Here is a 72,089-nt window from a genome sequence, read left to right as displayed (position 1 = left end):
GAGGCAGTTGACAATTTTACAGGTCGAGATAGGCTTTCTAACAGCTAGTTTTTTTGTTTATAGTGTAATAACAATATTTATGGGTATTCAAAACTAAACCGGTCCAATAGAAAACTGCAAAACCGAAGCAAACCAAACCGAACCGAACCAATAGAAAACCGCAAAACTGAACCAAACCGAAACCGCCAAAAATCGCATTTGGTTCGGATGTGTTTGAGCCATTTTTTAACAAACCGCGTGATTCTGTTCGGTTTGCGGTTTGTATTTTACAAACCGAACCAAACCGCATTATGTTACATCCCCCAAACTTCAATTAACTTATATTCATCCTAAACTCAAACCTATTATGCCTTAGCCTTACGATTACAAATGATTTTCTCTTCCTCACACTTAAGGTTTCAGTTTAAGTCTTCTCAAATCTCTTACAGCGGTATTGTGTCTTCTTCTCATCTTCTTTTCCAAGTATATATCACCTATTATTTTCTATTCTTTCATCTCTTAAGTTCTTTCTTTTTCATCTTATTTTTTTTATTCTACTGTTCACTCTTCCAATTACGTTTTTAATGTCCCTCTTCTTATTTAATCTCTCATCTCTTCTGCTCTTTCTTTTTCATCTTCTATAATATTTCATCTCCTATTTTTTTCTATTTTATTATAATGTTTTTGATATTATTTTATGCTACTATTTTATGTTTTTTATTCCACTTTTATCTAATATTATTTTTGCATATTAAATAGAAAGTTGTTATCCAAATATCATGAATTTTGTTGTTATTTGATAGCGCATAAATGACTAAATACAAAGTTATGTTGTCATCTATATGTGAATGTATGACTCAATAATTTTTTGTATAAAAATACCCAACCAACCGAACCAATCTAAACCGCATTGGTTTAGTTTGATTCGGTTTTATTTTTATAAGTCAACCGAACTAAATCGAACCACACACTTTTTATTCTTGCGATTCAGATGATTTTTAAGTCAAAATCGTGCAAACCGCACCACAAACACCCCTAACAATATTAACACAAGATAATTAGTGGTTACTCCACATTATCTCGTGCTCATGGTTAATCGATAATGCAACACATGTGGGAATTTGTTAACACCTATAATTAATTTATTTTTAGTCGAGACAAATGTCAATAGAATACAAACACTATTGAGCATGAGTTAACCAAGTTTTTCTCTAGTTTACTAGGGTCTATCATAGTTGTCTAGACTATAGACTTAATCAAAGCGCAATAATACTGGAAAATTGTGATGTAAGGGAATCTTTCATATTAAAATAGTGTCACTACCCAATAAAAAAAGAGTTAAGGACTAAGGTTATGGAATCACAATTTAAGAAAGTTAGACACACATAAATAGAGTCAACAAAAGATGTGGAGAAATAGAAGATAACAAACCGAACGTGGGGAGCCACATATTTCGAATTGGATGGAACTCTCATGCAATACCCGCGTAAATAGTCAAATGAGACAACATTTTCTATAACTCAAAATACTATAGTCATTATGATAGTTTACTCGCACTTTGTAAATTATTCTCAATTAAATCAATCAATCAAACTATTTTACACATTTTATCTTTGAAACTTTTATTTTTTTATTTTTATATATTATTTAGGCTAGTAGTTCAACTTATATTTACCTTTCTCTTTGAAGTGGTTAAGAAATTCACAACTCAGAGACATATTCCTTTCATTCGTATAATCACTTAAAATAAAGAAAAAAAATCACTATTTAGAACTATTGGTCGAATTTTGGTTAAATTTCCACAATTTCACAATAGTCAAGAAAAAAAAAATTAAATATACAACATGGTTGAACATCTCTCCATAGTGTAAAAAATATTAAAATATAAACGGTGAAGAATTTTCTAACCTTACAAATATTTAATATGATATGTGCTGAATTTCTCTCTCATAGACAAAACTATGTATAAAATTGGGTGGAATCTCACCGTCTTACCTAAAATTTAACTATGCAATATAACCAAACTTATTCGCTAGGTAAAAAATTAAAGGAAATTTCTTTATCCACCCCCATGTCTTCTTGGTCACCTCTGACGAAAAATCCAAAATACCTCTAACTTCGGAAATGCATTTCCAAAATACAAAAAAAAATGATATTTTCAGAGATGCATCTCCGAAAACGTTTTTTTTTTTCAAAATTTGTCTTATTTCGGAAATGCATATCCGAAAACAGCATTTCGGAAGTGCATTTCTGAAATACTACGCATTTTGCAGATTAAACAAAACAGCCCGTCCCCCTATTCATTTTTACCCTAAATCACCATCAAACTTCCTCACTTAAGTTTTTTGCAAATCCAAGTTTCAAGTCTACATCAAAGCTACTCAATCACATTCAAAAGCTACTCAAAAACTACTCAATCACATTCAAAAGCTACTCAATCACTTCAATTGATAAGTTTCTAAATCTTTAGATCCATGATTCAAATCCATTTTAGGGTTGTTAGAAATTGCAAAAATGATATAGAGGTAGGTTGGTAGTAGTATTTAGGTTGTTTAGAAGCATTTTAATTTGTTATAAGTTTGCATTTGGGGTTCTGCCATGGAAGTTGCAGGATTTTGCTTTGCAGGGGTGTTTCGGAAGTTCATTTTCGAAAACACCTCTATTCCCAGTTTCGGAAATGAACTTCCAAAGTGGTCCAGAATTGATTTTTATTTTTTTTTCAATTGTTTCGCATTCTTATTGATTTCCATTGTTTTCATGAATATGGCAGGCAACCCATCACACATCACACATGGGAGAGAGATCTAGACAGTGCCGACTAGACGCAAGCGGGCGGCGCATCTGGCGTCGACGCAGGGACGGGGTCGTGTGCGAGTACCCGTGCAGATGGACGAGGGTACTTTTGCATTTGGATTGAGGAGTCGTCTGGCTCAGGTCTCTTCTTCCCGCCAGCAGGAGGTACGAGAGGAGGAGGAGACAGTTAGATACCAGGAGGAGGAGGAGGAGGTACCAGATGTTGACCCTCCGCACGAGGAGGAGGAGGGCTACCCGGGAGGGCCCTTTGACACGTCCGTGCTGATTTCCTACCACGAGCACGTCACTCGACGTGTCTGAGGGGAAGAGGTATTTCTTATAATTTGTCCGACTTTATTATTTAACCGTTTTTTATTGATTTTTATTCCATATTTTCTTAATGGTTTAATTAATAATATTTTTTTTTTTGTTTTTGTTGTAACAGGAGAGACAAACTTTAAAACAGGTGAACCACGCCCGAAAGATTTTTCGGTCTCTTTAAACCAGAGGCGCAGTGGTTTAACGACGCAGTGACAGCTTCAGGGCTAGGTGGGCTGTGCATGACCGGATATTCCACCATCAGCCACGGCATGCAGTGGGCCTTTGTGGAGCGATGACACATGGAGACGTCTTCTTTCCATTTACCTGTTGGGGAGATGACGATCACCTTGCGCGATGTGCAGTGCCTTCTGCACCTGCCGATTAGGGGGATGTTGCTGGACCATTCCTGGATCCAGAGGGTCGATGCCATCGAGTGGATGAGCATCTATTTGTTTATGGAGCCATATATGGCTGAGTATGAGTGCCAGACGACAAATGGGCCTCATATCCGGTTCTCCACATTGAGCGCTTATTTCGAGCACCACCTGGTGGCGGCGGCCGAATCCAAGGCTGCGGAGAACGACCTATTTATGAAGTATCACCGTGTCTGCGCTCTCCGGTGCAGGTTCATGTTTGTGGTAGGTGCTGCACTCTTTGTGGGCAAGAGTGCAAGGTACGTCGACGTGACCTACCTCCGCTATTTCATGGACTTGACTACCGTTCACCAGTGGAACTGGGGGTCAGCTATTCTGGTATACCTATACCAGAAGCTGAATGAGGCCTCCAGCTGGAGGACCAGGAAGCTGACCGGATCCTGCACACTCCTGACGGTACGTTTCATTTTAACTGTTTCACTTCTATTTATGATTCGTATTTATTTTTAATACATTATCATGTTTGTGTTTCAGGGCTGGATCATCTCCTACTTCCCCCGCATCCACGACTTCCACGTTGATCATGCGTACGAGGACGCCATGCCCAAGGCCACCCGATACGTTCTCGAGAGGGGGAACAATGCAGTGGGACCATATCGTAGGTACCTCGACCGCACAGCTCACGATAACATCAGTTGGAGGCCATTCAGTGACTACACTGCTGTTGTCGCCTTTGACCGCATCTCGTTATATTCTGGCTGGTTGACATGCAGGACCAACACCATGGTGAGGTATCTTCCTGAGCGGTGCATGCGGCAGTTCGGATTTGTGCAGATGATACCCAGGTCACCTTTTGAGGCTGCTCCGGACACAGTCACCCGAGTGGAGCTCATTGACATATTTGCGAATTGGGAGCGTCATGTGGTCCCGGAGGAGTATCGTCGCATGCAGGTCACCCAGGACTGACACAATGTGGAGGGGTATGTCACATGGTTCTATCGGGTGTCGCATCCTCTTATGACAGCCGACGCTCCCGGCGCTCCTAGGCCAGCATACAAGGAGGTCCTGGAGAACCAGCAGGCCGAGGATGACCATGCCATTGATCTCCTGCCAATCTGCCAGCGGATAGAGCTGCTTGGACGGGACGCGTTTGACCGAGGTATCTTTGAGGAGGGCGGTCTAGAGGCAGTCGCCGTGGTGGAGAGGATCGTCGGTGATGCAGGCCATACGGAGGCATATAGGAGGCAGAGGAGGTCTCAAGGAGTGAGGGTTAGGCATACCCAGTAGGGGTTCAGGTTTAATTTTCTTGTATTTGGCTTGTATATTTCGCACACTATGACTCGATCTGTATATATTATTTGGATTTTATTTATTATATTAGTATTTTATGTTGATATGTCATTTGTTTTGTTTGGCGTCTTCGTTTTGTATATATTACTCGTTTTGTATATATTTTGTACGAGACTGTTAAGAAAAACATTAAAAAAAAACATAATTTCTGCATAATTCTGAAGTGCATTTCCGAAACCCCCCAAAATGTGAAAAAAGGTGTTTTGGGAAGTGTATCTCCGAAAACACCCCTCATTTGGTGTTTTCGGAGATGCACTTCTGAAGTCTGGGAAAATTTAGAAAAAACAAATATTTCGGAGATGCATCTTCGGATATACACTTGTAAAATAACTATATTTTTTCTAAATCATTTTGTAAAATATTTTTAAATTAATAAATTGATAAAAAAATATTTTTCAATGATTAAAAAAAACTCGTTGATACTATTGAGTAAATAATCAAATGACACCAATGTGTTAAAGCTTAATTTGACACCAAATTTTAACCGTTAAAAAAATTGATCCAACGGTCATATTAAATTAAATAAAATAAAAAAAAAATATATATAGCCTATTTTTTCGGCTAAAAAGTAGGCTATTTATATGACCGTTTGATTTATTCTTTTAACGGTTGAGATTTGGTGTCAAATTAAACTTTAACACCTTGGTGTCATATATATATAGGGGCGGATCCAAGGGGGTATAGGGTATTCCATGGAATACACTAAATGAATAGAAATTTGTCCACAAGGTAAAAGCTTTTGGGAGTTTTATACAAGAGGTCCTGGGTTCGAAACTTGTAACAGATGAATTTTGCATATTCTATTCTTTTTTTATTACACTTTAATTTTTTACCTTCACCTCTTTTAACACTTTTTTCTTACTGCACAACTTCTTTTAATTTTTTACCTTCACCTCTTTTAATTTTTTCTTCTTCTTAGTGCACTACTTCCAAGTTTAACAAAACAAAATAATATTTATTAGTAAAAGAATACTTTGTTAATACTTTATCTGACTATTTATTATTCTTCTCCTACGCAAATAAATCTTTAATTTTTTCCTTCATATTTATCAGGAATTTTAGCGCCAGGTGTTACTAAGTGTTTTAATTTTTTCTTCTTCTTAGTGCACTACTTCCAAGTTTAACAAAACAAAATAATATTTATTAGTAAAAGAATACTTTGTTAATACTTTGTCTGACTATTTATTATTCTTCTCCTACGCAAATAAATCTTTAATTTTTTCCTTCATATTTATCAGGAATTTTAGCGCCAGGTGTTACTAAGTGCTAGTCTATTTTATTATAGATTTTTTTCTTATATCTCAATAAAAAAACTTAAATTAATTATCACTTTCTTAACTTTTAATCTCATTTTTCAACCAAAACTTTAACTATAAATAAAATGAAATAATTTGTTTTTAATCAGCACAAATAAAAACACATCTTTAGAATTAACTTTTTTTCTTCTAACCACTTCAACCTTCTTTTCATAAACTTTATTTTTGTATAAATTTAATTTTTATGTACTAACCATATAATTAATATTTATAATATTGTCAATCAATTGTGAACTCTAAATCATCATTAATGATTAGATTTTAATTATAACCACACACACTTATCAAACTAGTTTTGTCCTTACCGGTGGTCAGTGCAAGTGTTGAGCAAGTATTCTTGGGGATGAAATATGTTAAGAATGAGTTGAGAAGTAGAATGGCTAATCCATGACTAAATGATTGCTTAGTGATATTTGTGGAGAAAGAGGTGTTTAATACCATTGATGATATGGATATCATCAAGTGTTTTCAAGAAATGAACAAGAGAAGAATGCATTTACGATTAGACTAGAATTTTTTCGTACGCTTTTTTATATATTTTACTTTTATTTTTGGAAAATCCTAGAATATATATATATATATATATATATATATATATATATATATATATATATATATGTATGTATATATGTATGTATATATTAGAAAATTTCTTTAGCCACCTCCCTATGGGGGTCACCCCAGCGAAAAACTAAAACTACCCCTGCTTCGGAAATGAACTTCCGAAGCGCTTTTTTTTTGAATTTTTTTTGTCTTCGGAAATGAACCACCGAAAATGTCAAAACCGTTAATATTTTCGGAAATTCATTTCCGAAAATATTTCTGCATATACAAATTTCTCTCCTTCACTATTTCATCATTTTTCTCCAACACTTTTCCAAACCCTCTCCAAAACCCAATCAATCTCCATCCATTTTTCGTCCTAAAATCAAGTTTCAAACCGTTGATCACGTTAAAGGGAGCATAGAAAGCTACAATTTCAGGTAAACATCACTTATTTCATTCCCTATTTCACTACATTGATTCAACAAAATTCTGCTGAACACTGATATAATTCGGAAGTTCATTTCCGAAATATGTTACCTAACATATTTCGGAAATGAACTTCCAAAAATAGGCCTGGCAGTAAAAAAAAAACAGTTTTGGCCAACTTTTGATAATTTATTCATTTGTTAGGTATGGTGCATCCGGACAACATTGTGCAAGACGATGGAGTATTAGTTCCAGAAATTGTCAACGATAATAACGATCCGGTTATTGACGTTACTCCTATGATCAATGCGGTCGATGTTCGGCAACATTTTACAATTGATCGGAGCTTCGGCGGTCGCGAACAATTGCTTGATTGGGTTCGGAAGGAAGCTAACAAAAATGGATTTGCAATTGTTATTTTAAGGTCGGACAACGGAAATAGTAGGCGGAAATCTTTCGTTGTTTTGAATTGTGAACGGGGTGGTAGTTATGTACAATCAAACCGGGTGCTAAAACACGAGGACACGGGGTCGAGAAAGTGCGGGTGTCCCTTTAAGTTGCGTGCTACTCGGAGGGTTGATGATTTGTGGCGGTTAACCGTAATTTGTGGAATTCATAATCATGCCTTGGATGTCAAGTTACACGGACATCCAATGGCGTGTCGTTTGTCCCGCAAAGAGAGGAATGTGATATCGGACTTAACGATAGTCAAAGTGGCGCCTCGCAACATACTTGCCGATATGAAGCGTAAGAAACCGGATAGCGTTTCAAATATCAAGCAAGTTTACAATGAACGACACAATCTCAAAGTGTTGAATATGGGTCCTCGGTCGGAAATGCAACAACTTTTGAAACTACTAGGCGATAACAAATATGTTTCAAGCTTCCGAACCTCCGAGGACAAAGTTACGGTGCGTGATATTTTTTGGACTCATCCCGAAAGTATCAAATTATTCAACACATTTCCAACCGTTCTTGTGATGGATTCGACGTACAAGACCAACAAGTATAGGCTTCCGCTTCTAGAGATAGTCGGTGTTACCTCGACGGACAAGACTTATTCGGTGGGGTTTGCTTTTTTGGAGTGTGAAAAAAAAGACAACTTTACGTGGGCCTTGGGAATTTGCAAGTCTTTGTTAGTTGATCAAGCGGTTATGCCAAACGTCATTGTCACCGACCGGGACAATGCTTTGATGAATGCGGTCGATACCGTCTTCCCGACATCTACCGCTTTACTTTGCCGGTATCACATAACTTGCAACGTGAGAAGCAAGTTGAAACCCGCGGTTGGGACAAAAGATAGGCCAGATGAAAACGGTAAAGTTGTTAAAGCCGGTGTTGTGGTTGATAGGATAATGGCGGCATGGAGGGAAATTTTGGATGCCTACTCTGAAGATGTGTATACCGAGAAATTGGTACACTTTAGGTCATTGTGTGGTTCCCTTAAGACTTTTTGTCATTATATCGAATCCACCATTCTTGACAAAGTTAGAGAAAAAGTCGTGTGCGCTTGGACAAATCGAGTTAGACATCTTGGTTGCACCACGACTAACCGAGTTGAATCCGCACATGCGGTCTTCAAGAGGTGGTTGGGTGATAGCAAGGGAGATTTGTGTCGGGGATGGGACACCGTGAACCAAATGCTTGAAAATCAACACAATGAAATTCAAACATCGTTCGGTCGGAGCAAGACGGTTATGGAACACCGGTTTAAAGGGCAAATTCTATTCTCCCAATTGATTTACAACATATCTCGAACGGGTTTGAATTTTTTGTTTCATGAAGCTAAGCGGTCGGAGACGACGGGGCCGGATAGTTCATTATGTGGGTGCACGATTAGAAAGACATACGGCCTACCATGTGCTTGTTAGGCCATCAATGCTCCAATAAGTCTATAAATACACACTCTTCTTCATCCTCTCCACACCACAAAACACAAATGACACAAACCTACCCCCACCTAGCATTCGTCTACTTTGAAACCGGCTACCCGATGCCGTTCCAATTTCGCTTCTCGCGCGACACGCCGTTTGCGGAGTTGATACCGTCGCTCAACACGCTTTTGCACTATCCCGAGAATCGAAAGGTTGTCAAGCTCGAGTACCGCTCGCCATCGCTTAACGACGAGGGAGGTATTAAGTTCACACCTTTTGAGATCAAGAACGACGAAGATTTGGCGGTTTTGTGGACAACGTTCGACCGATTTTCTTCGAAAGGCCCGATCGAGTTGGACGCGAAACTTCAAAGATCGGCGGACGATGTTATCAAAATGTTGACTCATCCCCACCTACATGTGATCAACAATATGTAACTTTAATTATATGTAATATTATCGTTGTAATCTTCACCCGATTAAATAAAGCGAATTGTTGTTGTTTTTCATTTTCTTCTGTCTAGACATATTTTCGGAAGTTCATTTCCGAATTCCCCAAGGGGGGTGCGTTCGGAGATGAACTTCAGAAACACCACATTTTCTGAAAAAGTAACTTTATTTCGGAGATGCATCTCCGAAAATCAATATTTTATATTAAAAAAAACACGTTTTCGGAGATGCATTTCCGAAAACACCTTTTTTAAGAAAAAAAGTACAGTTTCGGAAATGAACTTCCGAAACAAGGGGTATTGTGGTAAATTCACCAGGGGTGGGCAAGAAGGTTGGGAGGTGGGTGAAGAAATTTTCATATATTATCTGTTATCTTGTGTCAACCATACACATGATATAATAAGTCTTATCATGTCTGTATCATATTCTATCATTATTATGCTTGATATTCTATCATGTCACTATCATATTTTGTGTACCAAATGGACCCTAAATATGAGATTAATAAACACTTAGATCATATAACCAATTAGATATGAATTCGCGTGTTTGTAGAAAATAAAAAATCATAATCATATCAGGCCAACAATTTTGAGTGTTTTAAGAAAAAGGATGTTTTTTGTTTGTGGGTGTTAATGGAAATTACGAAGAAAAAAAAAATACTAAAAAAAAGTGAGAGTATAAAATTGAATGAATTAAGTGGTTGAAGTACAATACATATACACTACATGAATTTTAACAGATATTTTATGTATGATATGCATGATAGTTGGAACCAATAAAACTTATTATCAACAACAAACTTTTTTATATATATATTTCTTATGTGTCTTCCAAAATCATTTTGTACTCTGTCTTTCTACATTTTCAAGTTGTTCTTTTGCTATCTTTGTTATCTTTACTCACATTTTTTTAATAAATATTATAAATTTAAATCTAAGTGAATATAAATTAAGTAGTATATTGCAAGCTTGTAGGTTAAACCAGGTTAAAATTAGTTATATTTCTATTTGATAATTTTTTTTATATAACATATTTTTTAATTACATAAGGCGCATTCATATGGCGAATTAATTTGAACTTTCACTGTGTGGGTTCGTAATTCTTAATAAAAATAACTAAATACATATTAAGTATTTGTTCCATGTTCAAGATATAATAAAATAAAATAGAATAAATTTATATATATATATATATATATATATATATATATATATATATATTTCAAAATTAAAATTTAATGAGTTAATGTAATAAAAGAAATTAATCATATTATTTTACTATATTATAACCTACTGATGAAAATATTGCCATGAGATTGAAATTGGATTAGAACTTTCAAGCATGTAATAAAAAATTTGTATTTATTTGCGAATATAAAATTTATAATATATATTTTATAAAAATTATACTAATATAAAAATTAATTTTTAATACTCAAATTTAATTTCTTACCTATTTTTTTTTAATTTTAATTTGACATGTCAAACTCGGTGTTTGATTTTTTTTAAGTGGCTCAACACTTTTATATGTGTGTTATGTACTCTATTTTAATTTAATTTTGAACATATATTGAATACAAGATATTTATCTCATTTATATTATAATTTTTTTGACACATTTTAATTAATTAGTATTAATTATTTAAAAAATAAAAATAAAATATAAAAATTGTGTACAATAACATGCTTAACCAAAGGGTAACGCAAACGAGGTCACTACCTAGAGTTTTATTTTTTGTTTATTAACTAGACCTTAAATTAATTAGTAATATAAGAAAGCATATCTTAATAAATAATTTAGCGGTGCAGTATAATTCTATCCGCTATGAAGACAACGGTTAAACTCTTGCTAAAATGTAATATTAATAAAATTATTACGGTTGCATTTTCATTTTAGTTTTAGTTTTTAAACAATTTTTGTAATAATAATTAAAAAAATTATAATGGCTGCATTTTCATTCATCCAATGAAATTGGCAAAACAAAATTTATTTTAAAATTTTATGAATATTTTTTTTTTATAAATAAAATTTAGGTAAAATAGATATGATTATGTTCAAGTATTAAACTAGGTAAAAAAAAGTCAATAAATCTATTACAAATTCAAAACAAATAACACATAAAATTTTCTTAAATCAATATAGCTTAAGGAGAACATAAAATTAATCAATTTAACTATTAAGATGATAAAAAGTAATATCGATTTTTTTTTATATTAAGTAAAGATTAAAATAATAAAATCAATATATTTTATTTTCTATTATTTATAAATTTAATTGAAGAAAATAATAATTTAAGGAATTTATGGATGATTTTTTATTTAAAAATAAAATTTCATCCAAATAAAATTTTAGTTTCAAAAAATTTTGTTCTAAATTTTATGTTTGACCTTCAAATTCGCAGAAGCGGCCCTTTATAGTCAATACTACTACTATACACATAAAAAATAAAAATAACGAGTATATAAATGATATTGTTGCTCACACCACATAAATATAACGCACATAAAAAGGTAACCAGAAAGAGAAAAAAAAATATTGAAGAAAACATAAATTTGGGAGCCTTATGTTTATCCTTTATGAGTAAAATTGTAAGAGTAAATTATTTAGCTAAAAATGTAAAAGTTGTAAGAATAAATTATTTAAATAAAAATGTAAAAATTGTACGAGTAAATTATTTAGTTAAAAATGTAATTAACGATTGCACGATTTATTAACCATTAACTTGATAATTTCATTATAAAATTGGAACAATTATAATTTTCAAAAATTAGAAGACATAATTAAGACGTAGTTAAGAGGTATTTATGACACCTTTGAAATAAAAGTAGACCAATTAAACTAATTTCACACCATTTACACAAAAATCTTTTGTAACGCCCCGAATTTAATTAATTATTTAATTAAACTGGTCAAGGATTTATTCGTTGGAATTAGTTGAAGTCGGGATTTATCAGTATTATTCTAAAGGCGTAATTAGATTAGTGTGTTGATTTGAGCAGTTAAGTTGTGGTCGGATTAGTAGGAGAAATACAATTGCGAGTTGATATTATTTGTGTTATGAATCGATTGTAGTTGTGGAATATTATTGGAAATAATATTCGTTATGTTATGTGATTATTTATTTACGTGTGTTAGTTGGCTTAATTGAGTACTTAGAGGAATATTATGAATTGAGCCTGAGTGGAAGAAATATAACACAATGGATGAGTTACGTGTTAATCCCATTAGTGAGATAATAAAGGTTGGGGTTTTATAGATTGAGTCTCATAACTTATTTTGGTGGAAAGAAGAGAAAGAAGAGAAAGAAGGGAAGGAAGAGAAAAGCTAGGGCATGAAGGAGAAGAACTCCATTGAAAAAGGTGAAGCTTTTGCTAAGGTAAGGGTGTGGTTCTTACTCTCTAAGAGGTGACATGATGATGTGTATGATAGAGATTAGGCTTCATAATTGTATATCTATGAAAGTGTGAAGAATTGAAGTCTTGATGTGTTTATGAATCTAATGAAAGATGTATGATTTTTGGTGTAATTTATGAAATTGGTGTGTATTTGAATAGTTACATGATGTTGGTGTAAAGAAATAGGGAAAATGCAGTTTTTGAGCAATTTTGGATGATGTAATCGGTTACATCGAAGAAAAATTGGGTTTTTTCGCCACTGAAACTGATGTAACCGATTACATGAATCATGTAACCGTTACATCACTGTGTTGATAGATTTTTCCTAAACTTTGAAAATTCATAACTTTTGACCCGGGTATCCGTTTGACGCTCCGTTTGGACCGTTGGAAAGCTAAAATAAATTCCTATCTCATAAGAATGAATCGAGAACCATTAGAAGATTATTTAATAGGACTTATACTTTTTGTATGTGTTTGATATGTATGAATTGATAATGATGTTGTATGATATATGCAATTATTCGTACGTTTTGATATATGTGAGCCGATAATGACGCCTTGTGATAAATTAACAATAAATATTGTTTAATTAAGGAGTTGAATATACCGTGTTATGATGTTACTTGATTCGTGTAATGTGATGTTATTGTTAATATGATGAATTTGTTGTTGTTATTGCGGAATATGATGAATGTGTTGAGGTTGTCGTTAATAAGACAAATTATTGATGTTTGTTGTTAACATGATGAATTATTGGGTGTTGTTATTAGTATGATGGAATTGTTTTCATTGTTGCTAGTATGTGAAATCTGTTGTTGTTGTAGACCCTATGATCAATGTTGATAAGTTGTATTGTTTGGTATGGTGATTATTGTTGTGAAGCAAAGTATTGTTGTATGATGATGCAACATAGAGACGTGATTGTGAAGTGATGCATTCTTATTAATGATGATGATTTTGTTGTTGTTAAAGTTCAACATTATATTGATAATGTTCGATGGTGATTTAGACGATATTGTGATGTTATTGTTTATATGGTATTTGTGGATGTGCATCATTGAGTCGCATCCATTGCATAATGCATGCCTGAAACTTATGGCAAACACGACGGTCTGAAACTTATGGCAAATACGACGTCCTGAAAACTATGGAAAACACGATGGCCTTAATGGCAAAGAGCGACGATGTGCCCAATAGAAAATTATGAGACGATTGGAGTTTTACTCCAAATGGTACCACATGCATTTGCATAAGTTTGAGTCACATTCGAGTCACATTTGAATTGCATTTGAATTGTGTTTGTATTGTTGAGTGTCATACCCTAAATTTTGACCTAAGTTTTTCATTTAACTCATTTGCATTAACATCGATTAATTCATCTACATCTAGAATAAGTTTCAAGTTCACACATTGCAATTCAAATCAGCATGAAATTTGCAATTTAGTTTCTCATCATTCCAATTAGTAAATCATTTTAAGTTTTACATATTTTCGTTAAATTTTGCATCTTGAGTTCAATTTTACCATTGCATTTTTATTTATCTATTAATAAATTAAATTCGCATTTTTCTTTTCAGAAATTTCTTTTTTTAATTGGTTTAATAATTAAATTGATATTTAATTATTATCACCCACTTAAATTAAGATTTAAGATAGAAATATGTGACTGTAGGTTTAAAAAAGAAAAAAAGAGAACTATTCTACGTAACTCCTTTTACAAAAATAAAGTCTGTTACATAGAAAGAAAAAAAAAAACAAAATGAAAAGGATTCGAGCAGCCTCTATTTTCTTCAGCATGCGCTTCAACATCAAACCATCATCTTCATATTATAGCATATACTCTGTACAAAGTTATAAACAAAAACAGTCAAAAAAATATGTAACGGCTATCTTGCACAAAAATCCAAAAGCCCTGCTACTACCGTCTGCTCCATGATACTTTGTTGTCCAAGAAATGCAGTAGAAACAGTCCAAAGATGTGGTCCCAATGCTGCCAAAACCTGCATAAACAAGCCAAATTTGATTTTTTTACCTTTATGCCACAAAAATGGAATAAATATACCATAATGCCACAAACTGAAATTAAATAACCAATATGCCACACTTTTACTTGTGGTTCGGCCAGGGGTGGGACGGACGGATGAAGGCAAATTTCACGTAGTTTGGGTCCGGCCAGGGGTGGGCCGGACGCTAACTACACCCTTTTTTTTTTTTGTTTTTTTTTTATTTTTTTTTTAATTTGATATAAGTGAAGAGATTAATTATAAAAAATTGTTTTTTTATTATAATATAATTATATTCAATTAAATATAATAAAAAATATTATAATATAATTAAAATTAATTATTTGCCAATTGATTTATTATTATAAATAATAATTAAAATATAATAAAATTTAATAAAAAACAATATAATGTATTTCCAATATTTATTTTATTCAATACATAAACACGTACAAGAAAAAAAAGCCTATTTTTTTTTGGGCTTTGGTTGGACCATATGGCCCCCTGTGAGACATTTTTTGGGTTTCTTTGCTCTCTTACCCTTACCTAACGGTTGCTCAATGTCTGGTGGAGGTTGCCTTTGTGGAGAATCGTCGCTTGAAAGTTCATCGTTTTGATGCGACGGACCATCATTCATAAACATCGCCAGTTGTTGTGGAGATATTGTCGGTAAATTTTCGAGTACTTGATCATCACTAATGTCAATGAATGGTTGAGTAGAAGCTACAAAGGTTTGTGGCACATTTGATGACATGTCTGGATAGTAGACATTTGTGGTGTCAAAGGTATGTTGTGGTTGGGAGAGTGAAAGCGGTTGAGATTGGGAGTATGATTGGTCGAAGTCGGGTTGAGGGATTGGGGTGTTATGTAGCGGTGGTCGAAGTGTTGATTGTTGATATTGTTCTTGGTGATAGTAGTAGTTTGTTTGGGGGGTTGAGGTGTAAGGGGTTGGAATTTGAGATGGTGTGGCAAAAAATGTGTGTTGTTGTGTGGTTTGAGTGTGTTGGTATGTTTGTGGAAAGGAAGAAGTTTGTTGTTGGAATTGTGTTTGTTGGAATTGTGTTGTTGGTTGGAATTGTGGTGTTGTTTGAAATTGTGGTGGTGGTTGGAATTGTGGTGTTTGTTGGAATTGTGGTGTTTGTTGGAATTGTGGGATTTGTTGATGAAAGGTTGTTTGTGGGGTTGATGTAGAGGAAGGATAATAACGAGGGTCTGCCAAATACGTTTCTTTCGACAAATATAACAATGGAATATTTCTTAACCATTGCATATAATCATCGGTGTGTCGTAAAGTAGTACTCAACTCACCTGTCATTATTAAGTTTCTTCTACCTTTCCACTCATTGTTCTCGTGAATGTTCACATGTCGATAATTACAATCCTTTACATCATTCTTCGTCACCAAGTGATGATCTCCAAGACACCTCGGGGGTTGAGGGATGTTTTGCGTAAAACCAAATTGAAGCCTAACCCTGTCGGCGTGATGCATTTCCATAATATGAAAACAGATAATATATGTAGTTGCACTCCACGCTCGAGCTTCTCGTTGAGTGCGATGAGGATATTCTTCGTAAGGCCTCCACAAAAACTGTAAGACATAAATAAATATAAGAGTCGTATTCAAGTAAATGAAAGATTTAGTATATGGCTTGGAAAATAACTTACATCTCCTTGGACCATGTGATCCAAAATGAAACGATATCCATCAAGAAAAGCATTTGGAGATGAGTAATACTCCATACCTCGTTGTGCAAATCTTGCATATTTAAAAAGTTCAATTAGGACTATGCGTTAACTTATTGGAAAAATAAATATATAGAGTAAAGAATTTACCTAGTGGCGTATGGATAGGATGGAGCAATTTCACTCCTTGGAGCAAGTTGTGGAATACGATAGTATGTCCACACAGCGAGAATGAGTGAGCATCCTCCAACACTCATGCATCCTACACGACATGCTTTGCACATCTCCCTGTAAAGGTAAGCCAAACACGCGGACCCCCAACTATATTTGCCACATTCATCAAAATCTTTGACAAATTTGAACCAAGAAGAATGCAATACACTATGAGATTTATCAGGAAATAAAACAGCAATCATACTTAAGATATATAATTTTGCATGCAGTATATTTTCCTCCTCGGTTTGTTGAGAATGGGTTTCTAATTCATTCAACTCGTCGTGTATCCATGTTAATTTTACCGAACCCTTCACCCTATCATTAAAAGGTTGTATGCCTAAAGCATCGATACAAGCATAATCGGGACCTTCGGTCTCACCTACTACAGCTCTCCCATCTACGCGGAGGCCAAACAACATATTTATATCCTCTAATGTGATTGTACATTCACCGGTCGGCAAATGAAACGTGTGTGTTTCAGGCCTCCACCTCTCAAGCATCGCAATTACAAGTTTAGAATCAACACTTCTAAAGTTGATTTTAGAGACAATCCCAAACCCGGCTCTTTCTAAGTAAGGCTTGATAGCCTCACTTGGCTCCCTGTCAAACATATGATTATGTAGTCTAAACCTTTTAGACTCATCCTATACAAAAAATATATAATTTGGTTAGTATATAAAAACAATAAACTGTGAAAAATACGTACAAGAATACTAGTAACAAATTTACAATACGTACGAATGCAGCCACGTTCTCTCTCGTTCCTCGATGATTATTTCCCAAAGCAAGCAAACCAGACATGTTGTGTGATTGTGGTAGTGATAATTATGTGTTTCAGATGAATATGCAATGTATGAAATTTGGAAGATGTTATGAGTTTGGAGTGATAATGATATGTTAAATTTATAGTAAAAGCAAATGCATTGCAGAATCCATTGGACAGACAAGTGTAATGCATGCAATATATGGAGCATGCTATTATCCAACATATATTAGACTCTATTGCATGCTTTTACTATTTGATTTGATTACACAATGGCTGATGGGACAAATCCATGCATGCATGCAGCGAAAATTGAGCCTAGTTGTCGTCCGTCCCACCCTTGGACGAACTCCAACTAACCTAGTTGTCGTCCGTCCCACCCTTGGACGGACTCCCTTGTGCCTAGTTGTCGTCCGTCCCACCCCTGGTTGGACTGAAACATGATTCGTCCTTTGCCTGGTGGATTCCCTACGTGTCCATCTTTGGTTGGCACAGTATTAATACCACTTTGACTGATAAATGTATAACAACACACATTCAAACACACATTCAAAATTTATTTGTTCAGAAAACAAATATAGATTCATTTCAATGGCTCAGAGAAACATTATTTGTTCAGTGCATTACAATGGTGTTATCAGTAACGATCTAACCAACGGTTTTTCGTTTAGTAATACCGAAACAAAACGTTTCAAAGTGCATTGTAGAGCCGATTTTATGCATTTGAAGGAACGGATCGAAACAAAATTGCAACTTCCTGTAAGTGAAATTATTTATCGACTTCCGTTGTTTAATGGAGAAAGCGGTATCATTTTTTACGTCATGAAACCAATAGAGGACGACGATGGCCTTAAAGTGATGTTCGAATGTCACAATTCGTTTGCTCCTCTTGACGATATGGAGCTATATGTTCATATTGTTAGTCCTCCCATTAACCAATCGCAAGAGTCTCATTCGCATCAATACGGTTTGAGCCAACCCACTGATGAAGAGCCAACCCAAAACAACGAACCATTTATACCCGACGAACAGGTGGACGAGTACAGTGAGGATGAAATACAAGAAGTGCAATATGAAGATCTTTTTGGTGATGACAATGAACCTGATGATGTTGAGCCGTCGCAGCCTACACTTGCACGACCGATTAGCATGTACGCCCCACCGGATCACATGCGAAATATTTGTTTAGAAGAGGCACCGTCTGAATCAATTTTTGGTTCCCACAACCCAAACTATAGTGATGTTGATTTATATGAGGGAATGGAGTTTGAAGACAAGGAGGAGTGCGTTGCTGCTATTCAACATTGGCATATCACCAATAATCTTGATTATTGGGTATACAAATCTGACACGAAAAGATATGTCATCAAATGCAAAAATCCAACTTGCAAATTCAAATGTAGAGCATCCGTTCGCAAGAAGAATTTTAAGTGGATGATAGGTAAGTTGAGTGGACCACATGTCTGCACAACCACTTCAATGTCGCAAGATCATAGACAACTTACATCAGATATTGTCTCTCACTGCATCAGAGATTTGGTTAACACCGACCCCTCAATTAAGGTAAAGCTCATAATTTCTCATATAACAGGAAAGTATGGTTATAATATATCTTACAGGAAAGCGTGGATTGCAAAGGTAAAGGCCATAGAATCCTTGTATGGAAACTGGGAGACATCTTACAATGACCTTCCACAATGGTTATTGGTAATGAAAACATATCTGCCTGGAATGATAATAGACTTGGAAACTTTACCTGCATTTTCAAACGAAGGAAGTCAGTTGGGTGATAAGATGATATTCCATCGTCTATTTTGGGCTTTTCAACCTTGCATCCATGGTTTTGCCTATTGCAAGCCAATTGTTCAAGTCGACGGAACATGGTTGTATGGAAGGTACAAAGGGACATTGTTGATGGCTGTGGCGCAGGATGGGAATGGTAACATTTTTCCAATTGCTTTCGCTATTGTCGAGGGTGAAACCAAGGATGCTTGGAGTTTTTTCCTTCGTAATCTAAGAATCCATGTGACACCCCAACCCAATCTATGCCTAATATCAGACAGACATCCATCGATTAAAGGTGCCTACGATGATCCTGCAAATGGATGGCAAAATCCTCCGTCATCACATGTCTATTGCATAAGGCATATCGCGCAAAATTTTATGCGTGCGATTAGAGACAAAGAACTACGTAAAAAACTCGTCAACATGGGTAATAGTCTGGTTGATATTTATGAAGTAAATTTTTCAAATTCACTTTGTCGGTTTCTTGACATGTTTATTATTTGTGACAGGATATGCATTGACGGAGTCAACGTACAATTACTATAGAACCGAAATTCGTCAGACAAATAGAGATGCTATGGAGTGGATTGAAAATATCCCCAGGGAGAAGTGGGCAAGGGCGTTTGATAGAGGGCAATGATGGGGACACATGACGACTAACCTTGCAGAAGCAATGAACTCTGTGCTAAAGGCTACCAGAAATCTTCCAATAGCGTCTTGTTTTCGGCCACATATTTTCGGATGGGAGCATTATTTGGTCAACGCGGACATGAATGGACAAAGAGGTTGACATCAGGCCAGACTTTTACAGACAAGTGTATCAAGGGGATGACTGAAGAGGTCAACAAAGCAAGCAGTCATAATGTTTACCAGTTTGACCGGGAGAGGTTCTATTTTATGGTGGCCGAAAGAATAAACCGCAACGATGGTCGTCCAACTGGTACTTACGGTGTTGATCTACGAAAGCGAACATGTGATTGTGGAAAATTTCAAGCGTTCCATTTGCCTTGCTCACATGTGATTGCAGCATGTGAAAGTATACGCCAAGACTACACCATTCACATACCCGACGTGTTCAAGATACAACATGTTTTTAAAGTCTACCAACAAAGCTTCCAGATCCTCCCACATCAAGACAATTGGCCTCAATATAGAGGGCCTACTCTTTGTCATGACGAAACTATGCGTAGGAAAAAAAGAGGCCGCCCTAACAGTACTCGGATTCGAACCGAAATGGACGACGTGGAAAAGGAAAAGAGAATGTGTGGGATATGCCGTGAAGTTGGCCATATCCGAAGTAAATGTCCAAATGTATCAGGCCCGTCCAATAGGCCTCCTTAATGTTTACTTCAACTGGCTTTATTTAATGTTTACTTCAACTAGCTTTATTTAATGTTTACTAAAACTAGCTTTATGAATGTAATATAATGTTTTTTTAATTGAGTTTGCAACCATCAATGACTAAAACAACATTTCACATTAAACATAACTAAAACAACATTTCACATTAAACATAACTAAAACAACATTTCACATTACCAATACAACATTCAATGACATCGAAATAAAGACCGCTACAAATAAAACAACCACACATGAAACACTTAAAACGACCATCAACACAAACATATTCTAAGAGATTACAACCTTCAACACAATATCGTGTGGTCCTAGCATCATCATAAGGACACCAGCGTCATTTTTTATGGCTCTCCAAGAACGAGTTACTACTCCATTTGGGCCTTTCTCTGTGACATGCCTTTCAATTTTCCTTATCTTTTCACCCTCAAGAATGTTTTCGTCTAACCATCCTATCAAGTGCCTCTGTAGATGCTCGAAAGTTTGAGTGTTCCATAGTTTGATCTTCAACGGAGGCTTTGTTGCTGAAAAAAATAATGTTGCATCTCTCTTCATAGGTGGAAACGTTGGAAGGGGTTTCTCAGACATCTCCAATAGTAACACTATACCTTCAATTGCAACTGATGTGATTGGAAATGTGGTTGTACAGTCTTATTTATAGGCAAAAAAATAATAATAAAATATATGCCCTCGTCCATCTATTGGCCGAACCCACACATGTTCGTCCATCTATTGGCCGAACCCACAAATGTTCGTCCATCTATTGGCCGAACCCACACATATATTTTAATTATTATTTATTATATTTTAATTATTATTTATAATAATAAAATAAATATTGGCAAATGTATGTTTTTTTAAATATATTATAATGTTTTTTATTACATTTTATTATATTTTAATAATTATTTATAATAATAAATCAATTGACAAATAATTAATTTTAATTATATTATAATATTTTTTATTATATTTAATTGAATATAATTATATTTAATTATATTATAATAAAAAAACATTTTTTTATAATTAATCTCTTCACTTATATCAAATTTTTTATTTAATGTATTTAATTTAAATTTTAATGTTTTTTATTTAATTTTATTGTTTTTTAATCTTTAATTAAAATAAAATATCAATTATAGACTTTAATAATCATTTAAATAAAAAAAACAAAAAAAAAATAAAAAAAAATGGCCCAGTTAGCGTCCGGCCCACCCCTGGCCAGACCCAAACTATGCAAAAAATCCTTCATCTGTCCGTCCAAGGGGTGGCCGGACCCAAACAAGGAAAGTGGCATATTGGTCATTTTTTTTCACTCTGGGGCATTATGGTATATTTTTTTCGTTTTTGTGGCAGTACAGTAAAAAAATCAGCCAAATTTTACACATAAATAGCCAAATACAAACCTGCAACAAAAAGCCATAAATCAGCTTCCATAATTGTTCAAATTACTCAATGTTTTTCCCCCCAAAACCAATCCAGTCCCTCTATATAACAAAGCACAGCAAACGAACAAAGGAGAGACCAATAACTAGACCTACAAAACCTCTGCTGAAATACACAGAATCCACCTTGAAAAATTTCTGTCAGAACCTCACTTGAGCAATCAAACATTTCATCATTTCCCTCACAATACACTCTTTTCAAACCCAACATTTACACTGAACTCTCACACTCTTAAACACAGCAAGACAAAACCAGTAAACAACCTCAACCACGCTCAAATCACCTCACAAATCGTCCTTCATACAACAACCTCACCCTCACTTAATTCACCAACAATCAAAACCGAGTCACTCTCGTCCATATCTCACACAACCCCACGTAAACCTCAACCTACCGCCCAGCAACATACACAAACTCACTCACATTCAAAACCGCAAATCCAACGTAACAACAATCAAACGAACCTTCATTCTTCCATTCACGGCACAGAAACCAATCACTCAGGTTCAGAAGAAGGAAATCGCGGAGAGTAACAGAAGAAGTCTAAGATAACGTACCTGAGTTTGCATTCTCTCCCTTGATTCCGTTTCTATCTTCTTTAAATTTCTGTTTCAAAATTGTTCATGCTTGTAACTGCATTCTTCAAACATAATGGATTGGGGTTAGGGTTCTTGAAGGGTTAAGGGTTTTGTTGTTTGAACTCGTTTTTATTGGTCATTGTTGCGAAATCATGAGGGATAATGATCGAGAGCAGAGAGTCGGAGAGATAATACCGAGAGAGAGAGAGAGAGAGAGAGAGAGAGCGATTGAGAGAGGTGAGGTTCACGTTTGTTTCGTTGTTCACTGAGAGAGCATAAAAATTGAATCTGTGAGGACCTGAGTGAGAATCGAGAGAGGATGCAGAGATCGAGTGAGGGAGAAACTGATTGAGAGGAAGAGGGGTAAGGATTCTCTACCCCTATGGAGGGAAAGGTAGAGTAACTTTAGGCAAAATAATGAATAAGACAAAAGATAGATGATATTTATTTTGGAGGGAAAAAGATGTGTGAGAAAGTAAAACATGAGAGAGATAGAGAGAAAGTTAGAGAAAGGTAGAAAATTAAAAGTTAGAGAATCCAATCCCGAGGAAGAGCGTGTTCGTTTTTCTGGAGAAGAAGCGCTGTTTTCCCCTTAGGTTTTCTTAATAATCCATTTTGTTTAGTGTAGATGGGGATGGATCCTGGGTCGATCCAACCCAGGTCCATAGATTTTTTTATATATATATTTTTTTATTCACTTAATCAATGTTGGGCCTATATGTTAGCGCACCCCCCATGTTTTATTTTTTTGTTTTGAGCCCATTTGTGTTTTCTTATTTTTCTCCACTTTAGTTTTATGTTAATACTTGTTTTATTTTCTAATATAATAAAAAATATACAAAAAATATGTTTTTTAATTTAGCTTTTATTATTCTCTTTATGTTAAAAATCCCAAAACATTAGATTAATCTCAATCCAAAAATCAATAAACCCCAGTCCAACGCCAAGTTGCTTCAAATAATTTCTCGATTCAACGTCGAGTTTCTTCCTTACAAACATTCTTTAAACCATACCGAAAAATCGAGTGACAAGAAGTGTATACCTCTTGAATACCTCGATTCTTTTGGATCAAAACATTAAGTTAACACTTTTTTAAAACCTTTCATTAATCAAATCAAAGTGATCAAGTGACAAGAAGTGAACACCTCTTGAATACCTTGATCCTTTGAATCAAATACATTAATTAAATCAAGAGAACAAGTGACAAGAAGTGAACACCTCTTGAATACCTTGATCTTTTGAATAAAAATACATTAATAAAATCAAAGTGACAAAGTGACAAGAAGTGCACACCTCTTGAATACCTTGATCTTTTGAATAAAAATACATTAATCAAATCAAAGTGATCAAGTGACAAGAAGTGAACACCTCTTGAATACCTTGATCTTTTGAATTAAAATACATTAATGCAAATTTGGACAACAAGTGACAATGGACTCGCTCCTGTTGAATACCTTGGGTAAAGGACGCGCTAGGTGAACACCTTGCTCAAATACTTTACCAAACGTCCGTCGATATCCTCTTTTACCAAGGTCAATAACGCGCTAGGTGAACACCTATGCTCAAACTGTTCACTAAATATTCATCCTAAGATCAATCAACAACTCGTAGTTCCTTCGAACTACATTCGCTCTGATTCTTCCATTGAAGATATGTAGGCACAAGACTCAAATGTCTTGGCGAGCATCCTAAATAAAAAAATATAATTTCGTAGCCCCGAACTACGATTGCTCTGACTTTCCCCATTGGGAATACGTAGGCACAAGACACAAACGTCTTGGCGAGCATAATAATAAAAAATCTTTTCTTTTTTCTCAATAATAAAAAAAAACCTAAAAAACATGTTTCTTTCTCTTAATTAAATAAAAATAGACTTAAGCTAACCCTCGATTACAAAACAACTAAATGGGTCCCATCGAGTACGATGGAGGTAAGGGGTGCTAATACCTTCCCCTTACTTAACCGACTCCCGAACCCGAATTTTGGTTGCGAAGACCATCATTTTCCATTTCATTTCATTTTATGGGTTTTATCAATATTTTCCCATTCCCATTGGAATAAATAAAATTTGGTGGCGACTCTGTTTGTTACAATTTCGTGGCGATCATTTTTTGACCCGCGACATTGAGATGATGAGATGTTTGTTGTGATGTGATGATATTATAATTGTGAATTTGAATATGTTGTCCTAATTGATTAATGACATTGTTGCCGTTTTGAAAGTTGTATTACATTGATAAGCTATTTTTTGATGAAAATTATTGTGAGATGTTATATGATGAGAAGTGGTGAAATTATGTATGATATATATCTCCTATATTATTTATCACGCACTCCTATATATTGTAAGATATCTCACCCCTTTGCTGATATTTCCCCTACCATGGGAAATTGACAGGTATTCAAGATTAGTTGTGGATGTTCGAAGTGACTTTATGAATTCTTTATGTTGCTTTATGGCAAGTCGAGTTGGTGTCCATTGCTCTGATACGTAGCACTCGGGGGGAATAGTCATTACTAGTTAATTGTTGTATTCCATGTTTACATTTGTTTTTAAGTTGAATTGAAAGATGTTTATAAGTTAAAGTTGTAAGTGGTGAATGAAGTTTTGTTTCTGAATGCTATGTATCTTTGTTAAATGCAATATAAGTATGTTTGTTTGGTTAATTCGAAATGTGACATCCCATCGTTTGATGATTTTTTTAAATGCACTCTGATTTTCGCTTATAATTGCGGGGTAGAATAGGGGTGTTACACCTTTGGTCTCTTTTCCGAATTCCACTTAAAAAATACATAAAATATTTATATCTATATTATTAATTATAACACTTGAATAATATTTATCTAGAATAATACTCATCAAAGTATTATACATAGTACTATGTACAATCATTGTGTTTAAATGACACTTGAATAACCAACCGTTAGTTGGTCCAATGGTGATTGATGTTAGACTTGGTAGATCATGCAACTGCGATTGAGAGGGGGTTAAAACCACTTGATGCCATAACTAACCCCTAAACTAAATCGGTGGTGAAAAACCAAAAAAAGTGACACTTGAATACACGTACAATACAAACATCTAAAATACATTACATGAACAAATATCAGATGTCGATACAAAACTATGACATAATATCAAAATACCAAACAAAACAAATGCAGCGGAAACTAAAAAAAAGGTCTTAAATGTCTTCAAGGCATATTTCCTTTATATTTTCATTGACCGAAGCTGTTAGTGCATATCTCAATAAGTAGATTTCGAGTGATGTCAAAACTAGGTCTTTTGAAGTAGAATGTATTGGACGATATCCTCTTAGTCTAAAGTGTGTTCATACATGAAATCACTACCATAACCATGCTAAACTTGTTCATATGCATATGGAGTAGTTTCATAAGTCTAAAACAACGGTATGAGTGAAAAAGCATTCTAGAGGTCGATGCACAACTCTATGAGGTCGACCTCTACTGAGCATGAAGAAGCAAATTGCATAAAAATCACCTCTACCAAGCATAGGTCGGCGCATAGAAGGTGCAAGTCGATGCAAAGGAGGATATGAGTCGGCGCATGGCATACCATAGGTCGACGCATGTTAATTTGGATCACTCCAGACCTTACTGTCTTGTTTAGGTCGACGCATAGGAGTCCATAGGTCGACGCATACTATGTTGCTTACCTCCAGACCTCCCTACCTAGCATAGGTCGACACATACATCCCTGGAGGTCGACGCATCGCTTAATTATGGGCATTTTTGTGCGCAAATTTTCCATTTTTAGCCTTCTTTCACACACACACACACATATAAACACATTGACTTGTTAACAAGTGCACACCAACTGTTTGTGAATTTTTGTGTGCATAATAACTTGTGCACAACATGTGTTCGACAAATTGACTAAGTCAATTTGTCATTTATATTTCATTGGAAGTAGTGCTTGAGTGCTCAATTGTTCAAATGAATAATTTAAAACACAAATTTATTCAACCTATTTCTCCTACTAAGTATTTCTCAAATTTATTAACGGTTTAGTCGCATATCCGAAGCGCTTCCGCAGGCCATCTGTAATACGGTGAACTGACTTTTATAATTGAAAATGTTGCGGTTAAGCATGAGTCGCCACCGACTTTTATTTTATCCAAATTAATCAGAAAGGCTAAAAGAACAGGAAAAAACCTTTAAAAGAAATTTTGAGTTCGGGGGGTAATTATGCAAAGGGAAGGTGTAAGGCACCCTTTGCATCCATGGTTTTCCATGGGCTCTTAATTGCTTTGCTCGTTTTGAAAAGAAAAGTAGAATAAGAAGAAGAAAAGTGGACTTTAGCTCGTAAATGAGCGTAGCCATTTTTGAAGAATTTTGAGAAAGAATATAGAAAAATTTTAAACCAGAGCAAAGAAATTAGGGGCAATTACCTGGTTAGATGAAAAATGTTCTTTTAGCCTTTCAGGGTGAAAGGGTCTATCCTTTCCATAAGAGGGCAGGAAGCCTTTTATTTGGAGGTTGAAGGGTCGTCGAGGCATCGTTCGCCATAAGACTGACCCATGCCATAGAGAGGCAGGTAGTCTAAGGGAAGGACCATAATAGCCTTTTCGTGGGCAACCAGAGGATACCTCAGCCTTTTCCGTAGGCAACTTCCGAGGGTCGAGGTCATATTAGTGTGTCGAAGGCAGCATCATTAGGGACTTATGACCTTTATTTGTATCGAGGTAGCATGGCTGAGGTATCCTCGTATTCGAGGGACATGGCTATTCTGCAAAAAACACAAGGCAATAGGCAACAAGGCAACAGGCAACAGGCAGCAAAGAGGTTACCCCAAAAGTGTGTGTGGGTGCAACAATCATGTGATTAATTCAGAAATTTTATCTTGTAATTAATTATCTAAATTAATTTAAAGCCTTGCACTCCCTAAGATTACTAACCACACAATAACATAAACAATAATAATGGGGAAGGGAAATTGTAACCAGCGGAGGAGAGGGGAATTGAAACCAGCGGGATATAATAAAAACAGAAAATATAATAGTTTAGGGTTTTAGGGTTACCGATACTCGTAGCTTTGGCAATTGACAAACTCTGAAGATTTGGAAAAGGAAGAATAAACAGAAAAATGGGTGAGTGCATTATCGATTCAAATGATAATTAGGGTCAACCCTAATCAATAATAATAACAATAAAAGAAAAAAGGTAAAAGAAACTTAGATTCGATTGGTGAAGGTTGATGGGCAAAGGTTTGCCTTGAGTATGAAGCATTGACTCTGATCATCTGAGAATTGATAGAAAATAATAGGAAGCAGTGAGTGTACGGCTAATTCAATGGCGATTAAATTTAACCCTAATTTGATCTATAAGGCATAAAAAAATGATATTTAAATAAAAAGGAATTAGAACTTAGCTTTTCGATTGGTATGGCGCGTATTTTGAAGGCATTTGAAAAATCAACCCTGAAAGAAGACACAGAAAAGAAACATTTCAGTGTAGGGTATGGTCCTCGTAAACCCTGATTAGGGCACAAGTTAACTGTGATTAATAGAATAAATAAAAAGCCAAATTAATTATTGGTTTTCAACCTAATTAATTAAATCGGCGAGAAATCACATTTCGATTAAATTACCTAACCTAATGTATATTTTAATCAATTAATAAAAACATTTATAAGTAATTAAATAATTTAAACAATTTAAACCAATTTAAAAAAATTTTATAAATTAAAGTAAATTTTTTTATTTTTTAATCAATTAAATCAAAATAGAAATTAATATCACAATAATGATTTTGTGAAACAAAATGAAATATTAAAAGAATTGTCAAAATAAATATTAATCAAAAACTAAAATAAGAACAAGTTTATGTAATTAAAAAGAAAAAAAATTGCAAATCTTAGCTTATGATTCAGTGTGGTGAAGCCTGGACGTGTATGGTGGAGCCTCATGTTGGTGCGTTGGTTTTGTTGGATGTTGGATCCAACGGTGATTGCGTGAGGACATACCATGGGAGCGTTTAGATCCACTACGCTGGATTAGCAGACTTGTTGAAGCAAAGATTTGGGTTAAAAATAACCAAAACTAACGCGTAGCCTCTGGGAATCGAACCCCCATTTGGACCGTGAATAACAAGCACGGGTTGCCATCCTTCCAATTGCGCTTGTTGGTCATAATATGAATCGCATTGTGATATATGAAAAAAACAAATATTTTGAAATATTAAAAAAAACAACTAACACGCGCTCCTTCATCTCTTTCACTCGATTCTGAAACAGTGCGTCTTCAGCCACGGCTTGGCTCCATGGCTATAGCTCTTCAACCTCAAAACCTCAAAATAATGTCAATCAATGCAAACAAACAACATAGACTAAGTAAATCGATCCCTGCGAATGCAACAGGACCATTATCTCGGCCTGATTTCGCCTGTACAAAAAACCCCTCAATTGAAGAACAAAACCCTAACAATGGTGAAATCTTTATCTGAACGTATAAACGCAATTAGAACTCCAGAAACAATTAGAAACTCACGGAAAACACAAATATATGATCAAAAATCGTTCATGATGCTTAAATGTATGTAATCGACGAAAAAAAAATGAATAGAAGTTAGGGATACCGGCGAATATTCTCGATGTTCCAGAGCTTTGTAATGGTCAGTACCGCCTTAAAATGCCTTCAGAGGCGCGTCTAGATCATTGAAACTCCTTGTAATGGTCTCTAACTTCGAATTCAATCCTTGAATTTTCTTGAATTTTAAGAACAAAAGCCACGGTCTTGGAGGCTGTGAATCCTTATGAAATTCGTCCAAAAAAAACCTCCTCTTGCCCTCAGTAACATCTCCATTTATATTAGAGGGATTTAGGTTAATCAAATTTGAATGAGATTGTAGTGAATCAAGGAACTTGGAAATTGATTGAAAATTATCATTGAATCTTTCTAATTTTATTCCAATTCAATATTCTCTTCCCAATCTCTTTAATCACAAAATTTGATTCAATTATTTTGATATTTCCATCACATAATAGGCCTAAAATCAATTTTTATTTTCCCTTATTTATTTATTTTAATTAAATTGAATTTAAAATGAATTCAAAATCAAGATAAATAAAATAAATAATAAAAATGGCATGGGATTAGGTCAGGAGTCTTCTAATAAGATTAGAATCATGTTTGGATCAAATAAATATGGGCCCATTTGTAAAAAATCCAAATTCCTTCACATTTTTCCCTCCCAAAATAACCCAACTTTGACAAGGCCTATCTCTCTCAATTTTTGAGGTATGGAAGCGTTCTAGGACTTTTTAGAAACCTTAAAGAGTCCTCTAACCAGTGTCTTTGGTCTCATATCAAAATGATTTTCCATGCTCCTTGTGTGTCCTTTTGAAAAAGATGTCTTTTTGTTGACCTTTGAAAAGGACCTATGATGTTTTGATCCATATCTCTCAATTGAAGCATTTTTAGACTTGACATGTGAGAGACAAAATTGTGGAGAATTCAATTTCCTTCAAGTTGAGCTTTGGATGGAAAGTTTCTGATGTTCCATGTAGGAGTTATGGCTGGTCAAAGTTTAGTTGACTTTTACTATAAAAACCTTAATTTAGAAACCTTTTGATCTGTTGATTTTTGATCTTTCCTTGAACCATGATCAATTTTTGATCAAATGGTGAATGATACTTCAATATGAGGATCTTGACAAAAAAATCAGGAGTTTTGACTTCACTTTGACCACAGTTGACTTTTAGGTTAACCTAGTCGACTGTTGACTTTCTGGACAATTAAGTGACCAATTCTTTGAAATGAGCCTTGATACTTGTCATAGAGATAATGTGAGATGTATTGAGCCACATGAGATGTCTTGGATCCATTGATTCACTGAGTTTCCTTTGAATGAACCAAACCCTAGTTTCTGAGCCTTGTATAGGAGAGTGTGCCTTGGAGCTTTGTGCATTGATTTGTATTTGTATAAGAGAAATAGTGTAGGCAAATTTTGGGGTATGACAACTGCCCCTGTTCAATTGTCTTAAACCTGAAGATGTAGAGTGGTTTGTATGCCAGTCGGTATCTGAAGGTGGAAGATGATTGAACACTAGAATACCAAGAAATTTTCCTTTGTCGGGGATGGGCTTGAGGATGCCATCCAGTAAATCATGCATCAGATTATGTTTGGAGTGTTTGAGAAGTAGTTGTTTGAGTGTTGATCATTACGGAACTGCTTTTAGATTTTGAAAAGTTGATTATTTAAGGAATCGTCTGAGATATCGACTTAAATCTGAAGATAGATTGTTAAGGAACCGTCCAAGGTATCGACTTAACTCTGAAGGTGGATCATTAAGGAACCGTCCAAGGTATCGACTTAACTCCAAAGGTAGATCATTAAGGAACCGTCCAAGGTATCGACTTAGATCTAAAGGTAGATTGTTAAGGAACCGTCCAAGGTATCGACTTAATTCTGAAGGTGGATTATTAAGGAACCGTCCAAGGTATCGACTTAACTCCAAAGGTAGATCATTAAGGAACCGTCCAAGGAATCGACTTAGATCTAAAGGTAGATTGTTAAGGAACCGTCCAAGGTATTGAGTTAACTCTGAAGGTGGATCATTAAGGAACCGTCCAAGGTATCGACTTAACTCCAAAGATAGATCATTAAGGAACCGTCCAAGGTATCGACTTAGATCTGAAGGTAGATAATGTTTATTTGACTGCAGCAGTAACCTGAAAAAGGTAAAGCTAGTCTTTTATGCCATGTCATGATGCATGTAATGCGTTTATGTGACGGGATTCTCAAAATAAATGAGAACCTCGCATGTTATGTACGCACTTGTCGCGCTGCATTATGTATTATGTATGAATATGTATGCACTTGTATGAGTATGTTTATGACATGTGATATGTGAGTACGATTTATGTTGTCTTGATTGAGAAAATAAATCTCTATATCCTTGTGATTTTATTGTCCGATCTTGTCTTGAAGATGCTCAGCTGGGGATTTATAGTTTCTGCTTGGGGATGATCAGTAGTTTGATGTACCCTGATTTAGAGATATTAATAAACCATGTTGGAGAATAGCAACATGTTGGATGACCGGTAATGTTGAAGATGTAAGCTCTGTTGGGGAGCCATGTCTTTGTCGGGACGAGTATGTTTGAAGATATCTTCTTAATGATTACTCTACGGGGATATGATCTTATGAATGTGGCTCTGTGGGGAGATGTGGGTGTCTTGAAAGTTGCCCCCAGTATCATAGTAACTTACTACTTGATTCAGGACACGCCACTGAGTATTGTTCAAGATGTTGAACTGGACTTGCATAGATTTGCCTCAGTTAGCAGGAACTTTGGAAAGATTCGCCTCGCGAGGACATTATGAGATGTTCACTATGGACGAAATGCCCCCAGTAATCATAGGCTCATGACAATGTCTCATGTTGATTGGAGAGTAGCTTTAGATATACTTGGATGCATGCCCCTGATTGTTCGAGTATGAGAGATTCTCGGAATCTTGACTTGATTGCCCCAGATTGATTGGACAAAACATGTCATGCCCCTTGTATACGTAAGAGACATGGCTTCTTGGAGTGATTTTGTTTGTCGGGATAACTTTCAGTCATTAGCCATACCTTATGCAAATTTATTCTAATGCTAACATTTGAAATTATGTAGCAGAATATGTTTAATAATGAATTCATGAGATGCAAAGCATAGGTCTGTCTTGAGTTTTTTGAAAAACATTAAAACTGGAGATGTAAAATCACGATATTTATAAAAACATGATGTTTGTAAAAAACAGGATATCAACTTAACATTTATAGCAAACCTTAAGGATTCGGGATACCTTTTTGGTGACAGTATGCTTTCGAACTAACCATGCTTCAATTAGGACTTTCAAGGGTTGTAACGTGGCTTGGTTCACGGTTTAAGAAACAAAGGATAAAGGCTCAAAATTTGATTGTACCCACCCCTCTTCGTGATGATCTTCAATCCTAAGCTCAGTTGATTCAACTTATGCATTCAGGTTCCAAGAGACTTTTGGATTTGCACCTTTGGTAATGATGATGGTTCACAAGCAGAGAGAACATTTGAGATGGCAGTCACTTCTTCCTTTTGGTAGTCACAATTTTGTGTTGTTCAGGAATTTATTGACTTCTCTTTTTTCATCTTTTTGATATCCCTAACTTTTGCGTGAACTGTCTATTTTGAGCTTACAGTCAGCGGGATGCCTTGATTTTTGCCTAAGTCTTCTTTTTGATTTTTGACTTAGCAGGCTTTTCTTTGTATATATGTTTTTTCATTTTTTTCCTTTTTGAAAGATATTGACTGCCTTGTTTGATGATTGATGAATCATCATTGTCTTTTGATTGATATTTCCAACACTTTTTTTGATGTGTGCGGTTGAACGTTTATGACTGAAACCTTTGTTGAAAGGTGTACTGAATGATTCTCTTAAAATAGAATGCACAGCCAAATTAACTGAGAACTACCCTGCCCTAGGTTATGATCAAGGGTTTTAATTAGTACAAGAAAGAAACTTCTACTTCTTAGGCTCAAAAGGGGTTGACGAGGGATTAACATCCTTATATCTCCACTGTTTAGGAATTGAAACAATGCCTGTACATCGTCAACATAGTCCGTTCAAAAGCATAGTGTATAAGGTTGCGGTATCGTTTTCGTCATCCTCCCTCAAAAGGTATACAACTTTATCAGGAGTTGAATATCACACAACATATGCAAAGTAAAGACATAATTTGAAATGAGTGATAGCGAAATAATTAATTCAAGACAAACATATGCAATGCACTGATGATGATTATTAAAATATATAATGTCTATCATAATTCGAATGTTTAAACAAACAGAATAGAAATTACAAATGAAAGTAAAGCTAATGATTAAAAGTTCATCCACTTTAAACATTAATCAGTCTTGTCGTGATTATGCCTGGGAGTAGTGATCACTACAGGAGTCTTGGGGTGAGGGAATTCAATTTCACCAGTATCGATCATATCTTGGATCTTGTTCTTCAATGACCAACAATCATTTGTATCGTGTCCAGGGCTATTGGAGTGATATGCGCACCTCGCATTGGGCTTATAGCTAGGAGCAGAAGTGTTGGGCTTTATAGGAGGATCCCTCACAGTAATCAAGTTTGCTCTCAACAAATGTTGTAATGCCTGAGCCAACGACATGTTGATCTTTGTGAATTGACGCTTAGGTATATCTAACTTGCGTCTTTGTTGTGGAACTGGTGTAGAGATCAGAATTGTCCCCACAGTCTGGTTGTGTTCATTGCGACCTTTCCGATTGTGCACAACATTAGTCAAGTGGAGTTCCTCAGGTGAATTGAAGTCAATGATCTTTTCATTGATTAAATCCTGAATCTTGTGCTTTAATTGCCAACAATCCTTTGTATCATGACCAGGACTATTTGAATGATAAGCGCATCTCAAATGGTACTTATACCCAGGAGTGAGGTTGGTAGGAAACGAATATGGAGGTAGTAGAGTTATCAAATTCTGATTGAGCAGTTGTTGGAGAACTTGAGACAGCGGTATACGTAATGGAGTAAATGACCGCTTAGGCTGGGATCTCTGATTATCTTGACCACCTTGATGCTTATATTGATTCTTCTCTTTCTCTATCAGAAGTGCCTTCAATTCTTCTTGCCCCTTGGCCAAGTGAAAGATTATTTTTTGGAACTGGTTGTTCTGAGCCTGAAGATTTTTGACTGATTGCTCAAGATTCATGATGCTGAAATAAACACCGAGGAGGGATGAGAGCCCTATTGTAAGAAACCTGTTATGCGATGTTATGAATGCAAATGCAATACTTTCAAGGATCTTTAGGCATTTAGTTAGCAACATTAGAAAGTGATTTGGTCGCGTTTTTGTTTTGAAGAAATCTGAATTTTGTCTTTGAACGTCTTTCTTTGAGAATCAAGCTCACCATATCGAGTGGGTCATCGCCTCCGATTCGGGATACTTCTAAATTTGAAGGTACGTGGCTAGAGGAAAATAAATCCTCTTGCCCCTTGCTAAGTACTGAGTCTTTGAATTGGAAGGCATGTGGCTAGAAGAAAATAAATCCTCTTGCCCCTAGGTAGGAATTCAGTCCTTGATAAGAGCACCTGAAATTGCGCGCCCTGAATTCCTAAGATCCTTGAAAGGGTTAGTTAATTATGTTATGCTTATGATGTCATGATGTCATGATGTTTTGCAAATGCAGTTCGTTAGACTTAGTGCGAGATGGTAAGGACAAACAAGTCCTTTCAACAAAACCTGCAAGGAAGCGAAGGTTAGTAGCAAACGCAAACAAGTCATACCAGTCACACAAGTCACACAAGTCACACAGTTTTTTGCTTAAGGCTTGCATGGAGTCTAATCCGGTGTCCTTCCCAAGGGTATTTCTATGGATAAGGAGATTTCAGCAACGGGTTCTACCAAGTGATTCAGAATTGTCAGCCCCCTCTAAAGCACCCTCGAACATGGTACATGCATACCACGCAATGATACTTTAGGAAGAAACCTATCTGAGCTGTAGTATCGGGTAGCGACCATAACTTGGCATGCACCAAGAATAGCCCTCCCACTACGTTCCTAAAAGTCAGGATGGGTTAAAGGTGACTAAAGGTCCTTGAGCTCCGACACACCCAAAGATACATGTATAAACCTCTCTCATGCAAAAGAGGTACACAATAACCAGTGGAGGCCTAACTCAAGCGCGAACTTCATTTTGACCAACCCCAAGCATGCACAAGGGGGGTCTCCATGACTATGCCGCTCCTAATCTTAAGTGTTCTTGAATCCGGGAATAGGATTCGTCCAAAACAGCCCTGAAAAATAAAACAAGCAAAGCAAGCAATAGAAAACATTTAAGTGATTCCTAAACTTTTAAGGTAACCCCTCTTTTATCGAAACAATATCCCCAGCAGAGTCGCCAGTTCTGTAATACGGTGAACTGACTTTTATAATTGAAAATGTCGCGGTTAAGCATGAGTCGCCACCGACTTTTATTTTATCCAAATTAATCAGAAAGGCTAAAAGAACAGGAAAATACCTTTAAAAGAAATTTTGAGTTCGGGGGGTAATTATGCAAAGGGAAGGTGTAAGGCACCCTTTGCATCCATGGTTTTCCATGGGCTCTTAATTGCTTTGCTCGTTTTGAAAAGAAAAGTAGAAGAAGAAGAAAAGTGGACTTTAGCTCGTAAATGAGCGTAGCCATTTTTGAAGAATTTTGAGAAAGAATATAGAAAAATTTTAAACCAGAGCAAAGCAATTAGGGGAAATTACTTGGTTAGATGAAAAATGTTCTTTTAGCCTTTCAGGGTGAAAGGGTCTATCCTTGCCATAAGAGGGCAGGAAGCCTTTCATTTGGAGGTTGAAGGGTCGTCGAGACATCGTTCGCCATAAGACTGACCCATGCCATAGAGAGGCAGGTAGTCTAAGGGAAGGACCAGAATAGCCTTTTCGTGGGCAACTAGAGGATACCTCAGCCTTTTCCGTAGGCAACTTCCGAGGGTCGAGGTCATATTAGTGTGTCGAAGGCAACATCATTAGGGACTTATGACCTTTATTTGTATCGAGGTAGCATGGCTGAGGTATCCTCGTATTCGAGGGACATGGCTATTCTGCAAAAAACACAAGGCAATAGGCAACAAGGCAACAGGCAACATGCAGCAAAGAGGTTACCCCAAAAGTGTGCGTGGGTGCAACAATCATGTGATTAATTCAGAAATTTTATCTTGTAATTAATTATCTAAATTAATTTAAAGGCTTGCACTCCCTAAGATTACTAACCACACAATAACATAAACAATAATAATGGGGAAGGGAAATTGTAACCAGCGGAGGAGAGGGGAATTGAAACCAGCGGGATATAATAAAAACAGAAAATATAATAGTTTAGGGTTTTAGGGTTACCGATACTCGTAGCTTTGGCAATTGACAAACCCTGAAGATTTGGAATAGGAAGAATAAACAGAAAAATGGGTGAGTGCATTATCGATTCAAATGATAATTAGGGTCAACCCTAATCAATAATAATAACAATAAAAGAAAAAAGGTAAAAGAAACTTAGCTTCGATTGGTGAAGGTTGATGGGCAAAGGTTTGCCTTGAGTATGAAACATTGACTCTGATCATCTGAGAATTGATAGAAAATAATAGGAAGCAGTGAGTGTACGGCTAATTCAATGGCGATTAAATTTAACCCTAATTTGATCTATAAGGCATAAAAAAATGATATTTAAATAAAAAGGAATTAGAACTTAGCTTTTCGATTGGTATGGCGCGTATTCGGAAGGCATTTGAAAAATCAACCCTGAAAGAAGACACAGAAAAGAAACATTTCAGTGTAGGGTATGGTCCTCGTAAACCCTGATTAGGGCACAAGTTAACTGTGATTAATAGAATAAATAAAAAGCCAAATTAATTATTGGTTTTCAACCTAATTAATTAAATCGGCGAGAAATAACATTTCAATCAAATTACCTAACCTAATGTATATTTTAATCAATTAATAAAAACATTTATAATTAATTAAATAATTTAAACAATTTAAACCAATTTTAAATAAAATTATTAATTAAAGTAAATATTTTTATTTTTTAATCAATTAAATCAAAATAGAAATTAATATCACAATAATGATTTTGTGAAACATAATGAAATATTAAAAGAATTGTCAAAATAAATATTAATCAAAAACTAAAATAAGAACAAGTTTATGTAATTAAAAAGAAAAAGAAATTGCAAATCTTAGCTTATGATTCAGTGTGGTGAAGCCTGGACGTGTATGGTGGAGCCTCATGTTGGTGCGTTGGTTTTGTTGGATGTTGGATCCAACGGTGATTGCGTGAGGACATACCATGGGAGCGTTTAGATCCACTACGCTGGATTAGCAGACTTGTTGAAGCAAAGATTTGGGTTAAAAATAACCAAAACTAACGCGTAGCCTCTGGGGATCGAACCCCCATTTGGACTGTGAATAACACGCACGCGTTGCCATCCCTTCCAATTGCGCTTGTTGGTCATAATATGAATCGCATTGTGATATATGAAAAAAACACATATTTTGAAATATTAAAAAAAACAACTAACGCGCGCTCCTTCATCTCTTTCACTCGATTCTGAAACAGTGCGTCTTCAGCCACGACTTGGCTCCATGGCTATAGCTCTTCAACCTCAAAACCTCAAAATAATGTCAATCAATGCAAACAAACAACATAGACTAAGTAAATCGATCCCTGCGAATGCAACAGGACCATTATCTCGGCCTGATTTCGCCTGTACAAAAAACCCCTCAATTGAAGAACAAAACCCTAACAATGGTGAAATCTTTATCTGAACGTATAAACGCAATTAGAACTCCAGAAACAATTAGAAACTCACGGAAAACACAAATATATGATCAAAAATCGTTCATGATGCTTAAATGTATGTAATCGACGAAAAAAAATGAATAGAAGTTAGGGATACCGGCGAATATTCTCGGTGTTCCAGAGCTTTGTAATGGTCAGTACCGCCTTAGAATGCCTTCAGAGGCGCGTCTAGATCATTGAAACTCCTTGTAATGGTCTCTAACTTCGAATTCAATCCTTGAATTTTCTTGAATTTTAAGAACAAAAGCCACGGTCTTGGAGGCTGTGAATCCTTATGAAATTCGTCCAAAAAAAACCTCCTCTTGCCCTCAGTAACATCTCCATTTATATTAGAGGGATTTAGGTTAATCAAATTTGAATGAGATTGTAGTGAATCAAGGAACTTGGAAATTGATTGAAAATTATCATTGAATCTTTCTAATTTTATTCCAATTTCAATATTCTCTTCCCAATCTCTTTAATCAAAAAATTTGATTCAATTATTTTGATTTTTCCATCACATAATAGGCCTAAAATCAATTTTTATTTTCCCTTATTTATTTATTTTAATTAAATTGAATTTAAAATGAATTCAAAATCAAGATAAATAAAATAAATAATAAAAATGGCATGGGATTAGGTCAGGAGTCTTCTAATAAGATTAGAATCATGTTTGGATCAAATAAATATGGGCCCATTTGTAAAAAATCCAAATTCCTTCACATTTTTCCCTCCCAAAATAACCCAACTTTGACAAGGCCTATCTCTCTCAATTTTTGAGGTATGGAAGCGTTCTAGGACTTTTTAGAAACCTTAAAGAGTCCTCTAACCAGTGTCTTTGGTCTCATATCAAAATGATTTTCCATGCTCCTTGTGTGTCCTTTTGAAAAAGATGTCTTTTTGTTGACCTTTGAAAAGGACCTATGATGTTTTGATCCATATCTCTCAATTGAAGCATTTTTAGACTTGACATGTGAGAGACAAAATTGTGGAGAATTCAATTTCCTTCAAGTTGAGCTTTGGATGGAAAGTTTCTGATGTTCCATGTAGGAGTTATGGCTGGTCAAAGTTCAGTTGACTTTTACTGTAAAAACCCTAATTTAGAAACCTTTTGATCTGTTGATTTTTGATCTTTCCTTGAACCATGATCAATTTTTGATCAAATGGTGAATGATACTTCAATATGAGGATCTTGACAAAAAAATCAGGAGTTTTGACTTCACTTTGACCACAGTTGACTTTTAGGTTAACCTAGTCGACTGTTGACTTTCTGGACAATTGAGTGACCAATTCTTTGAAATGAGCCTTGATACTTGTCATAGAGATAATGTGAGATGTATTGAGCCACATGAGATGTCTTGGATCCATTGATTCACTGAGTTTCCTTTGAATGAACCAAACCCTAGTTTCTGAGCCTTGTATAGGAGAGTGTGTCTTGGAGCTTTGTGCATTGATTTGTATTTGTATAAGAGAAATAGTGTAGGCAAATTTTGGGGTATGACACCATCTTTGAAAACAAATTTTAAAAAAGTATAAATTCTTAGAGGGATCTATTCACCCCTCTAGATCCTAAGCCTAGCGTCTAACACGAGCTACATAAAAATAATCAACATTGCAATTTTGTTTCTAAGGGGACAAATGTGGGACCAGGTGCTTAAGCCAAGGTGTCCAACATCCTAAACCAAAATTGACTAAATTAACATATACAAGATGAAGAAGCAGAAAAACATTAATGAACACAATAATTATTAACTCACTTCGGTGAAACCACACCTACATCCGAGGGACACTCTACCCAAAAAAAGAGATATACTCTTTAATATAATTAATATAAAATGTCTTAGATGAACAAGCCTTTTGTTCAATGTACCTCTTCTTATTTCTATCCTCAATGTATTTCAATTTAGGTCTCCCCCTAAATATGAGACCCCCCTTCACTTTCTCTCAATCACTAACCTTGGTGATAACAATAATAAACACAGTGATGAATGTTGAATATAACTCTACTAAACAATTTCAATATTAAGCCGTATGATGGACACTAGCGTGATATACAATTAACACAAATAAGACTCAAACTAAACTAGAGATTTCCATCCCAGCGCACACACTAAAACATGAGGTGAGAGCCTCCTTAAAAATCAATCCACAACTGGGATTTTCTCCTTGCATATTGGCAAAGATCTCGTCCATAAATAGTCGAGATTTGTTTCTCCAAATCAGTTCCAATTGAAAAGATTTAATTTGACTTGAATTCAAACTAAAATATCCTTAATTTAAATTCAAACTAAATACCGATTGTTAGTTGTTCCAATGGTGATTGGCATTTGACTTGTTAGGGAGGACCACAGTTTGATCGACCACAAATGTGATTGATAAGGGGATGGAACCATTTGATTCCAGAACTGATCCCTGAACTAGATTAGGCAGTATAATGGGTCGGATACTATTGGAGAAAAAAATTCAAACTAAATAAATAAGATTGCAAAAAGATTTCAACAATCCTTGTTGATCATGCTTCAAGTAAGTGAAAAGCGCTCACACACAACAACAACCTTGTCCTGCAGACAAGGGACATATGTTGCACACATGCTGAGACATCTATTCCCACATGTGTCCATTGTAACAATCATTTTAATTGATTGGGTTTTATTCAAGTTATTTATTTAATTATGTGTTAATTACGTGTTTAAGTGATTTTGTGTTATTTATTGGAAATTATTAGTAAATGACATAAGTTAGTGAGGTTAGTAGTCATTGGGCCTAAGTTGGTGTTAGTAATTGAAAGGTGCTAATTAGAGCCCATTAGCAATTTGAGAATTAGTAAGGGTTTAACAAAATAAGAAGATTGAAGGGAATAGAAAGTTAGAACTCATTTGAAAAAAGAAGAGAAAGAGAGAAGAGAAGAGGAGAAAGTTGGGTTTCCCATTGAAGATAGAGTTGTCTTCAATCCAAACTCAAGGTAAGAGTGAGATTCTTTCTTGATAAAGGGTTGAATGATGATGTTTAGGGTGGGTTAGATTTTATGTGTAGTAACCTTGAATGTGTGTTCTAGAATCTTAGGGTTTATGTTGGATTTTCATGATATAATGCTTGAAATCATGTTTTTGATGATGGTTGTTGATGAATGATGTTAGATATTGTTTGTATATGCCTTTAATTGCTGATTGAGATGATTTTGGGTGGTGGAAGTGTGGTTACGCAAGTCTGATATCTCTGTTATTTTTTCTGCATAATCGCGCGTCCGCTAAGTGTCCCCTGGCCCGCTGAGCGAAACCTGGGAACAAATTTTAAAATTCGAGAGATCTCTAAGCGGAGATGGTCCGCTAAGCAGAGACGCGAAAATGGTTCACTTCTATTTTTAGTTCTAAGAAGCGCGCTTGAGCCCGCTAAACGAACTTTGTTGTTGGAAACTTTTTGGAAACTTCAAATTGATGTATCTTTTGATCTGTAACTCCTTTTCAAGTGCCGTTTGAACCTCCATGAAGCTTTAATCAATGCCTACATAGTGGAAATGATTGAAAACCTTTGGAAAACCTTTTTGGAAGCTTTGCTTGAAATTGTATGTTTGCCGATTGATGATATTTTTGCGAAGTTGAATATTGTGAAAGTTGTATACCGTAAAGATATGGTTGATATACGGTGAATTAATATGAATAGTATGATGTCACCGTCGTTGTTGTTGTTATTGAAATTCGAAATTGGGTTGATGTTGTTTAGCCGATTTTATTTATGTTGTTTAAGTTGTGATTATGGATGTGCATCATTGAGTCGCATCCATTGCATTGTTTAAGTTGGCCTAAATGGCAATTGTTTAGGTTGGCCTATATGGCAATGTTTAAGTTGGATCGAACGACAAATGTTTATGTTAGGATCTTACTCCGAATGGTACCACATGCATTCGCATAACATGAAGTTGCATATTGAGTTGCATTGGACTTGTTGTGATTGTGACATGAATGTCATGATGTGTTGATCTTTAGTTGTGAAATTGATTATATTGTTGAGAATAACTAATAATGTCGCGATTATGATGAAAGTTATTGTAATTTGAGAAGTGGTGAACCATGTATGACCCTTCCTTACTTTGAATATTATCATACGTTCCTTTATACTGTTTGATATCTCACCCATTCTGTTTGAATGTTACCCTATGTTGGTAATGCGCTGGTAGCGACGTGGAGTAGTTGTTTACCTTATAGCTCGAGTTGGTGTGTCTATGCTCTGATACGTAGCACTCGGGGGATGCTTACTTGTTTTTTATTATGATGTTATATCTTATTGGATCTTGTTATTATTCTCTTGTGAGATATGTCGAATAGTTGTTGCCATATTGGTAAAAATGTTATGATTTGGGATTTATGTTGTTCTTTGAATTCCGCTGCGATGTTATAAAGTTCGTTTGAATTTGAATGGCTACTGAAGTATGAGTTCCTCCATTATATTTGTTATGTATCTTCCTATATGGGCTTGCATGAGATTTTGTTCAAGTTGAAAATGTGATGCCTCCGATGAATGATGTTTGTTATATTAGTGTTATTAGAGCAGGTCGATCCTTCCGGCAAGGTATCGAGTCATAGTATGTTCTAACAATCGTTTATTGTTATTTTGAGCTGATTGCTTTTGTGTTGTAGTGAAGAGTTGTGATATTGGAAGGAATGATGCTGCAATTGGTGCTACTTTGGAAGCAATGGGTAAAGCTTCGTAGAACCAACCAAATGCATATGAACATGCTGGATCTCATAGCTTGGCGACTTTCCAGAGGGAAAATCCGCCTACCTTCAAGGGTACGTATGATCCAGATGGTGCTTTGACTTGGTTAAAGGAGATGGAGAAGATCTTTCGTGTTATGGATTGCACTCCATCTCAGAAGGTGAGGTATGAAAATCATACGCTAGCAGTCAAGGCTGATGATTGGTGGCTAGAGACTCGTCGTAGGTTGGAGGCTGCAGGTGAGGAGATCTCTTGGGTTGTGTTCCATGGAGATTTTATGAGGAAGTATTATTCGGAGGATGTTCGGGATAAGAAGGAGATTGAATTCCTTGAGTTGAAGCAAGGGAACAAATCTGTTGTTGAGTATGCTTATAAGTTTGTGGAATTGGCTAAGTTTTATCCGCACTATAATGAGGCAACTGTTGAAATTTCTAAGTGCATTAAGTTTAAGAATGGATTGCGTTTTGAGATTAAGAAAGCTGTTGGTTACCAGAAGATCCATGTCTTTGCGGATTTGGTTGATTGTTGTCGCATCTATGAGGAGGATAGTAATGCACATTATAAGATGGTGTCTGAGAGGAGAAGTAAATGACAACAGATTTGTGGAAAACCTCATGATGGTCTGGTTGGTAAAGAGAAACAGAAAGCGACTCAGGGAAAGAGAACTAGTTGGGGAGATGCTCCTCCTGGTATTGTGTGCTTTAAGTGTGGTAAAGTCGGCCACAAGAGTAATGTGTGCAATGCTGAAGCCAAGAGGTATTTCCGTTGTGGGAAGTTTGGTCATGCGTTGATTGAGTGCATGCATAAGGAGATGGTTTGTTTCAAGTGTGGTGAAGAAGGACACATTGGAAGTAAGTGTCAGAAGCCCAAGAAGGAGCAAGCTAATCAAAAGGTTTTCGCCTTGTCGAGAACTCAGACCACTAGTGACGATGCACTCATCAGAGTTACATGCTTCATTAATAGCATTCCATTAATTACTATTAATGATACTGGCGCTACTCATTGCTTTATCTCTGTTGATTTTGTTGAAAGATTGGGTCTTGTGTTGTCTGCTATGAACGGAGAGATGGTTGTGGATACTTTGTCTAAGGGATCGGTGACTACTTCTCTTGTGTGTTTAATGTGTCCCTTGTCGATTTTCGATAGAGACTTTATTATTGATTTTGTTTGTTTGCCATTGAGAGGTTTGAATGTGATTTCGAGTATGAACTGGTTAGAGCATACCCATGTTCACATTAATTGTTATGATAAGTTGGTGAGGTTTTCTTCTCCTGAAGAGAAAGGTGTGGAATTTTTGTCGGCCAGACAGGTACGCATGTTGATGAAAGAAGAGGTGCAAGTGTTTGCTTTGGTTGCATCTATGTCTGTTGAGAATCAAGCTATAATAGACGAGTTGAAGGTGGTGTGTGAATTTCTTGAAGTTTTCCATGATGAAATTCCAGATGTATTGCCTGAGAGAGAAGTTGGGTTCTCTATTGATCTGGTACCTGGTACTATACATGTGTCTATGGCACCGTACATGATGTCCGCATAAAATTATCGGAATTGAAGAAGAACTTGAAAGAATTTCTTTAGAAGAAGTTTGTCAGACCAAGTGTGTCGCCGTGGGGAGCTCCAGTGTTATTGGTTAAGAAGAAAGATGGAAGTATGAGGCTTTGTATTGATTACAGGAAATTGAATAAGGTGACAATCAAGAACAAGTATCTGCTTCCAAGAATTGATGACTTGATGGATCAATTGGTTGGTGTTCGTGTGTTTAGTAAGATTGATTTGAGACCAGGTTACCATCAAATTAAAGTGAAAGATGAGGATAAGTATAAGACAACTTTCAGGACACGTTATGACATTATGAGTATTCTGTAATGCCCTTCGCTGTTACTAATGCACCAGAAGTATTTATGGAGTACATGAACCATATTTTTCATGAGTATCTGGATCAGTTTGTAGTGGGGTTCATTTATGATATTTTGATTTACTCTAAATCAAAATAAGATCACGTCGAACATTTGAAGTTGGTATTGCAAGTTTTGAAAGAGAAGAAGTTGTATGCTAAATTGTCCAAGTGTGAGTTTTGGTTGAAAGAAGTTAGCTTGCTTGGCCATGCCATTTATGGTGATGGCATTGTTGTGGATCCGTCTAAAGTTGACGCTGTGTTGAGATGGGAGACTCTTAAGTTGGCTATCTGATCAGTGCATTTTGATGAACGTTTATTTATGTTTGTACTTATGCATTTCTATGGTTTGCTTTGCTTATTTTTATATTTTATAATGTTTTTCTAATTTAGTTTAATTTTGGTTTAATTTCATTTTCGCACTTTATTTTCAGCATTAGCAGTTTATACTAAAACGATCATAACTGAAGCTCCGGGAATCCGATCGACGCGTTCTAGTAATCGTCGGAAAGCTAAGAGAAAGATCTACAACTTTTATGTTGGAGTCAAAGTCAGATTCGGAGTGAATTTTTCCCAGAATTTCGTTTAAGTCGCAACATTAGTTATTTTTGTTTTGGGTCATTTGTATTGGGTCTGGGTCGTATGTTTGACCCAGTTGGATTGTAAAACGGGTTGTCTTAGTTTCTCCTAGGGCAGCAGCTGAAACACTGTTCATCTTCATCACTATTCACGAAATTTTCGAAGCTTTTGACGAATTCATGGAGAACTAAACACCTTCTTACGGATTCACTGTACTCAGGTTTCAAACTTTGAGATTGTTACAATATTTACAATTTGATTCGATTCCTTTCAATTTTGTTATAAGATTCTTGTTTTCTTAATTAGATTATCATATAAAATTGTTGATTTAATTTGATTGATATGTGTTCCCAATTTTAATCACTGTTAACTTTGCTTAATTGTTAATTTGCGCTATTCATAACCGTATGCTTAATCCGGCAATAGGAACATGTTTCTCATAGTGTCAATCACGCTTGTTGATTGATATTGTAATCAAATAGGATAGAAAATCCGCTTAGGGAATTGTGATATTAGCAATCGATGATAAGCAAGAACCGAGTCAGTGGATCTGTTTGCTTTATAATCACTTATTTCAAAACAACTTATTTTCAGAATCACTTATTTTAAGAACTTTTTATAATTCGACCACCAAACCAAACCCCCCTAATTTCGAATTTGCTTTTAGTTAATAAAATCAAGAATTCTTGCGATACGACTCGAGCCATTGTCGCTGTACTACATTTTACAAAATACTCGCTTTTGTCCCACGCGCGACAGCGGATCAAATTGGCGCCGTTGCCAGGGATTCTTGTTATTATTAATCGTTTTTAGAGTCATAGGATTACTGTTCTCGCGTTTAGGCCTTAGTTTCCTCACGGTTTTGGCCAATCCGCGTTTAGAGTAAAAAAAATTCAGTTTTTGGGAAAACTGAGTCCGATCGATAATCGTTTTTTGCCTATTGGGAGCAGAAAAATCGTGCGATCAATACTCCTTTACTCTAGAAGAGTAAGGGCATTCGACCCCAAATCTCCAAATTCATCGTTTTTCTATTTTTAATGAATTTTTTCCTTTTTTCATAGAGTCGAAAAAATCCAAAAAAATTCTCGAAATTCTGATTTGTCTAAATTAGATTAAATTTCGTGTTTTTATATTTTTATGAATTTATTTTAATCGTTTTTCTTCTTTCTCTTTGTTTCTGCCTGTTTGGGACGTAGCTGATATTTATGTGTTTGTTGATAGCATGGCTGAACAAAGAACTTTGAGACAGTTGGATGCCCCTGATGAGAACTATAATGGTTTATGTATTGAGTATCCCACAGCTGATGCAACTTTTGAATTGGAATATGGTTTAACACATTTGTTGCCTAGGTTTAATGGTTTTGCAGGTGAGGATCCGCATAAGCATCTGAAGGAATTTCAGGTTGTGTGCTCTGCACCTTCCGAACCATCACTAGAGGATATTGTCAAACAAATGGTTGCAAATAATCTTCAGTATCAACAACAAATAGATTCTACTCTTCAGACTTTGCAAACACAAATTGGACATCTTGCCACTTTGATGAATGTCATGCAACAAGCTCAAGGATCAAACCAAAAACCCTTGGAAGAGCAAACTATTTTTCAAATAGAGTTGCTTTCTGAAAATGTTGAGGATACTTGTACTGATTTGTTTGCAGATGATTTTCCATCATTGTCTAGTTTTGATGATGTTTACTCTTGTGATGTTTGTACTGACACTAAAATTTGCTCTGTTTGTGCTGAAATTGAGCTTGCCTTGCAAAATGATATTCTTACTGCAGATGAGGTTGCAAATGAAGTTGTTCATGTAGATGAAGCTCTCAACACCTCGGCTGTCCGGAACAAATCATCCATCGAACAACCGCATTCCCAAGAGCTGAAACCAATTCCTGAAAATTTGAAATACGCTTATTTAGAGAGTAATGAAAAACTTTTGGTTATAATTTCTTCTAACCTTGATTTTGATCAAGAAAATAAGCTTTTGCAGGTTTTGAAGAAGCATAAGAAGGCGATTGGGTGGACATTGGCCGACATTTCCGATATTAGCCCGTCCATGATTTTGCATAGGGTCTCAATTAAAGGGGAAGATGAAACAAAAATAGTGAGGCAGCCCCTCAATCTTTTGATCTTTGGTGTTGTTGAAAAGATCACGTACCCATTCAACACTTTTATTTATCGAAGATTCTTCTTTGATCCTGGAATAAAAGGCGAAGACACTAATAAAAATTTCAAGTTCAATGGACATTACCCAAAGCTACTCCATGAGATCTCCACTTTAGAAGAAGAAAATGTAGAATATATCTCTTTGGGACAGGCTGCTTATGTGATCACGTATCCTTCTTGACTACTCGGGTGTGTTCTTTCTTTTTTTCTCACTCTTATTTTATATTAATGTTCTTTCATTGAGGACAATGTATGTCTTAAGTGTGGGGGAGAGAATCATTTATTTGTTTTGTTTTCTTTCAATTTTTTTGTTTGTTTTTGTTTTGTTTTTAGTACTTTAAAAAATGCATCTTTTTGAAAGTTTTGGGTTATAGATTAATCTAAGGTTAGTTGTGGAGACTTGAAAAAAAAATCGCAAGATCGGTATCGTTTTAACACCGTAAGTCTCCTGCATATGGAAATCGATTTGAACTTTTTATTATGTTTTAGCCTTAAATTCTCATTCTCTGACAGCTCTTGAGTAGTTTATTTCAGCAGTCGGCACCATCTCTCACACACTTTACGCAGGGAAACCGATGAATATAAGTGAATGTTCCGGAAAAAAAAGAAAAAAAAGAAAAGAAAAAGGTAATGCACCTTCTAAGTTTGGTGACCCTCACCCGGTCACTTAACCCAACGGTTGTGGAACCTTCAAAAAAAAGATTTCAAAACTCTTTGTTAGTTGGTTCAGCGGTTTCTGGTGCTGAACTTGGTAGGGAGGATTACTGTCCGATTCTCCGCAACTACATCTGAGTAAGCAAAGGGTTATGCCACGTAAGTACCAGAACCCCGTGCAGAAAAGGATCAGAGTCACTAACCGGTCGTCTTACTATAAGTGTGTGGAGATAACAGGCTTAATGTGTTTGCGCCTGAATGAAAAAGAACAAAAAGGAGGATGAGTAAGTTAGGCTTTAACATAATAACATGACTCGAGTTAATTTGTGTATTCAGGAGGCTTATGTCTGCACAATTGTGGATTAGTGTTCCTACGATATCCTTAGTGTGCAAGATTAGTACCTATCGATGCAAACTTAACCGAAAAAGACTTTTAGCCTGGAATGAGTAACTGTTGATGTGTTTGTGCTTTTTTTGTTTTGATTTTATTTTGCTCGGAGTGCAAAAGTTCAAGTGTGGGGGAATTTGTCAGTGCATTTTGATGAACGTTTCTTTATGTTTGTACTTATGCATTTCTATGGTTTGCTTTGCTTATTTTTATATTTTATAATGTTTTTCTAATTTAGTTTATTTTTGGTTTAATTTCATTTTCGCACTTTATTTTCAGCATTAGCAGTCTATACTAGAACGATCATAACTGAAGCTCCGGGAATCCGATCGACGCGTTCTAGTAATCGTCGGAAAGCTAAGAGAAAGAGCTACAACTTTTATGTTGGAGTCAAAGTCAGATTCGGAGTGAATTTTCCCAGAATTTCGTTTAAGTCGCAGCATTAGTTATTTTCGTTTTGGGTCATTTGTATTGGGTCGGGTTATGTATTTGACCCAGTTGGGCTGTAAACCGTTTGGTTCTCTTTAGTACCTAGGTCTGGCCGTACTTTTCATTCTATCACATTACACCATTCACGAATTTTATTTTTTTTTACGCGGGAAAGAACCGTAATGGAGAACTAATTCCTCGGAGCTGATCTACTGTATTCAGGTTCCAATCTTTGAGATTATTATAATGTTCAATTGAATTTCGACTTCCTTTCAAGTTCTTCCTATAAATCGTTTGCTTAATTCGTATACAATCGTTTGCTTAATTTGATTGTTGTTATAGGATAGAGATTGTTAAATTCGATCTATTATGTTCCTTAATTTATAATCGCTTTTTAACTTTGCTTAATTGTTAATTCGCGTAATCTCTAACCGAATGCTTAATTCGGCAAACAGGAATATAATTGAAACAATATCTTTCACGCATGTTTGATTGGTGTTGTAATCGAATGGGATTGAGAATCCGTTAGGGAATTGAACATATAGTAATCGATGATGAGTAGGAACCCGAATCAGTAGAGCAGCTTATTTTATAATCACTTTTGTTAATCACTTAATTGCAATTTCTTTATTAAATCGATCCTGAACATAAACCCCCATTAATCGTTACTGTTAGTTAATAAGATACAAGAATCCTTGTGAGAACGATATTCGAGTAACTTGTCGCTATCTACGTTTTTTTTTTGCAAATTAACTCGTTTTTGACCCGCGTGTGACAGCGGAACACTATCGAGATTAGAAGCTTTTTGAATTAGCCGGTTATTATAGAAGGTTCATTGAAGGATTCTCTAAGTTGGCACTTCTGTTGACGAAGTTGACTTGCAAGAGTAAGGCTTTTGTGTGGGATCTTCAATGTGAAGAGAGTTTTACCGAGATGAAAAAGAGGTTAACATCGACACCACTTTTGATATTACCTAATTCGTAAGAATCGTTTGTGGTTTATTGTGATGCTTCTAAGATGGGTTTAGGAGGTGTGCTCATGCAAAATGACAAATTTGTTGCTTATGCGTCAAGACAATTGAGAGTTCATGAGAAGAACTATCCTACACATGATTTAGAGATTGCTGTTGTTGTGTTTGTATTGAAGATTTGGAGGCATTATCTTTATGGTTCTAGATTTGAAGTATTTAGCAACCATAAGAGTTTGAAGTATTTTTTTGATCAGAAGGAATTGAATATGAGGCAACAAATGTGGTTAGAGTTGTTGAAGGATTATGACTTTATTTTGAATTATCATCCAGGAAAAGCTAATGTTGTGGCCGATGATTTGAGTCAAAAGACTTTGCATATATCGACAATGATGGTTAAGGAATTGGAATTGATTGAGCAATTTATAAATATGAGTTTGGTATGTAAAGTGACACCTAAAAGTGTTAGATTAGGTATGTTGAAGATTAACAATGATTTTCTGGGTAGTATCAAGAAAGCTCAGAAGTTAGATATGAAATTGGTGGATTTGATGGTTGGAATCGATCAGTTTGAGGATAGTGATTTTAAGTTTTATGTACAAGGTGTGTTGAGATTCTGCAATCAGATTTGTATTCCTGAAGATGTGGATTTGAAGAGAGCAATTCTTGAAGAAGGTCACAGAAGTAATTTGAGTATCCATCCAGGAGCTACAAAGATGTACCAAGATTTAAAGAGTTTGTTTTGGTGGCTTGGAATGAAGCGTGACATAGTTTGGTTTATGTATGCATGCTTGACTTGTCAGAAGTCGAAAGTTGAACATCAGAAGCCTGCAGGGTTAATGCCACCGTTAAAATTTCCGGAATGGAAATGGGATAGCATTTCAATGGACTTTGTGACGGGTTTACCGAATACCGTGAGAGGTCATTTTGTACCTATTAACATCACATATCCAGTTTCTAAGTTGGCGGAGATTTATACCAATGTGATTTTTAAGTTGCATGGTGTTCCTTTGTGCATTCTTTCGGATAGGGATCCGAGGTTCGCTTTAGATTTTTGGAAAAGTTTTCAAGGAGCATTGGGTTATAAGTTGAGGTTGAGTTCGGCGTATCATCCTCATACAGATGGTCAGACAGAGAAGGCGATCCAGTCTTTGGAGGATTTATTGAGAGCTTGTGTTCTTGAGCAGGGAGGTACATGGGATACTTATCTTCCATTGATCGAGTTCACATACAACAATAGTTACCACTCTAGTATTGGAATGGAGTCTTGCGAAGCATTGTATGATCAGAGATGACTTACTCTGTTGTATTTGAATGGAGTCTTGCGAAGCATTGAAACATGCCTAAGTTTTTTTGTTTGTTTTTGTTGTGCAGACCATGACCGGCCACTGAGTAAGTCAGGGAAGGAAGATGCTGTGAAAGTTTCTCTCAAGCTCCAACAGTTGGGTTGGCTTCCTGAACTTATACTGTCTAGGTAGGGAATTTTGTAGTGTTACATTGATTTGGGTTTGCCTGTTTTTTGGATATGTTTGCCTTTGAGATTATTTGTTGACTTTCTGTTGCTTGCTGCAGTGATGCGGTGCGGACTAAGGAGACACTTAAGATAATGCAGGAGCAAGTGCAGGAACTACTGGAAGCCGAGGTTCATTTTGTTTCTAATTTCTATTCGATTGCGGCTATGGATGGCCAAACTGCCGATCATCTTCAGAAGGTTATTTGTAAATATTCAACGGACGAGATATTAACTGTCATGTGAGTTTCTAAAAATTGTAGCTAGCCTTTATGGTGGTTTTTAAATTCATATTTTTGTATGTGTTTGATGGCGGAGGTTGAATGTGTCCCCTTGTCTAGAACCCAAACGAGTTATGGATACAAAAAATGTGGCTATAATCAATACTTTAAGTTGATGCTATATTTGTAGAATAGGATTTGATACAGTTGCGAAATGAGCGATCAAATAAGGAAATTCAGTCGGGTTACATTTGATATTTTTTACTTTTTGCTCTCCTTTATTTTGAACGTGTCAACCCTATGGATTGAAATGCACAGTGATTAGCTCAGTTTTTTGAATCTAGTATGAAGAACATACAAATGTTGGTCATCGGTCTCCATCTCTGATGTGATATGAATTATGATGCCCATAGTAAATGAAGCAATAGTCTGCTTAATTTCAATAGTTCTCTAGGGGCCCTTCAATTTTTACTGAATATATTTTTTTAACTCTTCTGAAAACAAGATTTAATACATGAAACTACATTAGTAAGATTTGATGGATATTTGATATTGGTTGGTATACAGGTGCATGGGGCATAATAGGGGGTGGGAAGAGGCAGCTTCAATGCTTTGCGGGGCATCTGTAGAATTAAAGACGTGCAATGCTGCACTGCTTGAGACTGCTGGGAAATCTTGGAACGAGGTTTAATTTCATTACCTTGCACAACAGTGTAGAATAGTATCTACTTTCAAGTCAATTTTTTTAGTAACTTACTCACCACATCAGGGATGTCACGCAGAAATTTTACGGGCTTCTTCTGCAAACTATTTTATGCACAAATAAATTATCTTCTAGTTATAGGAATTTCTTTTGATATTTTCCGACAAGATTATAAATTTAGTGTCAAAAAGTTTTGTGCTGGACATGTGTTTGAAGGGTCTGTCTTTGTGCATGACCGGTAAAGAAGTTTTTACCCCCCTAAAAAAATTGTGTTAGCAATGAGCATATTCTTTTTGACTCGAGTCGAGTCAACCAAAATTTACTTGTAGCAGGATGCTTAATAGTCGAACATTCTACATTATTTCAAATTCCACATCACAATTGGAAAAACTCCCAGTAGATGAGAAAATGGTAATATGACACTTTGATAGAATATGAAATTAGTTTTTAGACCCTTAAAATAATTAAGGTTTAAAAGAGATATGTATCTTAGTTGGGCCTTTATTTCAAATATTGTTTAGATGGGCTTTTTAGCCATTAGGTCTTTATGTTACTACCCACTACTACTATATATGTACTCTCATTGAGAGATGGAGGAGATAGGAAAGAAATCAAAGTTATTTTTATCTTACTTTTTAGCTTATCTTTAATGTCTTTCTTCTTTATTGTTAAAACCCTAGTTCTATTGACTTGGTAGGATTAGCTTCCTATCACATGCTCTGCTCAGTTGTTGCTGTTTAACAAACACAACTTCATGTTTCAAAAGAATTTTTTTTTGCATATGTAAATCATGTAGATGTTGTTATTTTCTACTTTACTCCATTTAACCCTTCTCTTCTCCATGATAATATGCACGTTTGCTGCTTTAAAAAAAGGAGTTTTTTTTATTTTATTTTTTAAAGTATAAAATCTTTTTGTTAAAACTTTTTGAAGGAGACTTTTTAAAAAACTTTTAAGGCTCTATTTGGTAAGCCATGTTTTTGAGCTTATAGCTTATGTCTTATGTCTTATAAGCTCATATGATAATTTAGACCCGTTTGGTAACGGTCTTTTCATTACGAGCTTATAACTTATTTTACTAGCTTATAGCTTATTTTCTAGACGCTATTTCAAATAGCATTTTAGCTTATGTCTTATAGCTTATCATTTTTTCTTCTTTTTTTATCCTTATTATTTTAATTAAAATCCATTTTTAACCCTTATGATTTATTTTAATTTAAAATAAAATAAATATATATTAAATATCTTTTATGTTATTTTACATTTATAAGTTAATTGAACCGCTAATTTTACCAAATATTTCAATTAGCTTATAAGCTATCAGTCTCAACCATCCGCTATAAGCTATAAGTCATCAGTCATCAGCTATCAGTCATAAGCTATAAGCTATCAGCTAGCTTATCAGTCAACCGTTATTTTTACCAAACAGACCCTAAGTAAAAAATTAGTTTAAGTTGCTGCTCATTAATAATTATTTCAAATATTTATTCTTTTTTTGCTATGACTTGTTATAGATGCTAAAATTTCAAAAAATATTTAAAATAGTAACTATTTCAATTAATTTTTCAAAAAATATTGTTTTTTTAAGAGATACCTATTTTAAAAAATATGTAGTTTTTGAATGTTAAAAATTTTTGTTCTGGACTGGTCTAATAGTTGAGCATGACCCAATCAACCACTGAGTTCAAAACACTCCAACATAGTTGGCCCAATCAGCCAGGGACAGCCAAACTTTTTAAGAAACTTTAAACTAAACAATTAGATTAAGTTGCTGCTCATTAATAATTATTTCAAATATTTATTCTTTTTTTTGCTATGACTTGTTTTAGATGCTAAAATTTCAAAAAATATTTAAAATAGTAACTATTTCAATTAATTTTTCAAAAAATATTGTTTTTAAGAGATATCCATTTTAAAAAATATGTATTTTTTGAATGCTAAACAGATATATGTTCTGGACTGATTTAATGGCTGGGCATGGTCCAATCCACCACTGAGTTCAAAACACTCCAATAGAGTTGGCCTAATCAGCAAGGGGCAGTAGAAGGCATTTCTCCCTTTGCCCCTCCGCATGGAACACGTCGTTGGTTGCCTCACCTGGACGCCCAGATTGCCGTTGCCCTCAAAACTACTCTCCTGCCTGCACAAACGATTAGTTTCTCCCTGCCCGGGAAGCTCATCCAAGACGTCCGACACTACCTGCCCGACATTGCTTTCACGCAGAAATTCTTGGCAGCCACCTATTTTGGGCCTTGGTCACTAACGCCCAGCCCAAAATAGGGACCAATGGATATGCATTGGAGATATTATAAATACCCTCTCATTTGAGAGGGTCAGGTATTCAATCTTATCCTAAACACTCTCACGTATCTCTGCACCCTTATTGACTCCATCTTCAGAGTGCCTTGCAGGTACACCCCCTCCTCCTCATCATCAGCGCGAAGTCTCTGGCCCACTTCAGGTTCTGATCAACCGGTAAGATCAGTGACATTGTTTGTGGTAAACTATGTTCTCCCCGTCTTTCTCTCCCTAGGGACCAAAGATCAAGATGACTTCTAAGAATCCTATCATTGTCAGTCACGACGACGCCAACAATGTTCACCCTAGTGTCATCTCACCCAAGCACAAGACTAGTCTCGGCAGCATGAATCCCTTTCTAGAGGACGTAGTCTCCTGAAAAAAGGACGGAGCCACCACATCTCCCTCCTTGGACGATGCGCACGACCTTGGCGCCTAGTACGCTGACACTGGAAAGATCAAGAAAGTTTCAGAGAATGCCCCGGAAACCTCCTAGCAGATTCCTGAGCCGGTCAAGGTTGACCATATCCTAACAGTCTTGGTCGAGACACTCAATAAGACAAACTCCTTGATCCTCCAACAGAGCGAGAGAATGAGGTGTTGGAAAGAGTACGCCATTCAAGATCTCCCTCACGAAGGCACATCCGACGAGGATCCTAGACTCCTTCTCTGCAACCCGGAGAGCGCCACTCAAATCACAACAAGGTAACACAGGGTCCAGAGGTCTCAAGATAACAAGACTCCTAATGCTAGGTCCAAAAAGTCCAAAACTCCAAAATGTCAAGGGATAGTAACCATAGTCCATATAGAGCCTTAAGTCTTTTAATGTTCAAATTGATTATTAATGTCTTAAGAGCAAAATAAAAGTCCAAATAGACAAAGGAAAGTACAAGCATAAGTAAATGTCCAAGTGGACAAAAAGAAAATAGCACAATCAAAATATGAGAATGAATGCTAAAGATGAAAAATAAAGCATAAGATAAAATAGAGCATAAGGTAATAAACGAAACATAAAGATAAAGTTAGAAGTTAGAAGTTAGTGATTAGAAGTTAATTATTAGAATGAATGATCAATGATGGTTGAATCATGAACTTAGGACAAAATTAATGAAAACTCATTGGAGGATTGATAAAATCAATGCTTCCTAACAACAAGTTTCATAGGTGTTGGACCATTAGTTAAATAATCAACCATACAGACAAATTTAGCGCTATGTTAAGCAGTCGTAAGTGAACTTATATATAAGTTGCACCTATCGGAGGCCGGTCAATAACAATCTACGTGTTTAAGAACAAGTTTGAGAAATGATATAGAAAATCACCCTCCTAAAACTTGCAACACATGTAAAACACACAAAAGATTGATCAAGACAAAGTCAAGATACAAAACAAAAGAAGAAGAGAACTGAGATGAAGAGGGATGGGAATGGAACAAGAACTCTCACCAAATGGATCATTAAGCCTCACATAAAAAAAGAAATTAATTTTTTTAAAATGACTTTAAAAAAGAAAAATAAGAAATAAAATTCAAATCAAATATCTAAATATGAAATAAATTCAAACCAAAGATTACCATAGGTCAATGACGATCATAGGATCATCTCCAAATTTTTCCAGAATTTTAAGACACTTAAGAACATTTTTTAACCAATAAAAACACAAAGAAAATGCGAAAAAATATAAAAAATATAGAATGATAAAATAAAAATATGGAAAAATATTTATAAAATCAGAAATAATTCAAAGTATTTTTGTGTGCTTTCTTATAATTTTTGGAGTTAAAATGAAGGAGTTATGAATTTTTAAAATAAAATAAAGAAAATAAAATAGAAAAGAAATAAAATAAGAAAAAAAAAAGGCACGTTGGATCTCATTTCATTAAATGATGTGGCTAATCCAATCGATCTGGATAGCGCTGAACACCATGAACCCTCACTGAAGCAACACACCAAGCGCATAAAAGCCAAACCAATCAAATTAAAACAATTAACTCAATGTCATTGGTTGAAGATGAACACGTAGGTCATTTTCAATCTCCAACCAAAATTCTCAAAGGCTTTATGTAGAAATACGAAGATCAATCAAAGAGCAACAAAATCAAATGCTAGTGGTATCATTGAATTCGTCTCATCTGGATGATCTCAACCACATCCTCGCTAAAAAATTATTCAAAGTGTAACTCACTCAATTTGAAGAAAACCAGACAAGTTTAAGACTAAAATTCTCAAAAATAGGTTAACCAAATGCATATACAGTTGAAAACTAATGATGCTATGAGCATTAGTGAACCAAAGACTACATTGTAGCAACAAATTTTAACCAATTTGGTTAAAAATTTCACCTAAACAAAGTTCACCTTAGAAGCTATGAAATCAGACTTGGCTTTCTCGATTTAGTGCATAATTCTTCTTGTTTTTGATCTAGTTAGCTTCAGTGAATGTTGGTGAAGCTAACTGAATGAAGCTTTTAGTGATTTAGGGTGAGAAAAAGAGAAATCGAATTACAAGTCAAAGAGTTCAAATGGGATCTTGACAGGCTTTTATGGTTCTCGAAAGTTTGTCTAATGAATGAAATAGGTTGCTCTATTTATTGGGAGAGTAATAGAGTGCCAAGCATGTGAGATGATGATACTTTGATTGAAATCGTGCCATCCTGCATAATGCTAAAAGTGTGACTTTCCATTCCTTAAAACTTAGCCAAATGATGTGTTTTTATGCTCTAAATGGTTCAGGTAACTTTGCTTATCATGTTTAAGTGGAGAACACACATCAATTTTGTGATTAGAAGTCATATTAATCAAATTCACTTATGACTTCAAGTGAAAATCACATTTTCAAGGTGCCAACTTTACAACCATGGTGCAAGCAATGTAGGAAGCTTTATGATCTCATTATTTTTGCAATGGATAGATGAGGTCACAAACTTTACAATGTGCCAAGAAAGGTTCTCCTTGGATGTTTGACTCAAAAGTTATTCAAGTTTGGAATCAGGAAAAACCAACTGTTTTTTGTACTTAGAAAGATTTCTAAGTATAGAGCTCCAAAATGACTTATAATGTCTTGCATAATTTCAATGCCTTCCATAATAATTTAGCTCTTGGTCCTTGAAGATGATATGGAGTAGACATCAAGATGAGTTCATAGCAAAAAGATGCACTTAAAAATGTTGAAAAATGAATAAGGTATAGTCCTTTGAAGTTGATGGAAGTTTCTTGAAAACTCCATGGATGATATTTAATCTTTTACAATCTTTCTTGAAAACTCCATAGATGACCTATAACAAGTTAAGAAAAGGTCTACCTTCACAATCAATCTCCTATTCTATAGAGCATAAACTTCTAGGGTTTTCCAATAGGAAGAAAACCACAACTGGACTTTCTTTATCTTACTAGAACCTTTCTTTATCTTTCTAGAACCTTCATTGGTGGGAGTACAAGGACTTAGAGTAAGAAGACACTTGAAGTCCACAATGCTTAACGAAAATACATGTTCCTCAATGGTAAGAGAAAGACGTTTCATATGAATGAACATAGAATAATATGGATATGAGATAATATATAAGATTTCACCAATTGAATTATAACTATTTATTGATGAAACCACCAACTAATCAAGCAGAACAATCAATACATGAAGTTGGAATGACAAAACCACTATTGGGAAAACTAGATAGGTAGGAATCAAAGAGGCACTTGACAATTTTACAGGTCGAGATAGGCTTTCTAACAACTAGTTTTTTGTTTACAGTGTAATAACAATATTAACACAAGATAATTAGTGGTACTCCGCATTATCTCATGCTCATGGTTAACCGATGATGCAACACATTTGGGAATTTGTTAACACCTAAAATTAATTTAGTTTTAGTCGAGACAAATGTCAATAGAATACAAACACTATTGAGCATGAGTTAACCAAGTTTTTATCTAGTTTACTAGGGTCTATCATAGTTGTCTAGACTATATACTTAGTCAAAGCGCAATAATCCTGGAAAATTGTGATCTAAGGGCATCTTTCATATTAAAATAGTGTCACTAACCCAAAAAAAAAAGTTAAGGACTAATGTTATGGAATCACAATTTAAGAAAGTTACACAGACATAAATAGAGTCAACAAAACATGTGGAGAAATAGAAGACAATAAGTCGAACGTGGGGAGCCACATATCTTGAATTGGATGGAACACTCATGCAATACCCGCGTAAATAGTCAAATGAGACAACATTTTCTATAACTCAAAATACTATAGTCATTATGATAGTTTCCTCGCACTTTGCAAATTATTCTCAATTAAATCAATCAGTCAAACTATTTTACGCATTTTATCTTTGAAACTTTTTTTTTTATTTTTTTATTTTTATACGTTATTTAGGCTATAGTTCAACTTATATTTACCATTCTTTGAACACAACTGAGAGACATATTCCTTTCATTCGTATAATCACTTATAAAAAAAAAAACCTATTTAGAACTATTGGTCGAATTTTGGCTAAATTTCCATAATTTCACAACGATCTAAAGAAAAAAAATATATATATACAACATGGTTGAACATCTCTCCGCAATGCAAAAAAATATTAAAATATAAACAATGAAGAAGTTTCTAACCTTACAAATATTTAATATAATATATGTGCTGAATTTCCCTCTCATACACAATACTATGTATAAAATTTGGTGAAATCTCACCGTCTTACATAAAATTTAACTATGCATATGGTTGAACTTTCTTTCAGCAAGGAAAAGTAAATATGCTAATAAGTGGTAAATCGTGACAATTCAAAACTTTAAATGAAATTACTAAACGCTTAGATCATATAACAATTAGATATGAATCCGCGTGTTTGTAGAAAATTAAAAATCACAATCATATCAACCCAACAATTTTGTATGTTTTAAGAAAAAAAAAGTTTTGTGGTGTTAATAAAAAATTACGAAGAAAAAAACATACTAAAAAAAGTGATAGTATAAAATAAATTAATAATGAGTCACAACATAAGTGTATGAGCCGAGAGGCAAAATTGAATGAATTAAGTGGTTGAAGTATACAATACATATACACTACATGAATTTTAACAGGTATTTTATGTGTGATATGCATGATAGTTGGAACCAATGAAACTTATTATGAACAACAAACTTCTTTATATATATTTCTTATGTGTCTTCCCAAATCATTTTGTACTCTGTCTTTCTACATTTTCAAGTTGTTCTTTTGCTATCTTTGTTATTTTTACTCACATTTTTTTATAAATATTATAAATTTAAATCTCAGTAAATATAAACTCATATATGAGACCATTTGTCCCATATAAGTAAGTAGTATATTGCAAGCTTGTAGGTTAAAATTAGTTATATTTCTATTTAATAATTTTTTTATATAATATATGTTTTAATTATAAAACACAAAATAAGTAAGCCATTCATATAGTCCCTCTTTGAAATTAATTTGAACATTCACTGTGTGGGTTTATAATTGTTAATAAAAATAAATAAATTATTTGTTCCATGGTCAAGATATAATAAAATAAAATAAAATAATATATATTTTAAAATTAAATATTTAATGAGTTAATGTAATAAAAGAAATTAATCATATCATTTTATTATATCATAACCCACCGATATTGCCATGACATAGAAATTGGATTAGAACTTTCAAGGATGTAATAAAATTTGTATTTATTTGTGAATATAAAATTTATAATACATATTTTATAAAAAATTTACTAATATAAAATAATTTTTAATACTCAAATTTAACTTCTTACTTCTTTTTTTTAATTTTAATTTAACATGTCAAACTCGTGTTTGGCTTTTTTTTTAAGTGGCTCAGAGCTTTTGTACGTGTGTTATGTACTCTATTTTAATTTAATTTTAAACATATATTGAATAAAAAATATCTATCTCAGTTTTAAGAATTCTATTTTATTAAATATTTTGACACATTTTAATTAATTAGTATTAATTACTTAAAAATAAAAATAAAATATAAGAGGAGATATTCTTACTCCAGGTAAGTTATTAAGACTTACTGGACCATTGATTTTTTTAAATCTAATGATTATAACCATTAAATATGGAGAGAGAAAAAAAACTCATTAATTTTAACCATTAAATCGAAAAGAATCAATGATCAAGGAGTAACTCTTGATTACTTACTTTGGAGTAACATCCGGGCAAAGGGTAAGACAAATCTATTGCCTTGGGTTTTATTTTTTTATTAACTAGGCTTCAAATTAGTTAGTAATATACGAAAGCATATCTTAATAAATAGTCTAGCGGTGCAGTATAATTCTATCCGTTACAAAAGTAGCGGTTAAAATCTTTGTTGAAATGTAATGATTAATAAAAATTATGGTTGCATTTTCATTTTCATTTTAGTTTTTTTTTTAGTTTTTGCTTTTTAAAACAATTTTTATAATAATGATTAAAAAAATTATTACGGCTGCATTTTCATTCACCCAATAACGTTGGTAAAACACAATTTATTATTATTTTTTTTGAAGCAAATATAATATATATTACCACAAAAACTGTTATGTACAAAATGGTGATCAAGAGATCCAACCAATTAAGACACTTATTACATCATCAAATGAGCTACATGGTCTCTAAGCTTCTTAGACAACCAGCTTCTGTATACAATACTATCTATACTACTGTGAACTATATTTGTATGAGTTCCTTTGGCAAAGACAATATTATTCCTTCTATACCATAAGCCGTAAACAGTTTCAGAGAAAGCAAGTTTTAAAAGGCTGGTCCTCCATCCTTTCTTTGTTGCTCCCTTAGTGATCCAATTCAATTCCTCTTTCTAGGGGAGCGGACTGTGAGCATAATCAATCCATTTCAGAATTTGGCACCACACTTCTTTGTTATCCCTGCACTCAAAAAACAGGTGAGCAATAGACTCATCATCCTCCTTACATATACTGCATATGCTGTCAGTGATCAGTTTGAACCTCCTAAGTCTATCTTTTGTTGCCAACTTCTCATGACACAGCATCCATGTAACAAAATTAGCCCTAGGTCTAGCCAAGTTTCTATGAAATATAGTCCTCCAATCAACCATATGTTCATGACCAGTCATGGCATCATACATCACCTTCATCTCGAATTTACCTTGGTTAAGTAATCTGTCCCAAATTTGTGGATGTTGCAGCACCTCACCTCTTGCATCCATGATCCTCTTGATCACCCAAGAACAATCTTTGCTAATAGTTGCCTCCATATTAAAATAAACACAATTTATTTTAAAATTTAACAAATATATTTTTTAATAAATAAAATTTAGGTAAAATAGATACGGTTATGTTCAAGTATTAAACTAGGTCAAGAAAAATTCAATAAATCTATTACGAATTCAAAACAAATAACACATAAAATTTTCTTAAATATAATGTAGCTCAAGAAGTATATAAAATCAATCAATTTGACTATTAAGATGATAAAAAATAATATGAATTTTTTAATATTTAATAAAGATTAAACTAATAAAATTAATATATTTTATTCTATATTATTTATAAATTTAACTGAAGAAAATAATAATTTAAGGAATTTATTGATGTTTTTTTATTTAAAATAAAATTAATCAATTTTATCCAAATATATTTTTATTTTCAAAAAAAATTGTTCTAAATTTTATCTTAGTCCTCGAAATTCGTTGGGCCGGCATTGTATAGGCAATATTGTACATATAAAAAATAAAAATGATGAGAAATAAAAAAATGTTAATATTTCTTATTAAAAAACATTAGCTGTTTTTTTAGTTACCTATATTAGTATTTATATATTTATCTCATAGAAGAAATCATATATATATATATATATATATATATATATATATATATATATATATATATATATATATATATATATATATATATATATATATATATATATATATATATATAAAATTAAGATGCAATTATTTTTAATTGTAGAGTGGTGCAGTTGTTTGAATCTTATAAATATAAAATGATATTGTTGCTCACACCAAAGAAATAAAACATGCATATAAAGTGGCAAAAGAAATATAACATGTAACCAGAAAGATAACAAAAAAATATTGAAGAAAACATGGATATAGGTAAAATTGTAAGAGTAAATTATTTAGCTAAAAATGCAAGTTAACCGATTCCACGATTTATTAACAATTAACTTGATAAAACAATTATAATTTTCAAAAATTAGATATAGTAATTAAGACGTATTTATCGTAACTTCCAAATAAAATTTGACCAATGACAATTTCCAAAAGGCGATATAGTAGTTAAGAGGTATTTATGACACCTTTCAAATAAAAGTAGACCAATTAACCTAATTTCACACCCCTTACACCAAAAGCCTTTGGTCTCTTTTATGAATTCCACTTAAAAAAATACATAAAATATTTATATCTATATTACTAATTATAACACTTGAATAATATTTATCTAGAATAATACTCATCAAAAGTATTATACGTAGTATTGTGTACAATCATTGTGTCTAAATGACACTTGAATAACCAATGATTAGTTGGTGATTGGTGTTAGATTTGGTAGATCCTGCAACTGCGATTCAGAGGGGGTTGAAACCACTTGATGTCAGAACTGACCCCACACTAAACTGGTGGTGAAAAACAAAAAAAAAAGACACTTGAATACATGTACAATACAAATATCTAAAATACATTACGTGAACAATTGTCAGATGTCGATACAAAACTATGGCATAACATCAAAATACCAAACAAAGCAAATGCAACAAAAACTAAAAAAAAAGTCTTAAATGTCTTCAAGGCATATTTCATTTATATTTCCTTTGGCCCAAGCTGTGAGTGCATATCTCAATAAGTAGATTTTGAGTGATGTCAAAACTAGGTCTTTAGAAGTAGAATGTATTAGACGGTATCCTCTTAGTCTAAAGTGTGGTCATGCATGAAATCACTTCCATAATCATGTTAAACTTGTTCATATGCATATGGAGTAGTTTAATAAGTCTAAAACAACGATATGAGTGAAAAAGCACTCTAGAGGTCGATGCATAACTCTATGAGGTCGACCTCCACTGTGCATGAAGAAGAAAATTGCATTAAAATCACCTCTACCAAGCATAGGTCGACGCACAAAAAGGTGCAGGTCGATGCATAGGAGGATATGAGTCGGCGCATGGCATACCATAGGTTGACGCATGCTGATTTGGATCACTCCAAACCTTAGTGTCTTGTTTAGGTCGACGCATAGGAGTCCAGAGGTCAACACATACTGTGTTGTTTACCTCCAGACCTCACTACCTAGCATAGGTCGACACGTACAACCCTGGAGGTCGACGCATCGCTTAATTATAGGCATTTTTCTGCGCAAATTTTCCATTTTTAGCCTTCTTTCACACACACACACATATAAATACATTTATGCATCCATTTCAATACACCTTTGAAATCTGAAAGAGACAAACATTCTTCTCATCTTCATTCTTTCTCTTGCTCATTCATCAAATACACATAATCATTTTTGCTTGAGTGATCATAGATTGATAGTGATAACGTCCAAGGTTAGGGATTTGTACATTCCAATTGGGTAAAGAATTTTGGGGGTTTCATTAAATAAAACCATTGGGATTTTTTCCCTCTAAGATCGAATTGATTTGGTGGTTTTTGACAAGAAGCTTTGGATTTGATTCAGCCGAGTGAAAGCCTTGAAGAACGGTGGGTTCGGTCAAGGGAGTAACAGTAATCGGAGGATTGATTCGACATTGTTGAGCTACTTGATCTTGCTTAAGATCAAGGGTGGAGAAGATAAAGAATCAGCATCAAAACTAAGTTTGTCCGTTTATTGCTTTAACTTCTCTTGTAATAACAATTTGCAAAGTAATAAAAACTATCTCAATTTCGTTTGGAATTAGGGGCAGATATACCCTTAGCGAGGTCGATAGGGGAACTTCCTGAACAAATCCGGCATTTACTCTCTTCTTATTTCTCAATTACTCGCTATTAAAAATTGGTCTACAATTTTTAATTTGATCATAATTCTAAGTGTTAAACTGTGATACAAATCTATTTTGTGTAGATAATTACAATTGTTAATTGCAATTGGAATTGACAATAAACTACACTTAGAACACATTGACTTGTTAACAAGTGCACACCAACTGTTTGTGATTTTTTGTGTGCATAATAACTTGTGCTCAACACGTGTTCGACAAATTGACTAAGTCAATTTGTCATTTATATTTCATTGGAAGTAGGTGCTTGAGTGCTCAATTGTTCAAATGAATACTTTACAAAAACAAAATGATTCAAGCTATTTCTCATACTAAATATTTCTCAAATTTATTAACGGTTTAGTTGCATATCCGATTCTACCAATAGTGGTTCAGAATAGACGCAAGTCGATCCCGAAGCGCTTCTGCAAGCCATCTTTGAAAACAAATTTTTAAAAAGTATAAATTTTTAGTGGGATCTTTTCACCCCCTCAAAATCCTAAGCCTAGCGTCTAACACGAGCTACTTGAAAATAATCAACATTAAAATTTTGTTTCTAAGGGGACAAATGTGGGACCAGATGCTTAAGCCAAGGTGTCCAACATCCTAAACAAAAATTGACAAATTAACATATACAAGATGATGAAGTAGAAAAACATTAATTAACACAAGAATTATTAACCCACTTCGGTGAAACCACACCTACATCCGAGGGACACTCTATCCAAGGAAGGAAATCTACTCTTTAATAGAATTAGTACAAAGTGTCTTAGATGAACAAGCCCTTTGTTTAATGCACATCTTCTTAATTCTATCCTCAATGTATTTCAATTTACGTCTCCCCCTAAATATGAGAACCCCCTTTCACTTTCTCTCAATCACTAACCTTGGTGATAACAACAATAAACACAATGGTGAATGTTGAATATAACTCTACTAAACAATATCAACATTAAGCCGTATGATGGACAATAGCGTGATGTACAATTAACACAAATAAGACTCAAACTAAACTAGAGATTTTCCATCCCAACGCACACACTAAAACATGAGGTGAGAGTCTCCTTAAAAAGAAATCCACAGCTGGGATTTTCTCCTTGCATATTGGCAAATATCTCGTCCATAAATAGTGGAGATTTGTTTCTCCAAATCAGCTCCACTTGAAAAGATTTAATTTGACTTGAATTCAAATTAAAATCTCCTTGATTTAAATTCAAACTAAATACCAATTGTTAGTTGTTCCAATGGTGATTGGCGTTGGACTTGTTAGGGAGGACCACAGTTTGATCCCCCACAATTGCGATCGATGGAGGGATAGAACCACTTGATTCTAGAACTGATCCCCGAACTAGATTAGGTGGTATAGTGGGTCGGATACTGCTGGAGAAAAAAATCAAAGCAAATAAATAATCAAATAAATCAGATTGCAAAAAGATTGCAACAATCCTTGTTGATCACGCTTCAAGTAAGTGAAAAGCGCACGCACACAACAACAACCTTGTCCTGCAGACAAGGGACATATGTTGCACACATGCTGCGACATCCATTCCCACATGTGTCCATCTTGACAGAAATAGCTTAAATACACCATGTTATTTTGCATAATGCAGCCAATTCAAAAGGAACAATAATCTCCCCCTTTGGTAACTTTTTACAAAACAACATTCTTCAAAAACATCCAAGATGTGAAACCTCACTTGAGAACATTATGCACACCACGCACAAGCACATAGAGAAAACAACAACCACATCATAAATCAGAGTAGCAGCAACACAAATCAGTAGCATAGATGCTACATAGCAGTTTGTCAGTCTCACAATGTTGCTCACAGTTAGTCATGTAATCACTCAAGATCAATTGTTCATGCATGCATAAACAGTTAGCAGTCAAGTAAGAATCAATATATACTACTAATAATTTCAAATAGACGTGAAAAGTGATTTCCTTAACGGTTACATATATGAATAGGTGTATGTTTTATAACATCCCGACTGTGAAAATCATGAGCATCCTAATCATGTCTTTAAATTAAAACGAGCTTTGTATGGTTCAAACAAGCCCCTGGGGCGTGGTATGTGCAACTTAGCAAGTTATTACTTGATAACGGATATTCTAGAGAGAAGGTAAATACAACACTTTTCATTAAACTTCAAGAAAAACATATTCTCATTTAAATTTATGTTAACGATATCATACCTGGTTTTACTAATATGCAATTAGTCATGGAGTTCTCAAAGATAATGCAGAGAAAGTTTGAAATGAGTCTAATGGGGAAGTTAAACTACTTCCTCAGACTTCTAATCAAATAATTCAAAGAAGGGACATTGGTGTGTCAAACAAAGTATCGCCAAAAGTTGCTTAAACGCTTCAGAATGGTAAATACAAAGTAAATTGACACTCCAATGCCCACTGTGAGATATTGGATTGAACTCTAGTATTGTCGAAGGGTAGCTTCTTGGTTCGACAGTTCGACGGAGTTAAGCATGAAGTCGAAGGATTGTTCACATGCTGGTGTCGAAATGTGCATGCTGTAGTCGAAGATGGGTCTAGCATGCAGATGTCGAAGATGCTAGAGTTGTTAGCATGTTAAATTAGGTTTTAGTGTTTAAACCCAAATTTGTTAAGTTAGCCTGTTTATTAAGTTGGCTTGTGTAATGGGCCTTGCTGAAAAAGCCCATTAGTTAGTATGTTAGGTTTTATTATAAATAGCATACTAGTCTCTCATCATTGCTAAGCTGCAAATCCTAATTTAGGGTGAGAGAGGTTATTTGTTATTCTTGTAAACTTGTAATCTTGTTTTAAGAGAAAGTAAAAGAATAGCAGTTATAACCAATTCTTGTGTTCTTATTCTCTTCCCTAATTCCCTATTATACTTTGTTCTTGGTATCGTTTTTCACAACAAATTGGTGCGGTGAGCGTGGAGAAGATGCCTTCAACAAAGTATGAGATTGAAAAGTTCACCGGAGTGAATGATTTCGGTCTGTGGCGCTTGAAGATGAAAGCCCTACTGGTTCAGCAGGGTTGTTTGGAAGCGTTGAAGGGAGAGGCAGCCATGAATGCAGAATTGACGGCAGCGGAGAAGACAAATATGATCGAGAAAGCACACAGTGCAATTTTGTTGAGCCTTGGTGATAAGGTTCTCCGGCAGGTATCAAAGGAGACGACGGCATCAGGGTTATGGGTGAAACTTGAAAGTTTGTATATGACCAAATCGCTGGTAAATCGACTCTACCTGAAGCAAGCTTTGTATTCATTCAAGATGATTGAAGACAAAGTATTGGCTGAGCAGTTGGATATGTTCAACAAGCTGATTCTTGATCTTGAAAATATTGATGTGAAGATCGATGATGAAGATCAAGCGCTGTTACTATTGTGTTCTTTGCCTCGATCACATGCTCACTTCAAAGAAACTCTCTTGTATGGAAGGGAGTTCCTGACGTTTGAAGAAGTTCAATCAGCCTTGTACTCTAAGGACTTGAATGAACGAAAGGAGCATAAACCTTCGACTGTTGGCGAAGGTTTGGCCGTTAAAGGAAAACTCTTACGAAAGGATGGTAAGTTCGACAAGAAGAAAGGCAAAAGCCAGTCGAAGACTTACAGTGGCGAAGCATCTGGCATTCGATGATACCATTGTAAGAAGGAGGGTCACACAAGAAAGGTGTGCCCTGAACGCTTGAAATATCATGGAGGTAAGGATAATGGCAACGCTTCCATTGTTCAAGATGATTTCGAATCATCTGATGTTCTTGTGGTTTCAAGCAGTGACTCTAAGAAGGAGGGGATTATGGATTCAGGTTGCACTTGGCACATGACTCCAAACAAAGACTTGTTCGAGGAATTATGTGATCAATATGGTGGATCAGTATTGCTGGGAAACAACAAGGCTTGCAAGATTGCAGGTGTTGGATCTGTGAGATTCAAGCTCCATGATGAGTCAATAAGGTTGTTGACTGAAGTCAGGTATGTTCCTGATTTGAAGAGAAATCTGCTTTCTCTTGGTGAATTCGACAAGAAAGGATATGTTTTCCAAGGAGAGAAAAGTATCCTAAGAGTCATGAAGGGTTCGGAGGAAGTCTTGAGAGGCGTGAAGAAACAAGGCTTGTATACCCTTGAGGCTGAAGTTGTAAGTGGTTCGAAAAATGTTGCATCCACGAAACCTTTGTCGAAAACAGAAATCTGGCACATGAGATTGGGCCATGTCAGTGAAAGGGGTCTGGTCGAATTAGGGAAACAAAATCTGCTTGGTGGAGACAAAATCGAAAAGCTGAAGTTTTGTGAACCCTGTGTACTTGGAAAATCTTGCAGAGTGAAGTTCAACAAAGGCAAACAAAGAACACATGGATCCCTTGATTACATCCATGCTGATCTTTGGGGGCCTGCAAGGTGTCCATCACATTCAGGAGCAAGGTATTTTCTATCCATAGTAGATGATTATTCCAGAAAATTATGGGTATTCATCCAGAAGACTAAGGATGAAACTTTTGAGAATTTCAAAAGTTGGAAGACTCTGGTTGAAAATCAGACTGGCAGAAAGGTCAAGAGGTTGAGAACCGACAATGGCCTTGAATTTTGCAATGAGGCATTCGACAGTTTTTGTGCTGCCTCTGGTATTGCAAGGCATAGAACTACTGCAGGTACTCCACAGCAAAATGGTTTGGCTGAAAGGTTTAATCGAACTATTTTGGAGAGAGTCAGATGCATGTTGACTAGTGCAGGGTTAAAGAAGGTGTTCTGGGCTGAGGCTGTTTCGACAGCAACATATCTGATAAACAGATGTCCTTCGACAGCGTTAGATATGAAGACACCTGAAGAAGTTTGGTCGGGACATCCACCAGATCTCGACAAACTGAGAGTATTTGGCTGCGTAGCCTATGCTCACATTAGGCAAGACAAGGTCGAACCTAGAGCTCTGAAATGCATGTTCATGGGATACCCTGAAGGAGTCAAAGCTTATAGGCTATGGTGCCTAGAGCCAGGTCACAGGAGGTGTATCACTAGTCGAGATGTAGTTTTCAATGAAGCTGAAATGGCTTTTAAGAAAACTGATGATGTTGGTCGAAGTACAGAAACATCTGACGAAGAGCTGGAACAGGTAGAGATTCCTGTTGAGGTGGAGCATGTTGATGCTGAATTGCATATCCCAGATGAAGTCGAAGAAGAAGCAGAAGATGCTGAAGTTGAGGAAACTGACGATGACTACCTATTGTCGAGAGATAGGTCGAGAAGAGTCATCAAGCCACCTCAAAGACTTGGATATGCAGATCTTATAGCTTATGCCTTAATCTCTGCAAGTGAGGTTCTAGACGAAGAACCTAGAGACTATAAGGAAGTTATGAGGAGTCGAAATAAGACTGAATGGCTGAAGGCCATGGATGATGAGATAAAATCTCTTCATGATAATCATACTTGGGAACTGATCAAGAAACCTGTTGGGGCAAGGTTAGTAAGCTGTAAATGGATTTTCAAAGTTAAGGAAGGAATTGAAGGAGTGACGTCGAAAAGATACAAGGCAAGGTTAGTTGCAAGGGGTTTCACTCAGAAAGAAGGTGTCGACTTCAATGATGTGTTTTCTCCTGTTGTGAAGCATAGGTCCATTCGAATGTTGCTTGCCATGGTGGCACAGTTCGATCTTGAACTGGAACAGATGGATGTGAAGACTGCATTCTTGTATGGTGATCTAGATGAAACGATCCTGATGAGGCAACCTGAAGGGTATGTCGAAAAGGGGAAGGAAGATTATGTATGCAAGTTAAAGAGATCTTTGTATGGGCTGAAACAATCTCCTCGACAGTGGAATAGGAGATTCGACAAGTTCATGGCACGCATAAGTTTCATTAGAAGTCAGTTCGACCACTGCGTTTACTTCAGATTTCGACCTGGTAATTCATTTGTTATTTTGTTGCTTTATGTGGATGATATTCTCATAGCTAGCAACAGTGTTGAAGATGTGATGAGGGTGAAGGCTGAACTCAATAAGGAGTTCGATATGAAGGATCTGGGAGCTGCTTCCAGGATTCTTGGATTTGACATTCGGAGAGATAGAAAGAAGTCGAAGATATGCTTATCTCAAGAGGCATATCTACGGAAGATTCTTGAAAAGTATGGTATGTCGAATTCGAAGCCAGTTGTGACTCCAACAAACCCTCAATTCAAGCTGAGTATTGATCAATGTCCCAGTACTGATGTCGAAAGAGCCTATATGAATAACATCCCATATGCTAATATAGTCGGCTCTTTGATGTATGCTATGGTCTGTACTAGACCCGACATAGCATACGCAGTAAGTCTTGTAAGCAGGTACATGGCGAATCCTGGAAAGGCTCACTGGCAAGCATTGAAGTGGATTTTAAGGTACATAAATGGGTCTCTGAATAGAGTCCTAATTTATGGTGGAGCCTTGGGTGAATATAGTAAAGCAGTAATAGAAGGATATGTCGACTCTGATTATGCAGGTTGTATGGATTCCAGAAAATCTATTTCTGGATATGTTTTCACTATGTTTGGCACTGCAATTAGTTGGAAAGCAACACTTCAGAAGGTTGTTGCTCTATCAACCACTGAAGCGGAGTATATTGCCCTAACTGAAGTTGTGAAAGAAGCATTGTGGCTTGAAGGTTTTGCGAATGAGCTGAAACTTCAAGGTCGAGGTATCACTGTTAAATGTGATAGTCAAAGTGCAATACACCTGTCGAAGAATTCAGCCTATCATGAGCGAACTAAGCACATTGATGTGAGGCTGCATTTCGTCAGAGGAGTAATCGAGCGTGGAGAAGTCCAAGTGCTGAAGGTTTCGACTGAAGACAATGCTGCTGATATGATCACCAAGACATTACCGAGTTGCAAGTTTTTCCACTGTATGCAGTTGATAAAGCTGCATGAAGAAAGTTAGTTTGTTCCCTTGACGTTGTAGAGTTAGGTCCAAGGTGGAGATTTGTGAGATATTTGATCGAACTCTAGTATTGTCGAAGGGTAGCTTCTTGGTTCGACAGTTCGACGGAGTTAAGCATGAAGTCGAAGGATTGTTCACATGCTGGTGTCGAAGTGTGCATGCTATAGTCGAAGATGGGTCTAGCATGCAGATGTCGAAGATGCTAGAGTTGTTAGCATGTTAAATTAGGTTTTAGTGTTTAAACCCTAATTTGTTAAGTTAGCTTGTTTATTAAGTTGGCTTGTGTAATGGGCCTTGCTGAAAAAGCCCATTAGTTAGTATGTTAGGTTTTATTATAAATAGCATACTAGTCTCTCATCATTGCTAAGCTGCAAATCCTAATTTAGGGTGAGAGAGGTTATTTGTTATTCTTGTAAACTTGTAATCTTGTTTTAAGAGAAAGTAAAAGAATAGCAGTTATAACCAATTCTTGTGTTCTTATTCTCTTCCCTAATTCCCTATTATACTTTGTTCTTGGTATCGTTTTTCACAACACCCACAAATGTAAACTTGGACAAATATGAAAATGGTATGGATGTTGACGTCAAAAGGTATAAAGTTTTAGTTCATGTGAGTGCATCCTCAGTTTCACATCCTTAAGGTAATATCGGTTCACTTATCTCTTTTGTCGTAAATTTTTATATCTTGTGTTTATCATCTATATCTCTTGAAATTTGAT

The 72,089-nt window shown here is 35.2% G+C and overlaps 3 protein-coding genes across 3 annotated transcripts; all 3 read left to right on the top strand.

Annotated features, from left to right (window-relative positions):
- Nucleotides 1-18,084: 18,084 nt before the first annotated feature.
- Nucleotides 18,085-19,918, top strand: LOC131634843 (uncharacterized). The gene is made up of 2 exons (XM_058905465.1): nucleotides 18,085-19,705; nucleotides 19,788-19,918. The coding sequence occupies exons 1-2, from the start codon at nucleotides 18,085-18,087 to the stop codon at nucleotides 19,916-19,918; spliced, it is 1,752 nt and encodes a 583-aa protein (XP_058761448.1).
- A 101-nt stretch (nucleotides 19,919-20,019) lies between these two features.
- LOC131634842 (uncharacterized) lies at nucleotides 20,020-20,619 on the top strand. The gene has a single exon (XM_058905463.1). The coding sequence runs from the start codon at nucleotides 20,020-20,022 to the stop codon at nucleotides 20,617-20,619; it is 600 nt and encodes a 199-aa protein (XP_058761446.1).
- A 22,204-nt stretch (nucleotides 20,620-42,823) lies between these two features.
- Nucleotides 42,824-44,242, top strand: LOC131634841 (uncharacterized). Its single transcript, XM_058905462.1, has 2 exons — nucleotides 42,824-43,292; nucleotides 43,344-44,242. The coding sequence occupies exons 1-2, from the start codon at nucleotides 42,824-42,826 to the stop codon at nucleotides 44,240-44,242; spliced, it is 1,368 nt and encodes a 455-aa protein (XP_058761445.1).
- The last annotated feature ends 27,847 nt before the right edge of the window (nucleotides 44,243-72,089 follow it).

This window comes from Vicia villosa, unplaced genomic scaffold, assembly GCF_029867415.1.
Source record: "Vicia villosa cultivar HV-30 ecotype Madison, WI unplaced genomic scaffold, Vvil1.0 ctg.001367F_1_1, whole genome shotgun sequence".
Classification (NCBI taxonomy): domain Eukaryota; kingdom Viridiplantae; phylum Streptophyta; class Magnoliopsida; order Fabales; family Fabaceae; genus Vicia; species Vicia villosa.
The sequence above is the reverse complement of the archived record's forward strand: the minus strand, read 5'-3'. Positions and strand labels throughout refer to the sequence as shown.

Coding starts and splice junctions, on each gene's coding strand:
- LOC131634843 (XM_058905465.1), top strand. CDS start 18,085: ATGGCTCAGAGAAACATTATTTGTTCAGTGCATTACAATGGTGTTATC. Junction 19,706..19,787: donor TAAAAAACTCGTCAACATGG/GTAATAGTCTGG, acceptor TATTTGTGACAG/GATATGCATTGACGGAGTCA.
- LOC131634842 (XM_058905463.1), top strand. CDS start 20,020: ATGGGAGCATTATTTGGTCAACGCGGACATGAATGGACAAAGAGGTTG.
- LOC131634841 (XM_058905462.1), top strand. CDS start 42,824: ATGGAGAAGATCTTTCGTGTTATGGATTGCACTCCATCTCAGAAGGTG. Junction 43,293..43,343: donor GATGGTGTCTGAGAGGAGAA/GTAAATGACAAC, acceptor TGGTTGGTAAAG/AGAAACAGAAAGCGACTCAG.